This window comes from Ranitomeya variabilis, chromosome 3 (assembly GCF_051348905.1).
Source record: "Ranitomeya variabilis isolate aRanVar5 chromosome 3, aRanVar5.hap1, whole genome shotgun sequence".
Lineage (NCBI taxonomy): Eukaryota > Metazoa > Chordata > Amphibia > Anura > Dendrobatidae > Ranitomeya > Ranitomeya variabilis.
The window spans coordinates 366,961,511-367,033,241 of record NC_135234.1 but is presented as its reverse complement, the minus strand read 5'-3'; the positions used below and the strand labels follow the sequence as shown (position 1 = coordinate 367,033,241).

The 71,731-nt window shown below is 45.4% G+C and overlaps 1 protein-coding gene across 1 annotated transcript; it reads right to left on the bottom strand.

The window, feature by feature from the left end:
- Nucleotides 1-52,927: 52,927 nt before the first annotated feature.
- On the bottom strand, nt 52,928-64,200 carry MYCBP (MYC binding protein). The gene is made up of 5 exons (XM_077295935.1): nt 64,051-64,200; nt 61,390-61,462; nt 58,861-58,909; nt 55,819-55,948; nt 52,928-53,104 (listed from the first exon to the last, which is right to left on the bottom strand). Exons 1-5 carry the CDS (start codon nt 64,063-64,065, stop codon nt 53,060-53,062), a joined length of 312 nt encoding a protein of 103 aa, XP_077152050.1. The 5' UTR covers nt 64,066-64,200; the 3' UTR covers nt 52,928-53,059.
- Nucleotides 64,201-71,731: the final 7,531 nt, after the last annotated feature.

Sequence of the window (71,731 nt, the reverse complement as noted above, 5' to 3'; positions counted from 1 at the left end):
GCCATTAGTGTCCCAGTACCCCTCCCCCATACTATACATAGTATCCCAAAGAGCCTGGTCACTCATGTGTCCCCAGTGATCAGCCATTAGTGTCCCAGTACCCCTCCCCCATACTATACATAGTATCCCAGAGAGCCTGGTCACTCGTGTCCCCAGTAATCAGCCATTAGTGTCCCAGTACCCCTCCCCCATACTATACATAGTATCCCAGTGAGCCTGGTCACTCATGTGTCCCCAGTGATCAGCCATTAGTGTCCCAGTACCCCTCCCCCATACTATACATAGTATCCCAGAGAGCCTTGTCACTCGTGTCCCCAGTGATCAGCCATTAGTGTCCCAGTACCCCTCCCCCATACTATACATAGTATCCCAGAGAGCCTGGTCACTCATGTGTCCCCAGTGATCAGCCATTAGTGTCCCAGTACCCCTCCCCCATACTATACATAGTATCCCAGTGAGCCTGGTCACTCATGTGTCCCCAGTGATCAGCCATTAGTGTCCCAGTACCCCTCCCCCATACTATACATAGTATCCCAGAGAGCCTGGTCACTCATGTGTCCCCAGTGATCAGCCATTAGTGTCCCAGTACCCCTCCCCCATACTATACATAGTATCCCAGAGAGCCTGGTCACTCATGTGTCCCCAGTGATCAGCCATTAGTGTCCCAGTACCCCTCCCCCATACTATACATAGTATCCCAGAGAGCCTGGTCACTCATGTGTCCCCAGTGATCAGCCATTAGTGTCCCAGTACCCCTCCCCCATACTATACATAGTATCCCAGAGAGCCTGGTCACTCATGTGTCCCCAGTGATCAGCCATTAGTGTCCCAGTACCCCTCCCCCATACTATACATAGTATCCCAGTGAGCCTGGTCACTCATGTGTCCCCAGTGATCAGCCATTAGTGTCCTAGTTCCCCTCCCCCATACTATACATAGTATCCCAGAGAGCCTGGTCACTCATGTGTCCCCAGTGATCAGCCATTAGTGTCCCAGTACCCCTCCCCCATACTATACATAGTATCCCAAAGAGCCTGGTCACTCATGTGTCCCCAGTGATCAGCCATTAGTGTCCCAGTTCCCCTCCCCCATACTATACATAGTGTCCCAAAGAGCCTGGTCACTCATGTGTCCCCAGTAATCAGCCATTAGTGTCCCAGTACCCCTCCCCCATACTATACATAGTATCCCAGTGAGCCTGGTCACTCATGTGTCCCCAGTGATCAGCCATTAGTGTCCCAGTACCCCTCCCCCATACTATACATAGTATCCCAAAGAGCCTGGTCACTCATGTGTCCCCAGTGATCAGCCATTAGTGTCCCAGTACCCCTCCCCCATACTATACATAGTATCCCAAAGAGCCTGGTCACTCATGTGTCCCCAGTGATCAGCCATTAGTGTCCCAGTACCCCTCCCCCACACTATACATAGTATCCCAGAGAGCCTGGTCACTCGTGTCCCCAGTAATCAGCCATTAGTGTCCAAGTACCCCTCCCCCATACTATACATAGTATCCCAGTGAGCCTGGTCACTCATGTGTCCCCAGTGATCAGCCATTAGTGTCCCAGTACCCCTCCCCCACACTATACATAGTATCCCAGAGAGCCTGGTCACTCGTGTCCCCAGTAATCAGCCATTAGTGTCCCAGTACCCCTCCCCCATACTATACATAGTATCCCAGTGAGCCTGGTCACTCATGTGTCCCCAGTTATCAGCCATTAGTGTCCCAGTACCCCTCCCCCATACTATACATAGTATCCCAAAGAGCCTGGTCACTCATGTGTCCCCAGTAATCAGCCATTAGTGTCCCTGTACCCCTCCCCCATACAAAGCTCATTCACACCGCCATATACTGCATGGTGTCCCCATCGCCACTGTACAGCACTGGGCTGAGGCACAATTCTTACCATACAGCGCTAACTGGCATCACTCACCAATACACACCCCAGACAGGGTGTAATGTGGTTCTCCAGCTTTACAAAATGCAGTCTGTGTAAAAACAATAAGAAACTTGGTGCTGCTTCTACGCTGCTGGTTCACATGACAGCATCGGTGACATCACATCTACAGTGCACGTGACCGCTGCAGCCAGTCACTGAGCTCAGGAGTCTTGTGTCACCTACTATGGCATAGCCAGTGGGCCCGGTGATTGGCTGCAGCAGTCATGTGCTTTACTCACGACATCACAGTCGCTGCTGTGTCAACGTATATTACATATACTCATATGCACTCTCTTCCATATTGCATCTGCAGCATCAAGAAGGAAAAGTTATGGCGTTATGGAAGTCACAGGATGGATAGACTTTACGAATATGTAAACAAGAAAAAAAAGAATTTTATTCATCATCAAGAATAAAATGCTTGCACTTACACACCTTGGCATATTATCAATGAGGTTATTAATGGTTGTCAGAGGAATGATCTGCTACGCTGAATGTACTTGTGCAGGCAAATCATCAAGATCCACTGCCGGCAGCTGCCTTGCTAATCACCGACCAAGAACATCCTAGATGGGAGATAAGTCCGGAGAAGCTGCAGACCGTGGTAGAATGTTTATCCCACCAGGCTGCACACAGTAGCACAATAACAAGTGGCCTGGAGTTGCCATGTTGGAAAACAGCTCATGGTCACATTCTGTCATAAATACCTCTTCATGATGTTGCCCACATGGTCCCCAGACCCATCTATGGCCATCATTACATCCAAGAGAAAAGCAGGACTCGTCACTGAAGAGCATAGATCATAACTCCAGCCTCCATTACAGTCTTGCTCTGCAATATTTTAGTCTTTTAGGCTTGGTGCGTGATTTCCAATTTCACTTAAAGCACAGAAAGGATGACTATGCACCATTCTTCTAATCTGCTGAGATCACGCAGACAATGCCATCAAGAAGCCTTCACGAGGGACCATCACACTAGTCCTATTCCAGAGATTATGGCAAGATGCCTCAAGACAAGGAAAAGATGCTCGGTATTGTGTGTGGCCTCCACGTGCCTGTATGACCTCCCTACTGTACAACGCCTGGGCATGCTCCTGATGAGGCGGCAGATGGTCTCCTGAGGGATCTCCTCCCAGACCTGGACTAAAGCATCCACCAACTCCTGGACAGTCTGTGGTGGATGGTGCGAGACATGATGTCCCAGATGTGTTCAATCTGATTCAGGTCTGGGGAACAAGCGGGCCAGTCCATAGCTTCAATGCCTTCATCTTGCAGGAACTGCTGACACACTCCAGCCACATGAGGTCTGGCATTGTCCTGCATTAGGAGGAACCCAGGGCCAACCGCACCAGCATATGGTCTCACAAGGGGTCTGAGGATCTCATCTCGGTACCTAATGGCAGTCAGGCTACCTCTGGCGAGCACATGGAGGGCTGTGCGGCCCTCCAATAAAATGCCACCCCACACCATTACTGACCCACTGCCAAACCGGTCATGCTGAAGGATGTTGCAGACAGATCACTCTCTACGGCATCTCCAGGCTTTGTCACATGTGCTCAGTGTGAACTTGCTTTCATCTGTGAAGAGCACAGGGCACCAGTGGTGAATTTGCCAATCCTGGTGTTCTGTGGCAAATGCCAAGCGTCCTGCACGGTGTTGGGCTGTGAGCACAACCCCCATCTGTGGACGTCAGGCACTCAGACCATCCTCATGGAGTCGGATTCTAACCGTTTGTGCAGACACATGCACATTTGTGGCTTGCTGGAGGTCATTTTCCAGGGCTCTGGCAGTGCTCCTCCTGTTCCTCCTTGCACAAAGGTGGAGGTAGTGGTCCTGCTGCTGGGTTGTTGCTCTCCTACGGCGCCCTCCACGTCTCCTGGAGTACTGGCCTGTCTCCTGAAGCACCTCCAGCCTCTGGACACTACCCTGACAGACACAGCAAACCTTGCCACAGCATGCATTGATGTGCCATCCTGGATGAGCTGCACTACCTGAGCCACTTGTGTGGGTTGTAGAGTCCGTCTCATGCTACCACGAGTGTGAAAACACAACCAACATTCAAAAGTGACCAAAACAGCCACAAAGCATTGATACTGAGATGTGGTCTGTGGTCCCCACCTGCAGAACCACTCCTTTATTGTGTCTTGATCATTGCCAATAATTTCCATCTGTTGTCTATTCCATTTGCACAACAGCATGTGAAATTGATTGTCAATCAGTGTTGCTTCCCAAGTGGACAGTTTGATTTCACAGAAGTTTGATTTACTTGGAGTTATATTCTGTTGTTTAAGTGTTTCCTTTATTTTTTTGAGCAGTGTAGTATGCTACATAGGGCCCACAGAAACACACATTTAAAGCTATTAATTGGAATACTCCCTTTAACTAATTCCTTATAGCTTCTCAGCTGCGTCCTCTAACCAGTTTATCCGTGAGGTTTTTGCCCTTCTGAAACAAAATGATATTGAGGACTACCTGATTTCTCCTTTCGTTGCTATTGCTATAATGTGCCAATGATTGCTCTTGTAATGTCATCCAACAGTGGACTGAAAAGAAAACATTCTGGCTCATCTGTTGTATGGAAGATTTGCTCCATCCTGATGCATAGCTCTAGCAAAAGCATCAAAATTTGTTTTCTTATCATAGCCTTTGGTTAGCAATCTATTGCACAACTCCAGAGGTTGGGCCAAGAATTGATCATACTCCATATTAATTTGATGCAAGAAATCATTGGTTGTCTAAGGAAGGTTCTGCTATGCTGGAATGCATTTGGGCACATAAGTCTTCAAGATCTGCTGCTCGCTTATTAATTGCCGACCAAGGATCTCCGAGATGTGCTTAATGGGAGATGAGTCCCAGAGAGGCTGCAGACCATGGGAGCACGTTTAGGCCACACAGGCTGCTCACAGTAGCAGCGGCAACCTGCAGCTCAACATTGTCGTATTGAAAAGTGCCTTCTAGGACACTTTGGAGAAATGGCTGTATCATTGGTTCCACCACAAAGTCAATGTAAATCTGAGCTTTTAGTATACCTGAAAAGAAGACTAGAGGAGCTTGGCTTTATTCATTACATAGTGGAATGTGTTGAGAACAATAAAACCTAAAAAAGATCAACGTAACTTCATTTTCCACTTTGATTTTGAGCATCATTACAAGTCCAGACCTCTGTGGGATATTAGCTGCGATTTACGTTGATCTTTTTTAGGTTTTATTGTTCTCAACTAGTGTTGAGCATTCCGATACTGCAAGTATCGGGTATCGGCCGATACTTGCTGTATCGGAATTCCGATACCGAGATCCGATATTTTTGTGATATCGGGTATCGGTATCGAAACAACATTAATGTAAAAATGTGTAAAAGAGAGAATCAAAATAAAAAATATTGCTATACTCACCTCTCCGACGCAGCCTGCACCTTACCGAGGGAACCGGCAGCGTTCTTTGTTTAAAATTCGCGCTTTTCTTTCCTTTACGTGAGTCCCGGCTTGTGATTGGTTGCGTGCCGCCCATGTGACCGGGACGCAACCAATCACAGCAAGCCGTGACGTAATTTCAGGTCCTTCAGGATTTTAAAATTACGTTCCGGCGTTGTGATTGGTTGCGTCGCAGTCACATGGGCGACGCAACCAATCACAGCAAGCCGTGACGTAATTTCAGGTCCTTAAGGATTTTAAAATTACGTCCCGGCTTTGTGATTGGTTGCGTCGCAGTCACATGGGAGACGCAACCAATCACAAGCCGGGACGTCACGGGAGGCTGGACACGCGCCCATTTTAAAATTTTAAAATGCGCGCGTGTCCAGCCTCCCGGCTTGTGATTGGTTGACCGCGGCGCAACCAATCACAAGCCGGGACGTCACGGGAGGCTGGACACGCGCCCATTTTAAAAAGCGCGCGTGTCCAGCCTCCCGTGACGTCACGGCTTGTGATTGGTTAATGGCGTCCATGTTGCCGGGACGCGGACCAATCACAGCAAGCCGTGACGTAATTTCGTCACGGCTTGCTGTGATTGGTCCGCATCCCGGCAACATGGCCGCCCTGACCAATCACAAGCCGGGACTTCACGTAACCAAGTAAAAGCGCAAATTTTAAACAAACAACGCTGCCGGTTCCCTCGCTGAGGTCCAGGCTGCGTCGGACAGGTGAGTATAGCGATATTTTTTATTTTAATTCTTTATTTTACACATTTATATGGATCCCAGGGCCTGAAGGAGAGTTTCCTCTCCTTCAGACCCTGGGAACCATCAGGAATACCGTCCGATACTTGAGTCCCATTGACTTGTATTGGTATCGGGTATCGGTATCGGATTGGATCCGATACTTTGCCGGTATCGGCCGATACTTTCCGATACCGATACTTTCAAGTATTGGACGGTATCGCTCAACACTATTCTCAACACATTCCACTATGTAATGAATAAAGGTTTACAAGTGGAATATGTCATTCAGTGATATCTAGGATGTGGGATTTTAGTGTTCCCTTTATTTTTTTGAGCAGTGTATAAAGAAACTAATTTTAGGTCCGAAAAGATTATTTATGTATTGTTTTGTCACTGCAAATTTATCTATATAGGAAATTCATACGGCCACTATTTGTCAGGTAAGGAGCACATAGATATTGTCTTAACGAGAGTAGATCATATGAAGGAGGTATAACCATGATCAAGATCTTTTACTCTTTGAAGACATACAGTACATGACGATAGAGATAAACAGATGATTATTAAAACACGAAGCAGAGATGATCATCGGAACCAAGACTTTAGCACCATGAGGTCTGAGGGCAAGTTCAGACAAGTGTATAAAAAAAAAAAAAGGTTCCGTTTCATCCAGAAAACTCAACATTTTTTTTCTCCCTTATCATTCATGTGCAACCCATTTTTAGTTTATTTTTACCCCAGCAGCTAATCATTTACAGTTTCCTATGTTACAGAATTGCAATGTAAAAATCAGATGCTATAGTGTGGCTACGTACGTCATCCGATTTTGTTTTTCACACACCCATAGACTTGAATGGGTGAGTCATCCAATTTCTGGAAGAAACTAGTGCATGCTGCGATTTTTTTTCTCCACGCTCAGATTTGGTCAGTAAAAATAATAATAATAAAAAAAAAAAAAGTTCATCTGTACTCCCCTGTTGAATAACATTGGTCCGAGACAGAAGTGGCACAGGCAATGACACTATGTGAGCGCAGCCGCAGTATCCGTGCGGAAGTGCAAGAGTTACCAATAGTCATATCTTAATTGACAACACTAAACTCCATCGGCACCTCCGTAGCCACGTGTCATTGCTGGCTTTTATCTTTAGTTCAGTGAGGGCTTGTTTTTTACATTACGAGTTATACTTTTGAATGACCACGTTGGTTTTACCATGTCGTGTAATAGAAAACAGGAAAAAATTCCAAATGCAGTGAAATTGCAAAAAAAAAGTGCAATCCCACACTTGTTTTTTCTCTTTTTTTTAACTAGGTTCACTAAATGCTAAAACTGACCTGCCATTTTGATTCTCCAGGTCATTGCGAGACCAAACATGTCTAAGTTATTTTTTATCCAAGTTGCTAAAAAGAAAAACCAAACTTTGCTAAAAAAAAAAAAAAAAAAAAAAAATTGCGCCATTTTCCGATACCCGTAGCGTCTCCATTTTTCGTGATCTGGGGTCGGTTGAGGGCTTATTTTTTGCACGCCGAGCTGATGTTTTTATTAATACCATTTTGGTGCAGATACGTTCTTTTGATCGCCCGTTATTGCATTTCAATGCAATGTCGTGGCGACAAAAAAAAGTAACTCGGGCGTTTTGAATTATTTTCTCGCTACGCCGCTTAGCAATAAGGTTAATCCTTTTTTTGTTTGATAGATCGTGCGATTCTGAATGCGGCAATACTAAATATGTGTATATTTGATTAAATTTTTATTGTTTTATTTTGAATGGGGCAAAAGGGGGGGTGATTTAAACTTTTATATTTTTTTATTTACTTCATATTTTTTTAAACATTTTTTCTTTTACTTTGCCATGCTTCGATAGCCTCCATGGGAGGCAAGAAGCTGGCACAGCCTGATCAACATTGCTTCATCAGATCGCTGCTATGTAGCTGAAATGCAGGCTCGCTATGAGCGCCGACCACAGGGGGTCAGACCTCCGATCACGGTATTGGGGTCGGCGATACGGCGGATGGCCAGAAGCGGTAGTTAAATGCCGCTGTCAGCGTTTGCGCTGTCAGCGTTTGACAGCGGCATTTAACTAGTTAATAGCGGTGGGTGGATCGCGATTCCACTCGCCGCTATTGCGTGCACATGTCAGCTGTTCAAAACAGCTGACATGTCGCGGCTTTGATGTGGGCTCAGGCCAGAGCCCACATCAAAGCAGGGGATCTAAACTCGGACGCACTATCCCGTCCGAGGTCAGAAAGGGGTTAAATGTCCCTGTGCTGAGATAATCTTATAAATGTGCCCCTGCTGTGTACTGTGTAATGGCTGTGTCTGACCCTACAGGGACATGGTCTGATCATAGTACAGCTCCTGGGCAGGGGCTCTGTTGAAGGCAGAGCAAAGTACTGCAGTGCGCAGGCCCTGGGAAAGGTCAGAGGCCTGGCACCTGCGCACTGCAGTACTTTGCTCTGCTCTCAACAGGGCAAAGTACGCCTACGCTGGAGCCGCAGTGTGAAGACCAGAAGAGGATGTCATCTGATGAAGATGGGAGGCACCGGACCCGGACCAACAGCAGGACCGCCCCTGGGTGAGTATAAGGCTACTTTCACACTAGCGTCGGGAACAACCCGTCGCTGCGCGTCGGGCCGACGTTCCCGACGCTAGTGTGGTCTCCGCCGCACAACGGGGGCAGCGGATGCATATTTCCCACACATCCGCTGCCCCATTGTGATGTGCGGGGAAGTGCGGGGAGGTGGGGGCAGAGTTCCGACTGCGCATGCGCGGTCGGAAAAAGCGGACCGTCGGGAGCAAAAAACGTTACATGTAACGTTTTTTTCTCCCGACGGACCGCTACCATACGCCCAAACGCCGCCAAACGCATTCACCGTTTGGAAATGCGTCGCAAATGCGTCGCAAATGCGTCGCTAATGTTACTCTATGACGAAACAACGTATCCAGCAAAAACTTTTGCTGGATGCGGCGTTTCGCAAAAACGACGCATTTGCGACGTATTGCAGTTAACGCTAGTGTGAAAGTAGCCTTATCTAACCTCTCTTTCTCATCTTTTTGGATACATCGGGGGCTTATCCACAGCATTCCAGAATGCTGTAGATAAGCCCCTGATGCCGGTGGGCTTACCTCAACCGCGATTTTGGGGGTGACAGATTCCCTTTAAAAACAGGCAGGGAAATGTTTTACCTCACAGAAAGAATTAGCTGTGATCCCATGCTGTCCTGTCTGTATACTCTTTTGCGTTCTCCCCGGCCCAGGAGCTGTGGTATGATCAGACCATGTCCTAGTACGGTCAGACACAGCCATTACACAGTACACAGCAGGGGCACATTTATAAGATTATCTCAGCACAGAGACTTTTTTTTTTTTTAAACATCCAATCGTGGGAATTATTCTTCCAAGACCTATTGATTAAAATGAACTGTAAAATTAACTTTGTTCATGGGAAAAACCCTTTATTCACATTTAAATGCCAAATGGATTCAGACCGTTGTCTCGAGAGGTCCCACAGGCTTTGAGAAGCATCATGTGAACACGAAACAGCTGTAGGACAACCACACACTATATTCCTACCTGCTTCATGTTGCTGATTAAAGTGGATTGTCTGCCAATCTGGTGAATGCTGTGGATAGATAGATGTGTTTGTCTTTGGAGGCAGGATTATCATAAAAGGTAGCACTCATACACAAGATCCACCAATTACAGCAGGCAATATCACAGCTCGCCCTGCTTTTCCTCCTTTTACAATGACCTTTGTACACCGCAACGGCTTCAATATAAAAAAATAGAATTACACTTACTGGTAATTCGGTTTCTAAGACCCTCCACGACAGCACAAACACAGGAGGTTGCCTCCCCATCCTAATTAGGGACAGGAAATAAAAGAGGTTTATATAGCCCTCCATCCAGTGTTTTTCCAAGTACCACACAGAATGAATACTTGAATTTTTTATTAACACCAAGGAATCAAGTGAACATCACGTTCTAAGGGGGAAGAAATTACCTGTGCTCTTGTGGAGGGTCTTAGAAACAAAATTACCGGTAAGTGTAATTCTATTTTCTCTATTCCCCTCCACAACAGCACACACACAGGAGAAATGCCGAAGAATGCTTAGGGAGGGACAACAGCCTGGAGGACTTTCCTGCTGAAGGCTAGATCTCTTATAGACATTAGGTCTAATCTATAATGCTTAGTTAAAGGTATGGACTGAGGACCAGTTAGGCCTCTTTCACACTTCAGTTGTTTGGCGTCAGTCTAAAACCGCCATTTTCATCAAATAACGGATCCGTCATTTTTTTCGACGGATCCGTTATTTTCCCCATAGACTTGCATTAGCGATGAATTGTGGCGGATGGTCGTCCGTTCCATCCGCCATGCGACGGATCCGTCGAAATTAGGCGGACGTTGTCTAGACATTGACGGACATTGTAACGTTTTTTGTCTACGCCTAATTGACGGTCCGCGACGGATCCGTCGCGGACCGTCAATTCATAGAATGGGTGCCTATGGGCGACGGATCCGTCGTGAACCGTCATTTGGCGGATCCGTCGCCCCAATCCGTTTTTTTCAACTGAGCATGCTCCAAAAAGTAGATACTTTGCCCAGACAACCCCAAAACTATATAAACAGGACAGGTGGGCCTCATTCCTCAATGTGCCATCAAGCAGAGAAGAAGCAGAGAGAGAACACAGTGCCAGCCAACAAGAGAGATCCTGCCAGCAAGAGAGATCCTGCCAGCAAGAGAGAGACCCTGCTAGCAGCCATCAAGACCCAGCCTGACACTGCTATGTGAGTACTGCCATCCAGCATGTGTGTGTGTGTGTGTGTGTCCGCCTTGTTTATTTTTATTTTTCATACTGTGCTGGTATTTTGAATGGCTGTGCTGTGACGTGTGTGGTGTGTATAAATGCTAAGTGATGTGTGTCCTGCATTTTTTTTTACTTTTCATACATTAACATACTGTACTGGTATTTCAAATAAAGAGCAGTGTAGCTCCTACTTTCCAACCAAAAAAAAAGAAAAAACAAAAAAAAATTGTAATAAAAATTACACAAAACTGTCCGTAGTATGATTTCAAGATAAATGTGAAACTGGTCTATATTCAATAAAGGTGTTTGAGGATCTATATACAAATGCGGAATGTAAACCTTTGGTATAGAAAATGTTATCTGGTTATAGAAAATAGTAACTAGGGTAACCATAATTATCATTTTTGGGTATTGGTATTTTAACTTTGAATGAGGAAAATTTTTTATAAGGTTGAAACTGTGTCTGGAGGAGGGGGTGGGGTAGGTTTACCAACATGCACATGGCGCATATCAAGATTGAAGTAGTTTTGGTGTTGCTTTCCAGAAATTTTTTGGGAAACAGGAGGTGGAGGGTTTATTGCTTGTACATCAAGCATATCAAGTTACTTTTTTTTTTTTTTTTTTTTTGTTTAGGTGTGGCTAAAAATTTTTTAAGGGGGGGGGGGAATGTAATTTGGCATACCAATACATAGTATAGTAGCTTAGAACTCTCTTTATACTTGCAGATTCTAGGGACCAAGGGACTAGGGACCAAGACAGACGCAAGCAGGCCCCCCAAAGTTTTGAAAACACCTCAGAGGTAAGTATAAAGTCCCGAAAAGCTGCATCTATCCTTTTGTATAGTAGCTTAGAACTCTCTTTATACTTGCAGATTCTAGGGACCAAGGTACCAAGGGACTAGGGACCAAGACAGACGCAAGCAGGCCCCCCAAAGTTTTGAAAACATAATGTCTTCTTCTGAGAGCCCCCCCTCACATCGTCAGCCACCTGAGGTTTTTTTTTTTCCCTTGATTAATTTTTTTTTGGTACATCTCTGGTTATATGTTTTTGAACCCTATATGTATTTATTCTGTTTTCACAGGAAGCTGAAGCAGAGGGGCTTCCAGAAGGAGACGGGCAGGGTGGAGAAATGAGAGGAGCGGGAGCGCATAGTGTAAGTTTTGCAGAGACAGATCCTCACATAAAACACACTACACCCAACACAAACATTCAGCACAGCCCACACACAGTACATATGCCTCCATCCAAGCACATAATTTATTTTTATTTATTTTTTTTATTAGTCTTCACAATCCGGGGCTCGACGTAGAGTTCCTCAGAGCACCTCCCATAGTCATCGGAATGCTAGTCGCGGCGGTCACCGAAGAGTAAGTTCCTTTTTTGGTTTGGTGTTTAGCAAACTGTAAAATTTATGTGGTATAATCTTTCCCTTTTTATTCATTTTTTTTTGTTGCTTCACAGCGTGCTCCCGAACAGGATGAGGAAGAGGAGGGCATTGATGTGGACACCCTCATCCAAGCGGTCCAAAGCCGGGAGCCGTTATGGAACATGGGAGACCGCCGCCATGCTGACCAGTTCGTCACCCGACGGCTATGGGAGGAAGTGTGCAGTGTTGTTATTGATAACTGGGAGGAACTCGACGCTGGGGCCCAGGATCTAGCGCGTAAGTATTCACACTTCATTACCTTATGTTAGCATGATTTAATGTGTTGTATAGTAACCAATTTTTGTTTTATCTTTCCAGGTAACAGGGTTATCGTGCGGTGGCGGTCACTCAGGGATCGCTTCAAGAGGGAGTTCAACAAGGAGATGCAGGCCCCAAGTGGATCTAGAGGATGCAGGAGCAGGTATAAATATGCCAGAGCCCTGTCGTTCCTCCGCTCGACGCTGCTGAGCAGAAGGTAAATATTCAACACCACATGTTTTCAGTCAAACTGTTAAAATGTGTAACCTTCAATTTTTCTTGGCAGCAAGGGCAATTGTGATATCAAGATAATAATTGTTTTATTTTTTTTATTTTTTAACAGTACTGTCTGCAGCACTCGGGAGCCTGCATCAGAGTTGCACCCCTCTGGAGCGATCTCTCAGGGGTCCGCCACCGGGGACCACGCCGACCCTCTGTATCTGTACCTTCCCTTTTGTGTGATCCCTCGGCCCCATCCACCAGCGCTGGAGCAGCAGGGCGGACTTCATCACTTGAAGCTGCAGGTGATGAGTTAGAGTTCCCTTTACCCCACCCCTCTGACACTGCCGCAACATCTAGACCACCTTTGGGGTCAGGACGGCAGCGCCAGAGAGGTCAGGAAAGGAGCTATGCACCTGAGTTTTTGCATCTGAATGCAGCCTTCCAGAATGCCATCAAACTTTTGGGTGAGCAAACGTCTGCAGGGTACAGTATGCTTAACAAAAGCATACTGGAACTCAGCAGTCGTCTGGATAGGATGCATTCAGATGCAAACCAGTCACCAAGACACTGTTTTTTCAGTCGGTCCTCAGGCACATGGAGAATCTAACTCCTGACCTGCAGATGCATGTGATGCAAGGCTGCCACACTGCTCTAGTGCAGGCGATGTCCCAAGCCCCTCCACCCACCCTTCATGTTTCAACACCTTTCCCCTCTCAAGTCGCCGTCTATCCTCCCGTCCGTCCTCCTCCCGTCCATCCTACGTCTCCTTCGCCATACCTTCCTTCCCCCCTCAGTATTTCCCAGTTCCTACCTTCTCCTTTCCATTCTTCCCCTTTAACGTCACCTTTCCCAATCCCACCAACACCTTCACCATACCTCCCACAAACCACATCTGTACCTCAACTCCCTGCCCAACCTCATGTTTTCACCACCCATTCCACTTCTGTTCCTCCCCGTGATGTCGTGTCCCCCCCTATCGACGTGGCCCGCCCTGTCAGCCCCTCCGCTACTATCTCCACCCCAAATTATGAGAACCTTTAAAAACTTGTACATAAATAAAACTTTTTGTGGTTTAAAAACAATTTAATTGTCTCTTTTTAAAAAAAAAAAAAAAACTGTATTAAAACCACCAAGGTTACGGCAATAGTAACAGTAGAAAATGTTTAAAGGGTACCGGTTCAAAACATACAATACTGCAAGGTTAAAGTACAAAGGTTTTGTAACCAAACCAAAAAATGGTATTTTTACACCATTTCATACTGCCAGTCAACTGATCCTGGAGGAGACATGAAGTAGTCTGCAAACTTGTCCCGCATTCTGGAGACTGCTACTGGACTGCGAAAAGTTGTGTTGTGGTAATCCTGCAAGGTGGTTTCTGACACATTATCCTCCAGGGAAACATGCTCTTTTGATAAAACAAAATTGTGAAGTACCACGCAAGCCTTCACCACATCATCGACAGTTTCAGTCTGCAGTTTAATTGCAGTTAGTAGTATTCTCCATTTAGCAGTTAGGATGCCAAAAGCACATTCCACAACTCTTTGTGCTCTGGTTAAGCGGTAATTAAAAATTTTCTTCCTCTGGGTCAGTCCACTACTTCCAAAGGGTTTAAGCAAATGTGGGGAAAGCTGGAAGGCATCATCTCCAACGCAAACAAATGGTAACAGTGGACCGGTGGTTCCAGGGAGAGGTCTAGGGGGTGGAAAGTCAAATGTCTCTCCATACAACCGACGCCCCATTGGTGAAGTTTTAAAAATCTGTGAGTCATTTGCGCGTCCATACGCACCGATATCCACAGCGATGAACTTGCAGTGTGCGTCGGCTATGGCTATCAATACAATTGAAAAGTACGTCTTATAGTTGTAAAATTCTGACCCAGAGCCAGAAGGTTTGACGATCCTTATATGCTTCCCATCGACTGCTCCAACACAATTTGGGAACTGGCATATCTGTTCAAAATTTTGTGCAATCTCCAGCCACCTCTCCTGTGATGGCTCTGGAATATACCGTATATACTCGAGTATAAGCCGAGATTTTCAGCCCAAATTTTTGGGCTGAAAGTGCCCCTCTCGGCTTATACTCGAGTCACGGTCGGCGGGTGAGGGGGAGAGGGCGCTGAGGTATACTTACCTGCTTCCGGGGCTCCTGGCGCTCCCCCTGCCCGTCCCACGGTCTCCGGGTGCCGCAGCTCTTCCTCTGTCAGCGGTCACGTGGGACCGCTCATTAGAGAAATGAATAGGCGGCTCCGCCCCTATGGGAGTGGATCCCATAGGGGCGGAGCCGCCTATTCATTTCTCTAATCAGCGGTGCCGGTGACCGCTGACAGAGGAAGAGGCTGCGGCACCGAAGACCAGCTGTCCGGGGGAAGAAGCGGGACGCCGGGAGCAGGTATTACATATTCACCTGTCCGCGTTCCACACGCCGGGCGCCGCTCTGTCTTCCCGGCGTCTCTCTCTCCGCACTGACTGTGCAGGTCAGAGGGCGCGATGACGCATATAGTGTGCGCGCCGCCCTCTGCCTGATCAGTCAGTGCAGAGAGACGCCGGGACGGGACGCTGGGGAGCTGCAAGCAAGAGAGGTGAGTATGTGTTTTATTATTTTTATTGCAGCAGCAGCAGCACAGCTTTCTATGGTACAGCTATGGGGCAATAATGAACGGTGCAGAGCACTATATGGCACAGCTATGGGGGCAATAATGAACGGTGCAGAGCACTATATGGCACAGCTATGGGGGCAATAATGAACGGTGCAGAGCACTATATGGCACAGCTATGGGGCAATAATGAACGGTGCAGAGCACTATATGGACAGCTATGGGGCAATAATGAACGGTGCAGAGCACTATATGGCACAGCTATGGGGCAATAATGAACGGTGCAGAGCACTATATGGCACAGTTTTCTATGGTACAGCTGTGGGGCAATAATGAATGGTGCAGAGCACTATATGGCATAGCTATGGGGCCATAATGAACGGTATGGAGCATCTATTTTTATTTTTGAAATTCACCGGTAGCTGCTGCATTTTCCACCCTAGGCTTATACTCGAGTCAATAAGTTTTCCCAGTTTTTTGAGGCAAAATTAGGGGGGTCGGCTTATACTCGGGTCGGCTTATACTCGAGTATATACGGTATTCTGCTTGTAAGCACTCCCACAATGCCCGGCAGGTATCTCTGATGATCCCTGAGATGGTGGATGTCCCAAGCCTAAACTGAAAATGTAGGGATGAGAACGACTCTCCAGTTGCAAGGAATCTGTTAACAAAAGGAAAAGACAATAATTAATAAAAACTTCAAAAAACAACATTGCAGTTATAAGTGTGATGAATGAGAATCGTTTAAAAAAAACAAAAACTTACCGAATAGTCACCATGAGACGCTCTGCTGGTGATATGGAGAAGCGCATCTGGGTGTCTCGTCTCCGTATAGAATCTTCCACATGGCCCAATAAAATGTCAAAATTTTCTGCTTTCATCCTCACATAGTTGAAGAACTTCTGAGGGTTTTCCCTCAGTTCAATGTAAAGTGTGGAATAAACACCACGGGTCATGCGTTGGGCTGTGATGGGATGGATCCACAGCCTTCTCTTCCGCCGCTGCTGCAGGATGCGCAGTCTTTCTTCCTCCTTGTCTCGAACGATGACTGCCAACCGATTTGCCTCAAAAGTAAAATCCGCACATATCTTCGTTATGTTTGCCAGCACCCCTTCCATCTTTGCCACTTTCTGTACAACCTTTCAAAGATGTGATGTAAATACACAGTATATATAGTTTTCCAGTAGTTTCCAGTAGCCAATCACATTGAGATCCTCCCTTTTAAAAAAACGGATCCGTCAAAAAAACGGTTCCAACGGATGTAAAAACGGACGCAACGGTTCCGACGGATCCGTTTTTGTGGCGGATCAGTATAACTGATCCGTCAAAAAAACGGATCCGTCGGAACCGTTTTTCCAGCAATTGTGACGGATCCGTCGATCCGTCACGATGTCGGAGCTGACTGATGCCAAACAACTAAAGTGTGAAAGAAGCCTTAGCAGCTCTGCAGATCTGCTTGATGGGAGCACTTGGTCTTTCAGCCCAGGAGACAGCTCTAGTGGAATGAGCCCTTAGCTATTCAGGAGGAGATAAATCTTGATATGTACCGTATTTTCCGGCGTATAAGACGACTGGGCGTATAAGACGACCCCCCCAACCTTACCAGTTAAAAAATAAAATCTTCTTAAAAGTCGGGGGTCTTCTTATACACCCTATGTCGTCTTATAGGGCCGGTGAATATGTGCCTTTTGGGGGGGGGGGGAGTGATCCTGATGACGACGAGGGGGCGTCTCACAGGAAAGTGAGTATCCCCCATTACCTTATCATAGCGCTGCAGCGTGGGGTCTCTGTGCTGGGAGCGGCGGCTGCTGTGCTGTGGTGCGGCGGCTCCTCTTCTGCAGTGTGGGGCCTCTGGTGCTGTGGGGCGGTGGCGGATCTTCATGCAGTCGGGGCTCCTCCGGCATCTCAAAGCCTGGAAGCCCCGCCGGCAACTCCATCGATACAATGCGGTGGCCTCCGGGAAAATGGCCGCTGCTCAGATTCAGATCTCGTCCCGAGATCTCGGGAGACGAGATCTGAATCTGAGCAGCGGCCATTTTCCCGGAGGCAGCTCAATAGGTGCGATGCGGTGGCCCGGCCGCTGGGGGCTGCGCATGCTCAGATTCAGATCTCGTCCCGAAATCTCGGGACACGAGATCTGAATCTAAGCAGCGGCCATTTTCCCGGAGGCCACCGCATTGTACCGATGGAGTTGCCGGCGGGGCTTCCAGGCTTTGAGATGCCGGAGGAGCCCCGACTGCATGAAGATACGCCGCCGCCACCGCCCCACAGCACCAGAGGCCCCACACTGCAGAAGAGGAGCCGCCGCACCACAGCACAGCAGCCGCCGCTCCCAGCACAGAGACCCCACGCTGCAGCGCTATGATAAGGTAATGGGGGATACTCACTTTCCTGTGAGACGCCCCCTCGTCGTCATCAGGACCACTCCCCCCCCCCCACCCACCATATACACCCGGCATACAAGGCGATTCCCGGCGTACAAGACGACCCCCGACTTTTAAGAAGATTTTCAGGGGTTAAAAAGTCGTCTTGTATGCTGGAAAATACGGTATATGTTTCCATGACTGCTTTTTTAATCTAGTTTGCCATAGAGCTCTTGGAGGCTTTCTTCTCCTTATTTGGTCCACTGTACTGGACGAAAAGGTTTTGATCTTTTCTCCAAGGTCCCATTTGACTTATGAGGATGGTTCTCCGAACATCTAGAGAATGAATTTCTGCTTCTCTATTGTCTTTTGGGTTCTCACAGAAAGGAAGGATGAATTATTTCCTGGGACCTGTGAAAGTCAGATGATACCTTTGGAAGGAAGGAAGGGTCTAGGGGAAAGATTAAGCTGTCATCCAGAATTTTCAAATATGGTTCCCTAATGGATAGGGCCTGTATCTCGCCCACCCTCCTTGCTATCATAGTGGCTACCAATAGAGCAGTCTTCCAGGATGGTTTGTCCATTTGGACCTGGTCTATAGGTTCAAAGGGTAGGATATTAAATAATTCACAGGGTAATTGATTATAAGACAAGTTGTAATTAAAATGATAAACAATCAATAGTGCAGTCAATCAAAAAATAAGGATAAAATATAGAAGAAACTAATATGATAAACAATCAATAGTGCAGTCAATCAAAAAATAAGGATAAAATATAGAAGAAACTCCTGTTGGATATAAATAAAGAAAATTGGAGTGCTGACTTCAAAAATTAAACATGATTTTATTGATACAATAATAGGTAACATACATATTCTTATACAAAAAGGTTATTGAGGAAGGAAAAAGATAGAATCCACAATAGAAGCCCTGTGAATAAGGGGTTGGGGTAAGAGGCAGTTCCACAAATTACATAAGGTAAATATATAGTATTGGAAAATCATGTAAACATATACTCTCCTAGTGCAAATGTAGTAATATTGCAAAAATCATAAAGTGCTTGTGCTGAGAGGATCTACCATTATGAACCGATGTAGAAAGCGGGGCATGAAATAAATGTACTGCCCGTGCCCAAGTTATAAGGGTTGCATACACTTACCCATGTTGTAAGATACCGATGCACAAACCACAGAGTTCCCAGGGGCCGACCCCAGACTCATGTTTCGCGTAGGCTTTTTCAATGGGGGATCAAAGAATAGGATAGTCAGACCCCTCAATACTATATTTAAAGGGGACCTGTCACCCCCCCCCAGTCGTTTCAAACTAAAAGAGCCACCTTGTGCAGCAGTAATGCTGCATTCTGACAAGGTGGCTCTTTCAGTTCTGGGTGCTGTAACGTGGGAAATAATCAGTTTTATAATTTGTCCGAAATACCTGCTCCTCAGTCAAGTGGGCCGGCGTTTCCCCCCTGCTTCAGACAGCACACAGCTGTCACTCACATCTTCTTGGCGCCGGGCGCCGCCTCCTCCTCACCGCTGTTTTCAAAAGTAGCCGGCGCCTGCGCTCTTATCCCCTGCCTGGTGCAGGCGCAGTGAACGCTGGCCGTCTTTCCTCGCATGCAGTCCAGCTGACTGCGCCTGCACGGCCGCCCTGCCTGTGAATCCCAGCCCCGCAGTGACTTATGATTTATTCACATTGCGGGGCTGGGAATCACAAGCAGGGCGGCTGTGCAGGCGCAGACAGCTGGACTGCATATGAGGAAAGACGGCCAGCGTTCACTGCGCCTGCACCAGGCAGGGGATAAGAACGCAGGCGCCGGCTACTTTTGAAAACAGCGGTGAGGAGGAGGCGCCCGGCGCCAAGAAGATGTGAGTGACAGCTGTGTGCTGTCTGAAGCAGGGGGGAAACGCCGGCCTACTTGACTGAGGACCAGGTACTTCAGACAAATTATAAAACTGACTATTTCTCAAGTTACAGCACCCAGAACTAAGAGAGCCACCTTGTCAGAATGCAGCATTACTGCTGCACAAGGTGGCTCTTTTAGTTTGAAATGACTGGGGGGGGGGGTGACAGGTTCCCTTCAAGTCCCAAGATGAAACTATATTGGAGCTCCTTGGACAGATTCTAGGGGCAGGTGTCATGAACCTCTTTATGCATCGGTGGTCTGCCAGGTTTTGTTCAAAGAAGGAGCTCAGGGCCGACACCTGGACTCCCTTGATATGTTTCTCCATCTGCTGTAACCAACAAAACATGACCCTCGTGACAGGTGGATGCGACATTCGTCCCTAAGGAGGCGCCGATGCCTCCCAATACTCCTCAACAGACTATCCATTTTGCAGATCCTTAAGTTGGGAGGAGTCCTCAAAGGCCAAGGCAGTCTTTTTAGCTACCTGGATATCCACTTCGGGAATTTCAGTCCAGCACTTTGAGATGTCTTATCCAGGGGGAAGCGGTCCTTCAGATCACCTGGGATGTTCAGCTTCCTTTCTGTGAACTCCCATTCATCCAATAGTAAATTCTGAACATTGTCATGGATGTGAAACACCATCTTCATTTTTGATCTTAGGTCCCAGAACATCTCATCCTGGACTGTGCGGGATGTTTTCGCCTCTACAACTTCCATAGCATTTCTGTCAGGGAGTAATAATTCCTCCATGTCCTCAGAGGAAAAAAATATTTTTTTATCATCCTCTGTATAACTTGAAGTATTTTCTTCCACCTCCAACTATTCTTCAGGACCTGTCATTTCTGCTTCTGCGTCTGAGTCAGAGACAGCTTCAGGAGCGCATTTCCTCTTTTTGGGCACAGAGGGTCCCCTTCAAAAAGACTGGGAGAAGGTGGCTAGGGCCAACTGGATTTCCTATCACACCATTCCTCTAATGAGGGAAAAAGGAAAAAGACAGCTCACCAGTATGCTGTGCACCTTGTCAGTGGAGCTCCTCTGCACTGGGCAGCCCCAGTCCATGGCGTAGTCAGAATAGCAAAGAAGAATAGGGGATGTCTTCAGCGATGAAGGACTCCACTTGTCAGATAAAAACTTAACTTTTAAACAAATCCACTAAAACATGTAACCAGTATAGGTAACGATACCAGATATTCCACACATATGTAAAAAGTTAATGCTTTTCAGCATTTGGCCTGAATCATGATGAAAAGTTAGGTTTTTATGTGACAAGCGGAGTCATTCATCGCTGGAGACATCCCCTATTCTTCTTTGCTATTCCTCTGACTTCGTCCATAAGGGATGGCTGATCTTCTTGGATGATTTTCTCCATACATGGCTGACAGAGCCTTTTTGTGGGCAGATGATGGAAGTTTCTTACTGCAGATGGCACATTTGCGATTTGTGGATTTTTCTTTTGATTTTGGTGCAGGATCCTTGTCTCCCTAAAAAAAAGGAGGGGGGTGGAATCCATAAGGATGGATCCTGTACCAAAAGGGACCTACCCGAACCAGTTATACGCACTGGGACAGGTCTAGCGCTGGGCTCTTTAGACACCGATCTAAGGGCAGACACATCCATCATAAGAACCTCATTACTACCTTATGGTGTCTTTTGGTCAGGGTCCTTTTTATGCAGGAAACTGTGTCCTACTGCTTTCCCTCATCCAATAGGATGGCATCTCTCGTTCTCGGATGTCAGGTCCTGTCCTTTGGGCGCCTTTTCCTGATTTGAACTTTTCAAATTTCCCTCCAAAATAGCGGTGCGTTCCACTGTGGAACGCATGGCAGAAGAGACGTCGCGTCTTACTGACTCTGCGGTGCGAGTCACTTGCTGTGCGCGCCCAGGCCTGCCGGAGAAGCTCCAGAAAATACTGCCGGTTCCACAAGAGAAAGGGGAGATGATCTATCTGGCTGGGGAGCTACGGGAGGCCCCCAGCCTCTCCACCATCCAGCATTACCCTGACAGCGCCGGAGGATGGTGTGGTCCCGCTCTGGGGCGGGAGCAGCTCCGGGAGGAAGGTATGGGATGATTGACCCAGGATGCCTGGATTAAGGTTAGATTACTAGAGTGGCTGTTCAGCGACCCAACCTATCAGAAAGAAAACCTCTTCATCCCTTAAGGTACCGTCACACTCAGCGACGCTGCAGCGATATAGACAACGAGCCGATCGCTGCAGCGTCGCTGTTTAGGTTGCTGGGGAGCTGTGACGTCACCGCTGTGCTCTGCTTTACGGCCGGCCGGCGCTGACTCATTCAGTGCAGGGAAGCCGCCGGCGGGGGACGTGACAGACATCAGAAGGTGAGTATGTAGTGTTTTTTTTTTTACTTTTACAATGGTAACCAGGGTAAATATCGGGTTACTAAGCGCGGCCCTGTGCTTAGTAACCTGATATTTACCCTGGTTACAAGTGAACACATCGCTGGATCGGTGTCACACACACCGATCCAGCGATGGACAGCGGGTGATCAGCGACGAAATAAAGTTCTGGACTTCTAGCTCCGACCAGCGATATCACAGCAGGATCCTGATCGCTGCTGCGTGTCAAACACAACGAGATCGCTATCCAGGACGCTGCAACGTCACGGATCGTCGTTGTTCTCGCTGCAAAGTCGCTTAGTATGAAGGTACCTTTAGGGACAGGAAATACACTGAGGATGGAGGGAGGGCTATTTAAGTGTCATGTGTTTCCTGTCCCTAATTAGGATGGGGAGGCAACCTTCTGTGTGTTCTGTCGTGGAGGGGATTAGAGAAAAATAAGGTCTGCGTCTGACCACTATGTCTATTGTACATGTACATTTTCCCTAACAGACAGACTCGACCCAAGCCCCCATGGCCAGTATGAAAATGACAAGATTTCTATTTTCAAAACAGATTTGGATTTAAAAAAAAAACTAAAAAAAAAACCACACAAGCATTACTCACATTTCTAAAAAGAAATTTAACCCAAACCTGATAACAATAGGTCATTTTCTGTATCTTTTCAAGAGCAGTTCGTTTCACAGACCACCTTATGAGATATTATTCTCGGTATACATATTAAGTGTAATGGATGCTTTCTGTACTATAAAACTGCTGATGCCACATTTACAAGGTTAAGATATTACACGGCTCTGGAATGAGAAGCACGAGGATCGCTGCAAGACATTTTTTCCAATGCTTCCTCATTTTGTTTTCTCATGACAGACAGTTGTAAAGTATTGTGCAGACATTCTTAAGTAACAAAGTAATGCATCTTAATCATTGTATTACATTTTTATTTTTGTAATCCTTTACCAGACTTCTGCTTACTGTTCCTGAAGCTACATTTAAGGCCCCGTCTCACATAGCGAGATCGCTAGCGAGATCGCTGCTGAGTCACTAGTTTTGTGACGCAACAGCGACCTCAGTAGCGATCTCGCTATGTGTGACACGTACCAGCGACCAGGCCCCTGCTGCGAGATCGCTGGTCGTGTCAGAATGGCCTGGACCTTTTTTTGGTCGTTGAGGTCCCGCTGACATCGCTGAATCGGTGTGTGTGAAACCGATCCAGCGATGTCTTCACTGGTAACCAGGGTAAACATCGGGTTACTAAGCGCAGGGCCGCGCTTAGTAACCCGATGTTTACCCTGGTTACCAAAAAAAACAAACACTACATACTCACTATCTGATGTCCGTCAGGTCCCTTGCCGTCTGCTTCCTGCTCTGACTGACTGCCGTACAGTGAGAGCGCAGCACAGCAGTGACGTCACCGCTGCGCTCTGCTCTCACTGTACGGCGGCACTCAGTCAGAGCAGGAAGCAGACGGCAAGGGACCTGACGGACATCAGATAGTGAGTATGTACTGTTTGTTTTTTTTGGTAACCAGGGTAAACATCGGGTTACTAAGCGCGGCCCTGCGCTTAGTAACCCGATGTTTACCCTGGTTACCCGGGTGCTGCAGGGGGACTTCGGGATCGTTGAAGACAGTTTCAACGATGCCAAAGTCGTTCCCCTGATCGTTGGTCGCTGGAGAGAGCGGTCTGTATGACAGCTCCCCAGCGACCACACAGCGACTTACCAACGATCACGGCCAGGTCGTATCGCTGGTCGTGATCGTTGGTAAATCGCTATGTGAGACGGGGCCTTTAGATTCTTGTACACAATTGCATTTCCTTACAATGTATTGGTGAAAGCTAGGCCCTTATTCAGACAAACATTAATATCATCAGTCACATCAGTGTGCTTCTTTACATTGAGGACAGATACAGGAGCTGCCCATTAGCTTTCAGTATCGGCTGCCATTTTTTCCAGATGGACAAATCATTCAATGTACAAGTGCACTTGAGCACAGAGTTTTCACAATGTCACAATTTTTTCACTGTTAAAATCAAATTTATAAACTTTTGTTTTTACATTTCATTGAAGTGTCATGAAAGTCTTTATTTTATCCTCATATTTACACTTCTATTATACTTCTTCCTTGGCCACCAGTAAGCGAGATACACCACTGTCATGAGAGCAATACATCTTAGTCTATGATCCCACGATGTGTTTTTGGTTATTTTTTTTATGCTGTGTATTTTTTTTTGTAACCAATTTTACTTAATGGGTGCAGAAAATCTGCTACATCAAAAACTCATTGTGGAATCGTAGCCTTACACAGTCAGCTCCCATTGTGGTAACAGCTAGTAGTAATTTTGCCAACTCAGAGCCCATGGTACATCTTTAATATCAAAATGTTCAATTTAAAGGGAATCTGTCACCCCCAGGACGTATATGACCTATTAATATGGGCATACAGGTAATAGAAATGTTACTCTAGTCCTATCTGTATGCCTCATATTAATGGTCTTGTTGCCGAGAAATATTATATCCTGTCTCTATGCTTATGATTTTTTCCAGGCTCCAGGGCGTGCAGTGTCTGGAAGAAGTCCCTGCCTCCTGTCTTCATTGTAATACTTACTTCTTCCCATCAGAGTCAGTTACAGCCTGAGCTTTGTATTTTGACATTTATCCCCCATTTATGCAGGATGTCAATTCTAGTGTATCAGTTACAGCCCAGTAATCATGCGCCCTGCACTCCCTCAGAAATACATACCTTGTCCTCCCTTCTATGGGCGCTGTATTCAGGGATCTTCTGTGCAGGCGAGTCACTGTGACCTCAGATATGTGCGCCGAGATCATGCTCTCCCTACACAGTCATTGCTAGGAACCATGTGTACATGGGAATGACTATGCAGGGAGTAAGTGGACAGAGCACCTTGTCGGTGCGCCCACTGGAGGTCACTGGAGCGGAAGTCACCGGCGCCTGTGCAGAAGATCCCCGAATACAGTTCTCACAGAAGGCATGATATATGTATTTCTGAGGGAGTGCGGGCCGCAGATACGGAATTCCGGGGCTGTAATTAACGCTGATGGGAGTGGTTAAGTATTACAATGAGGACAGGAGGCAGGTATTTCTTCCAAGCACTGCACGCCCAGAAGCCTGGAATAAATCATTACAGAAATATAACATTTCTCAGCAACAAAACCATTAATATGAGGCATACAGATAGAAATGTTACACTAGTCCTATTACCTGTGTGCCCATATTAATAGGTCATATAGGTTCCAGGTGGTGACAGAAAAGCCAACTGCATTCAGGCAGTAAAAACTGCTATGCACCAGGGAAAAAAAAATAGAATTAGACTTACCAGTAATTCGGTTTCTAGTAACCCACCATGACAGCACACCGGAGGAGGTTACCCCTTTCCTAATAGGGACAGGAAATGCCAGAGAGGTTAAATAACCCCTCCCACATCCTCCCTCTCAGTGTTATTATAAAGGACCACAGGAGAAGGAATGCTTCAAATTATCTATTCTCTTTAAAGAATGAAAATTAAGCAAAGGGAGGGATTACCCATGCCGTCGTGGTGGGTTACTAGAAACCAAATTACCGGTAAGTTAAATTTTATTTTCTCTAGTAACCCCCAGACAGCACACTGGAGCAGTACCCAAGAGTAATGTTTTAGGGAGGGACTATAGCTCGGAGGATTTTCTCCCGAAGGCCAAGTCCTCTCCTGAAATCAGGTCTAGCCTGTAATGCTTGGAGATCGTATGGACCGAGGACCAGGAAGCAGCTCTGCATATCTGCTCGATGGAAGCACTGGCTTTCTTGGCCCAGGAGACAGGTGTTGCTCTGGTAGAGTGAGCCATAAATATCTCTGGCGGTGGAAGGCCCTGGACACGATATGCCTCCAAGATTGCTCTCTTGATCCAGTTGGCAATCGTGGATCTGGAAGTCTTCTTCCCCTTATTCTGGCCTCGAAGGTGAACAAACAGGTTTTGGTCCTTCCTAGTTTTTTCCGTAACGGAGTACCATTCTCCAAACGTCCAAAGTATGGAACGGTTCTTCCTTATCTCCCGGCTCTTGATAGAAGGAGGGAAGAATTATCTCCTGAGACTTGTGAAACTCAGACTACTTTGGGAAGAAATGACGGATCCAATCGCAAAATAGTTATTGCTACCACAGCAGGGTGCGGGAGCGCCGCTGACCTTACAATATAATACAGGACATTACAGGTACTTTAGCTGTTTGCCCCAATCTTTGTTTCCCGCGTTACCTCTTACTTATTTGTGGATACCTACCTGATTTACAGGCCATTCCTAAACATGACGGCCCCTTCAACCAGCCTTCATCCACCCGGGACGCAGAGGCCTTTTACTGGCCCTATAACAAGGTATCCATTGGCACCCTAACCATCTATGCCATTTATTAGTGACATCCTAGGGCGGTTTATCTGCTGCCACTTCCTATCCATGACGGCCGTATATATCCATGACCACCAGGGATACCTCTCATGGGACCTATACAAATATTCTATTACAACATCAGTTTCATCAGTATGGGGACTTTACTGCTATATTCATAGACACAATATATCCTCTAGGATGTACTACGCGTATTTGGGATCACCTGGGACCCCTCCCCGCAATCTGTTATACAAATAAGACTCCTATACATAAACTGTCTGTCTCACAACTCAAAACCATAAAGAACAATGGCAGAAGGAATGTTAAAATCCAACAATTTTATTAATCAACAAATTACATATATTGTTAATACCTAGGTACCTCAAACAAACTAGAGGCCACCAGGAGTAGGACACCATAAATTTCAAATACTATGCTGTGCACAACAGGCAAAATTCACAGTGTGATACCTCATAGCTATAATAATCCTAATACCACATCTAATTCAAGCCACTGGCGTAAGCCTAACAGGCTGAAAAGACCAAAGGAATGCTGCTATAGGTTTAAATCACTATCTGGATTATACCATAGAATCCATGAGATATGCATAAAAGGTGTATTACCTGTGGTGTGCCAACGTCCTAGTGTACAACCCACCCCGACGCGCGTTTCGCCAGTTCTTCTTCCGGGGGCGTGTGCCATTAGGGGGGCAAGTAGACCTTATAAATGCCCCTGAGCCAATCAAAAGACAGGCGTCCCTAGCAACTCTAACCATGTGTCCGTGGCGTCAGCTGTAAACACAGTGTATCGGGGTGTGACGGCGCATCCGGCGCCGGGCATCACTCCAAAAGGGACAACCCATGACCGGTCAATGGAATGCCCTCGTTCCGCTCAGCTGATCGCCGAGCGGAAGTCAGGCACTACCACGTGAGACCAGAGATGGGAAGTCCGGAGCGATCCAGGCGGCGCATGCGCACAACCCCGATTACTGGTCTTAGCCGTGTAATCGCATTTTCAAGCTCCATAACATGCCCACATATCTATAATGTGTACTAAACCATGATAAAGTGCTAACGTGACAATAGAAAGTGTTATTGTGCAATGACTGTAGCAGCATTAAGTGGCCGAAATGTGACCTAATATTAATGAGCGCTAATTGCCCAAAGGGTGACAGACTACACTATGATGCTATACTAAATACATATGAAATGCACCATGATACATATACATTCATAAATTACAATATATAAATCAATACATAATAACAATGTTATAAATTTACACATATATATATGAAAGCTCAAAAACACACTAGGATATAAGTAGCTAGAATATAAATACAGCAAGTCCCCCAACAAGACACATATGACATTCCATGGAGCCATATGTTTTGTTATAATTAATGATCTTCTTTTGATGGACATACTTCTTCATCATCATCAAGGATATAGCTGGATCAATATGATGAAAATACAGGGCAAATAAGACCACACGTAGATAATAACTCTAAAAGATAGTAAAAGAATAATGATCAATATTCAAATAAAAACAACAAAAATAACAAAAATATTCCCCCCATAAAAAACCTCATATATTAGGGAGACCATATAACAATCCTTATAGGAATGCCCCGAAGCCAAAACTTTCATTCAAACCCTGTGGTGCTATCGTACCCAGCCGATAAATCCACCGACTTTCCGTTTGCACAAGGAGCTTACTCAAATTGCCCCCTCTAATTCCCATTGATATTAAATCTATACCTTTAACCTTCAAACCATGAGGATTACACTGATGATATTGCCTAAAATGCCTTGGTATAGTTTTTAGAGTTGTTTCTTCCTGTACTGTTTTGGCATTAGTTATGTCCCTGCAATGTTCACGCGTCCGGATCTTTAATTCGCGAGTAGTGATGAGCCCAATGTAGACCTTATTGCAGGGGCAAGTGGCATGATAAATTACGCCTCGGGAGGCACATGTAATACATTTTCTAATGGTAAAGGTTTTGGTATTGTCAAAATTAGAAAAGGTCTTAGTTTTTACATGATTGAGGCACACTTTGCATAGACCACAAGGGTAAAAACCAGAATTAGTGGAACCAATGGGCGTAGCATCCCCCCCCTGGACTATATAGACTGTGAACCAAAATATCACGCATATTTTTGGTTCTTTTAGCCACTATCATAGGTCTCTCTGGTAGGATCTTTCTAAGGATAGGATCTGAATGTAGTACTTTCCAATGCTTCTGGAGGATACCTGTAAATTGATGCCATTTATTGTGGTATGTTGTAATAAAACGTACCCCATTTTTCTTGTCAGATTGTTCCGGTTTACTCGTTTGTTTATACAGAAGATCATTTCTTTTGGTATTGAATGCTTTTTGGTACCCCCTCTTGATGTTTCGCTTGCTGTAACCTCTCTCCAGAAATCTCCTACTGAGGTCAGCAGCCTGTGTTTCAAAATCCTCCGGATTTGTACAAATTCTTTTCGCACGTAAAAATTGTCCCTTTGGGATTCCTCTAATAGTCGCCGGGGAATGTGCGGAGGTGGCATGGAGAAAGGAATTTTTGGCTATAGGTTTTCTAAATAAGTCTGTAAACAGAAAGCCTTGTCCATCAACCTTGATAGATAGATCCAAAAATTCCACATCTCTACCAGCCTTAAAAGTGAGCTTGATGTTTAAATCATTTTGATTCAACACATCCATACATGCAGACAGATCACCGACAGAACCTTCCCAGATGAACCAAATATCATCAATATACCTCATCCAGCCTGAAATCAGGCTGGAATGAGGTATAGGATTGCAAACAAATATTTCCCGCTCCCATAGGCCGAGAAATAAGTCGCATATGCTGGGGCACAACTGGCCCCCATAGCAGTGCCCTGGCATTGTTTGTAAACCACATTCTTGAAAATGAATATGTTATGAGTAAGGACATACTCAAGTAACTGCAGTAGTAAATCAACAAGATCCCCATCCAAATTTGTTGTTTTTAGATACCATGATACCGCTCTTAGACCGTCTTGATGGCGTATGGATGTATACAGGGCCTCCACATCGGCTGTCACCATGATAGCATTGTCACCCAGGTGGACATTATCCAACCTACGCAATGCAGAATTTGTGTCTTTAATATAGGAAGGCAGATCACTCACTAACGGTTTAAGGTAGTGATCAATTACCATGGTGACGACCTCACAGAGGCCCCCACTACCAGACACAATGGGTCTTCCGGGGTGGTCCATGGCATTTTTATGAATGCATTTCCTTCACCACCTCAAACATTTTTTTTGGAATAATACCTCTTGTAAAGGCTTCCTCAAGAATATCAACTAATTCCCCATGAAATGTATGAATAGGATTTACTGTTAATTTTTGATAGCAGTTCTTGTCATTTAATAATCTAAATGCTTGTCTTTCATACATCTCATTGGGCCAAACCACCAGATTACCCCCTTTATCTGATGGCTTGCAAACAACGTCTTTGAATCCCTGTAGACTAGAGATGGCCTCCCGTTCCTCCCTACTGCAGTTACTGGCACCGTACCCATTGCGGCACAGTTGTTCAATTTCCTCTGAAACAATCTAGTATATACCTCAACCGCTGGGCACATGCTTAATGGTGGAAATGTTTTTGATTTATTAACTAAAGAGAGGGGAAAACCCTGTCTTGCAGTTGCGTACTCACTTTCCTCTGCCAGTGCTTCAAGGTTCTCCAAGGTTTCCCTTTCCATATTAAAGATGCATCCTCAGTACCAGTTTTAAAATGTAACTTCTGCAGGATCACCTTTCTTGAAAAAAGGTGTAAATCTTTGATTGCTACAAAGGGGTCTAAATATTTAGAGGGAGAAAACGTTAAACCTTTTTCAAGGACTGAAATTTGAATTTCTGACAACACATGATCCGACAGATTTATTACCTTAAGATGGTCATTTTTTCCTTTTCTTAGATTTTTTTTAAAAAAATATCAGCTGGTCTTTTATTCCCACCATTGCGGGTGTTATATTTAGAAAATTGGTGAGCCTCACGTTCACTCCCCGATGCATTATACTCAGAAGCTGATGAGACTGAGCTAAAGGATGACTCCCGTGGTCGTGGACATTTGGCATGATCTTTTTTGAGTTGCCATCTAAATATCTTATTTTCTTCATAATCTGTCAGATCTCATTGTTATTATGTATTGATTTATATATTGTAATTTATGAATGTATATGTATCATGGTGCATTTCATATGTATTTAGTATAGCATCATAGTGTAGTCTGTCACCCTTTGGACAATTAGCGCTCATTAATATTAGGTCACATTTCGGCCACTTAATGCTGCTACAGTCATTGCACAATAACACTTTCTATTGTCATGTTAGCACTTTATCATGGTTTAGTACACATTATTATAGATATGTGGTCACGTTATGGAGCTTGAAAATGCGGTTACACGGCTAAGTCCAGTAATCGGGGTTGTGCGCATGCGCCGCCTGGATCGCTCCGGACTTCCCATCTCTGGTCTCACGTGGTAGTGCCTGACTTCCGCTCGGCGATCAGCGGAGCGGAACGCGGGCATTCCATTGACCGGGGATGGGTTGTCCCTTTTGGAGTGATGCCCGGCGCCGGATGCACCGTCACACCCCAATACACTGTGTTTACAGCTGACGCCACGGACACATGGTTACAGTTGCTAGGGACGCCTGTCTTTTGATTGGCTCAGGGGCATTTATAAGGTCCACTTGCCTCCCTAATGGCACACGCCCCCGAAAGAAGAACTGGTGAAACGCGCGTCGGGGTGGGTTGTACACTAGGACGTGGGCACACCACAGGTAATACACCTTTTATGCATATCTCATGGATTCTATGGTATAATCCAGATAGTGATTTAAACCTATAGCAGCATTCCTTTGGTCTTTTCAGCCTGTTAGGCTTACGCCAGTGGCTTGAATTAGATGTGGTATTAGGATTATTATAGCTATGAGGTATCACACTGTGAATTTTGCCTGTTGTGCACAGCATAGTATTTGAAATTTATGGTGTCCTACTCCTGGTGGCCTCTAGTTTGTTTGAGGTACCTAGGTATTAACAATATATATAATTTGTTGATTAAAGGGAACCTGTCACCCCGTTTTTTCCGTATGAGATAAAAATACTGTTAAATAGGGCCTGAGCTGTGCATTACAACAGTGTATTTTGTGGACCCCGATTCCCCACCTATGCTGCCAAAATACGTTACCAAAGTAGCCGTTTTCGCCTGTCAATCAGGCTGGTCTGGTCAAAAGGGCGTGGTGTCTTCCCCCAGATCTTGCTTAGTTTTCCGTTGGTGGCGTAGTGGTTTGCGCATGCCCAAGATCCCGAATCCACTGCACAGGGGAGTGAAAAGAGCGCGCAATGTGCGTTATTTCCCTGTTGATCGGTGGGGACGGCCATCTGGCCGCGCGTGCGCAGATGGAGCGCTCTGCTGCCCGCGGCTTCAGGAAAATGGCCGCGGGATGCCGCGCGTGCGCAGATGGAGATTGCGGCGGCCATTTTCCTGAAGCAGAATTCGCATCTCGGCTTCAGGAAAATGGCCGCCACGATCTCCATCTGCACACGCGCGGCATCCCGCGGCCATTTTCCTGAAGCCGCGGCCAGCAGAGCGCCGCTTCTGCGCACGCGCGGCCAAAGGAAGATGGCCGCCCCCACCGATCACCATTGAAATAGCACACATCGCGCTGTTTTCACTCCCCTGTGCAGTGGATTCGGGATCTTGGGCATGCGCAAACCACTACGCCACCAACGGAAAACTAAGCAAGATCTGGGGGAAGACACCACGCCCTTTTGACCAGACCAGCCTGATTGACAGGCGAAAACGGCTACTTTGGTAACGTATTTTGGCAGCATAGGTGGGGAATCGGGGTCCACAAAATACACTGTTGTAATGCACAGCTCAGGCCCTATTTAACAGTATTTTTATCTCATACGGAAAAAACGGGGTGACAGGTGCCCTTTAATAAAATTGTTGGATTGTAACATTCCTTGTGCCATTGTTCTTTATGGTTTTGAGTTGTGAGGTATACTTACGGAATGTAACCAAGCTTGTTTGGCTTAGGTTAATTGGATTAATATGTATGCAATAAACTGTCTGTCTACCTATACACTATGTAATCTTGATATCTTATCATAATGACAGGTTATGCTTTAAAGGGATCGTTTGCCCACCCTCTACTACTGCCACTCTTTTCTATATGTATCAAAGGATCAGAGGTAAACTATATGTACTCTACTTGTCATTACTTACCCGATGTACCTTATTGTTTAATATTTGCTATCGTTGCTCCCGACCGCCAGCCCTTCACCACCACTGGTGGCTTTTTTAGTTTTATATGTTGTTATTTTGGATTTGTTTCTTTTTATTTGTTGTTCTTTTCTTTTGTTTAGTGTTTATTAATTCCTTGGTTATTGTTTTTTTTCTTGTTGTACAGTTTAAAATGTTTATAATGTTGCTATATGACGAACAGCCACTTATATTGTTTCCTTGTTTCCCTAGTAACCCCATGAATAAGACCCAGGTGGGTCGAAACGTTGGGTTTCTTTCTACAAATATTTGTGGCAACTTTCTTGTTCTTTTTGAATAAACCTGGCATATACCTTTTTTTGCATCATACCAGTATTGTGTGCGGTAATTTTTTCTATATGATTGCTACCAGGAAGGTTGCTTGCCAGCCTACGTCTTTGGATGACAAAGGCTCGAAAGGTGGTAGTGTGAGCCCTTTCAAGACCATATTGAGGACCAAGGACAGAACTAAGTTCGTAGCTCTTGAACGTATGCGAGATGCTGCTGTCATAAACCTAATCCATCAGTGGTCGACTAACATCTGGTCAAAATATGACCTTAGGGCCACCACCTGGACTTAGAGGGTGCTAGGTCTGATACCCTTCTTGCAGAAAATCCAGGATGGGAGCCAAGTTCGGCTGGTGTGGGTTGGGTCGTTCGGGTGCACTTCATGAGATAAAGGTCTTCAATATCTTCTGGTATATAGAGTTTGTTACTGCCTTTTGGTTTTTCTGTAGCGTCCTAATGAACCTTTCTGACAACCCCCTGGTCTTCAGGATTGATAACTCAGAAGCCAGGCCTGCAGATATAACTTTTTGGGATCCGAATGAAAGATTGACCCCTTAATTTCTTCCATCAAGGATGGTTGCTCTTCCCTGATGACTTTCTCAGTACACTCTTTGCATGTCTTCTTATGCGAAGAGACCAGCTTTTTTTTGTAGAAACTTCACATCTCTGTGAAGTCTTGGACTTGCTTCCTGGTGCAGGTTCCTTGTCCTCATGCAAGAAAGGGGAGAAGGAATAATAAGGTTCTAAACATGCACACAGGGAATGCACACCCCATGCCAAAGTATTCACTGGGACCGAGAGGGTGCTGGGATCTGCAGACGCAGAGCGAGAGGAAGCCGACATCTCCATGATGTTTATCACACAGTGGTCCTACCTTAGCTGTCTTCCTTGTCCAGGGCTCTTATATGGGCGACTGGACTCCAGCACCTGTCCTCTGATTAGAGGACCTCCTCCCTCCGATGTCCAGGTGTGGGGGGCTGGAGAGGGCCCGCCGACACCTCCGATCTGTAATTTGCCTATGCGTTTCAGCGTGGAACTCAGGAATGCTCTCTGTATGCTGAAGCCAGCCGGCGTGTGACGTCACATCCTGCTGCCGGCTTCAGTCCCGGAAGTCCAAAAGGTACGGACTGTAGGAGTCCCAAGTCCAGGATGGAGATGGGAGCAGCGTATGGGGAGGAGAGGTAAGTCTGCTCACCGGCCTGAATCTCTTTTCCCCCCGGTGATTGGTGCCGGCACAGCACACCATGGATGACCTCTTCATCCCTAGTAGGGACAGGAAAAAACACTGAAGGGGAGGATGTGGGAGGGGTTATTTAACCTCTTTGGCATTTCCTGTCCCTATTAGGAAAGGGGTAACATCCTCTGGTGTGCAGTCGTGGGGGGGTTACTAAAGAAAAATGCATAGAAGAAGGGCAAAAAAGCCAGAACAAAAACGACCAAAAAGTCCATATGTAAATAAATGCATAAATTGCTTTATTGAAAATAGTACAAAGAACAATATAAGATCAGGATTTAAAAATGGTGCAGGGGAAAGCATCCATAGCAAAAAAGTACAAACAGACAGCAAGTGTGAATGGCCCCATAGAAACCCCACATCAACACAAATAGTGCTGCGGAATATGGGTCAATGCCCAATAGACAAAGTTGGCCCTATATAGATGTACGGTAAGTATCAGACCATCCACTGAAACACCATGAATCAGTGTATTGGAGCATATAAAGTATAACAGCAACCTATTAGACTCAAACAGGTATAAGGGAAAATTCCCAGTCTATCCTGGTGCAGCAAGGACATCATGAAACTTTACATACCGCAATAAGATGATGTGAGGGTTCACAGGGGCCGTCCACACACCCCGACGACCGTTTCGAACAAACACCTTCCTCTCCTGAGTTTTCCGTTGGTGGCGTAGTGGTTTGCGCATGCCCAAGGTCCCGAATCCACTGCACAGGGGAGTGAAAACAGCGCGATGTGTGCTATTTCATTGGTGATCGGTGGGGATATATGTATGTATGGATATATGTTCGGGTTGCGACTGGTCCGTTTTTATGTCCATAGCAGGCTAGGGATTTTTTTCACTGTATATCATTATTTTCCCATTGTGGTCTATTTGCCATGCTGCTTATGTATGCGAGTTGTTTGTTCAGTTAGAGAAAAATGCAGTATAGAGTGCAGACTACTGTTTTGCAGAAATCTTTGGAAAGCATACAGAAAACTTTACATGGGAATCTTGTCAATTACAGGCTGCCATCACATACATTTATCTGGACCAGCAGGCTTCCTTCACACGTCAGTGTTTAAACACATACATGAAAAATGGTACCAGTGTCAGTGCAATGCATGTGTGTCTTTTTTTTTTTTTTTAACCATCAGAGTTTTTTTTTTTTTCAGGTATGGATAAAGAAAAACTAAATGACAAAACTTCTCCTATAATTCGTCGCAATGTTAAAAATGGACAGCACACAGACCCAACCCATTTGCTTTGTGTTTTTCATGGACCCATGAAAAAAAAAAAAAAACCCAATACATACAACATGTATGTGCAACACATGTCTGAATGAGGCCAAAGTATTTACCGATCAGTTTACACATGCAGACAGAAGCAAACGATGTGAACTGAGCGATCCATACTAGATCTTGCTGTGTAAATGACCTACTGTATTTTCCGGCGTATAAGAACTTTTTAACCCCTGAAAATCTTCTCAAAAGTCGGCGGTTGTCTTATAAGTAGGGTACGGCGTGTGCAGAGGTCTGAGGTCGCCGCATATCGTGCAGAGAGCGGTCCTGGATGGTACCCAGGGTCTGCAGGAGAGGAGACTCCTTCAGGCCCTGGGTACAATATTCATGTAAAAAATAACCTTTGTAACGTCACGGTCGCGTGACCGCGACGTCATCTCAGGGTCCTTCGCGCAAAGCATCCCTGGGAACGGAAGCCACGGCGTGCACCGCTGAGAGCCTGGAGAACTCCGGGGGCCATCTGAAGGCAAGTATATCCCTATTTTTCATTTTAATTCTTTTTTTTTTTTTTACATGAATATTGTACCCAGGGCCTGAAGGAGAGTCTCCTCTCCTCCAGACACTGGGAACCATCCGGGACCGCTCCCTGCACCATATGCGGCGACCTCAGGGCTCCGCACACGCCGTACAAGATGACACCCGACTTATACGGCGAGTATATCCCAAACTCCATTTTAAATGGAAAAGTTGGGGGTCGTCTTCTACACCCAGTTGTCTTATACGTCAGAAAATACGGTACTCTTTAGGCAGTCATTGGAAACCAATTGGTCTGTTATTTAACCCCTTATGTGCAACAGCCAATAGCAGTTGTCAGATGAGCAAATCGATTACTAGAATTTTAAGGCCATGTGCACATGCTGCGGATCCGCAGCGTTTCCGCAGCTGCGGATCTTCAGCGGTTTCCCCATGCATTTACAGTACCATGTAAAGCTATGGGAAATGAAATCCGCAGTGAACATGCTGCGGAAAAAAACGCGCGGAAACGCAGCGGTTTAATTTCCGCAGCATGTCAATTCTTTGTGCGGAGTCTGCAGCGGTTTTTCACCTGTTCCAATAGAAAACTGCAGGTGAAAACCCGCAGCGGAAACCGCAATAAAAACCACGATAAATCCGCAGTAAAAACCGCAGCGGTTTTGCACTGCGGATCTAAACCGCTGCGGAAAATTCCGCAATGGAATCCGCAGCGTGTGCACATGGCCTAAGTCCTTGTTGAAGGGTTATGGATTACTGATGTGGCTGCGGGACCAGAGAGAAGCTTTCATTAGAAAATTATCTATTGTTTAAAATCATGTTTTCTGGGCCAAATGTATGGCATTTGTTTTTTCATGTCAATCTGTATTGAAATGTGTATGAAATTATATAATTTTCTTCTTTTTTTAGACATACATATATTGCTACAATGGTCAAACCAGGAACTTATATTTTGTATTGAATCTAATGAGCCTGTGCAAAGGTCATTGTGAAAGGAAAGAGGGGAGGGGGAAGCAGGATCAGCTGCAACATCACCAATGATTGTGGATCCTGTGTTATCAGTTTACTGAAAGATTATTATAAACAAAATTACTTAAGAAATCAAAATGAGAGAACTACTTGTAACAAAGACGTGATTTAAAAAGGTAGTTTTCTGTGGACACATTCCCTTTAATAAGCACCTGTCCTACACAATGAGTGGGGAGGGTTGTGTCCATTATTCTACTCTACAGGGGGGCTTTAGTGAATGGACAACTCTGGTAAACTGGCCAGGGAAAGGACACTGGAGTGAGCTGGAGAAGGGCCAGATGGAAAGCAAATGACACACCATAAGATGCTACGCAGATACCAGAAGGGTGGCTAAAAGGGAAATTCTGCACCTCCGTTGGCCACACATGGGCAGATTACCCAGGGAAAACATTTAGGTTAAGTTCCCATGATGAATTTTTGATGCTGCATACCTTTGCTGCACCAGAAATGCAGCGTCTTACAGCTACAGCAAAGGAAAGGAATTTATACAAATCTCATGCATACATGCATTTGCCCTTTAGTGCATTTTAGCAGCAAAAAAAAATATGGCGAAAAACGCTGAAAGAATTGGCATCTTGCAGATATGAAAGGGCTTTAACCCCCTTTCTGCCAGCTGACGGAATAGTACGTCAGCTGGCAGATCCCCTGCTTTAAGGTGGATTCTGGCGGCGAGCCCACCTCAAAGCCGCGACATGTCAGCTGTTTTGTACAGCTGACATGTGCGCGCAATGAGTGCGAGCGGAATCGCGATCCGCCCGCGCCCATTAACTAGTTAAATGCCGCCGTCAAACGCTAACAGCGGCATTTAACTAGCGCTCCCGGCCACGTGGCGGGAAGTACGCGCACCGCTGACCCCCGTCACATGATCTGGGGTCAGCGGTGCATTGCCATAACAACCAGAGGTCTCCTTGAGACCTCTATGGTTGTTGATGGCCGATTGCTTTGAGCGCCCCCTGTGGTCGGCGTTCAAAGCACACCTGCATTTCTGCTACATAGAGGTCATCTGTGCTTCACCTTTATGTAGCAGAGGCGATCGTGTAGTGCATGCTTCTAGCCTCCTATGGAGGCTATTGAAGCATGCCAAAATCTTAAAAAAAGTGTTTAAAAATATAAAAAAAATAAAAAATATATAAAAGTTCAAATCACCCCCCTTTTGCCCCAATCAAAATAAAACAAAAAAAATCAAACCTACACATATTTGGTATTGCCGCGTTCAGAATCGCCCGATCTACCAATTAAAAAAAAAAAAAGGATTAACCTGATCGCTAAATGGTGTAGCGAGGAGAAAAAATCAAAACGCCAAAATTATGTTTTGGTCGCCGCGACATTGCATGAAAATCGGAAAATGGCGCAAATTTTTTTTTTTTTTTTTTTAGCAAAGATTGGAATTTTTTTTCACCACTTAGATAAAAAACGGTAATTAGTTCTTACCGGTAATTGTATTTCCAGGAATCCACCTGACAGCACCATTGGAGGACGTCCTTCTTATCCGTAGTGGGACAGGAACCACAAGTTAAAAGGACCCTCCCCACTCCACCCATCAGTGATTTTCTAAGTACCACATCTGGATGGATGCAAAAAAAAGTTTATTTACAATTACACACCAATGTTACATCACATTAGTCAGTAGTAAAAGTTTGCAGTGGGAGGGAACTAGTAGTGCTGTCAGGTGGATTCCTGGAAATACAATTACCGGTAAGAACTAATTACCGTTTTCCAGTCCACCACCTGACAGCACCATTGGAGAATACCAAAGGATGTTAACTAGGGTGGGACTACTGCATGTAAGACTTTCCTACCAAAGGCTAATTGGTCTGATACGACATCTAATTTATAGTGTCTAGCAAAGGTAGAAAGACTAGTCCAAGTCGTCGCCCTACAGATTTGCTCAGCTGAGGCTCCCCCCTTCTCTGCCCATGATGTAGAGATAGCTCGTGTTGAGTGGGCCCTAAGAGTATCCGGGGGATCTTTCCCTTGGTTTGTATATGCTAGGCTAATCATGTTTTTAATCCACCTAGCAATGGTTGATTTTGCTGCCTTGCAACCCCTATTTGGACCACTGTTGTCGCAGGTCTCGACCTACTCTCTGATGAGTCCACTGTAGAGATGAAGTCACGGCACCGGAGAGACAAGACACAGTACGCCAGGGCTGTATCTGAAATATCTCTAGTTTTTAATGAGCTTACACACACTTTTATGCATTCTTGTGTTGGAGGCGGATTCCCCATATATCGGCTAAGCATCGGAGTGTTTTACTCCCTAATCTCCCTACACTTTTGCAGACATATCTTACACAGTACATCATTCTTTATCTTACCAAGGACATTCATTCCTTTAGCTACATTTGTAGGGGGGTAGCCCAGCGCCAGTGTGTCTGTCTGTATTTTGCACTCCTTCCATTAGTTCTTAGGAATTCACGATAACAGCACAATGAAGAATAGTGAATTGTATCTTACTTTTCTGACCTCTAATAACACTTATACAAAATGGAGGCGAGCAAGGTAAAATGGATTCTGCTCTAACATTCCCCCATTTTATTCACTATTCTGAATAAGCTGTACCCTTTTTTTTTTTTTTTTGTTAGTATATATCATCATCATCTATGTGAGTGCAGAATTTCCCAGTACATATAGAGATATACTTAAAAACTATTTTAAACACTATATATGCAATAAGGACAATCGCTACTATATGCAACAGGCTTTGCAAAACCCCAGCTACCCAGCCCCCGATCCCCTTAAACCAATTGGCTGGGTTTAGGAAAGAGAAAGTATCTGACCACCAGCTGTCCTTAGTGCGATCATTATCTTTGTCATATCGGTCTCTGAGTCTTTGAACATCTTCTAACTTTAGCTTCATCTTTAGAGTGCTATTTGGATCTATATAATGGCAGCAAGCAGGTCCAATAATCTGACACATACCACCTTGTGCTGCTGTTACATAGTCTAGTACTATAATATGAAGTCACATCAAAACTAATTTGCAAATCATAAGTTGGAACTCGCCCTAAATCTGTTAGTCCAGTCTTATTCCTAGGTACCCAGGCCCCACCCTCATAGGCCAAATATTGTAGATGTGTACTACTTCCTGAGAGATTACCTTGCCACCACGGGTATCCCACCCATCCTACAATCGGTATACCCACTGTAGTGTTCCATAACTTAACATTGTTTGTGGCATTGTTGGCGAGTGTGTCAGAACAATCAGTCCAGGCAAACAGTTCCTCAGGTGACACAGGGATAGCTAGGAAGGGGATACTTGTGGCTGACGTTGGTGAATGCGTACAGATCCAACAGTCTGATAAGGGCTGGGAATTTTTCAACAAGTCATCTATCAGTTTTCGGTGATGTTGCACAAACTTATAATTCAAGGATGTTGGAGAATTCAGACTGTCCCATGCGATTACGCATAATATCATGGAAATCGAAACCAGCCAAAACATTGTTTCCTTTATCGGCTGTCCGGTTCTTTAACTCGCTTGCAGTGTGATGCGTGGATCCAACTAGGTTTTCCTTCGAGCTTGACAGCTGTGGCTGTGGTCAGGAGCACTTGGTATGGTCCGTCAAATCTTGGATCCAGGCTCTTCCGGACGTGCCGCTTTATCACTACCCAGTCTCCTGGCTCTAAGGGATGGTGTCCAGGAACCTTGTCTGGGTCTGGAAGAGAACTGAAGACAGTTAAATGCACTTTGGCAAGGTGTCCATGTAAGGCCTACACATAGCTAGTCAAGTCCTGGTACTTGAGCTGCAACTGTTGTGGAAAGAAACATCCAAGATTGGGGCCCCTGCCAAACAGAATCTCATACGGTGACAGTCCTGTCTTCCTGTTTGGGGTATATCTTACTGAAAACAAAGCTAGAGGAAGGCATTCTGTCCATGGTTTACCAGTCTCTGCCATTGCCTTCTGGATTTTAAGCTTAAGAGTTCCATTTAGTCCCTCCACTCTTCCACTACTCTGTGGATGGAGTATGCAATGCTTGACTTACCCCCAGTGCTGCCATTACCTCTGACATGATCTCTCCAGTAAAATGGGAACCCCGATCGCTTTCAATAACTTCAGGAACTCCATACCTGCATATGATCTCAGCCATCAGTTTCTTCGCCGTTGTCTTAGCCGTAGCTTTGGCAACTGGGTAGGCTTCTGGCCAACCTGAAAATAAATCAATGCAGACCAACACATACTCATACGTCCCTACCCTAGGCAACTGAATATAATCAATCTGCAGTCTCTGGAATGGGAAAAGGGGCCGGGGAGTGTTTGGATGGGGTTTTCACTGTCCTACCCTGATTATGTGTGGCACATACCATGCAGCTCTGTACCTGCCTTTCTGCGCAGGTGGAAAACCCGGGGGCAATCCATTGTTTCTGTAGGGTGTCACACATGGCCGTCTTCGAGTGGTGCACATTCCCGTGCAGAACCTGTGCCATCATTGGGTACAGTACCTGTGGTAGGCAGACCTTTTCACCCCTCCCCCATAGCCCAGTGACGGTATCAGAGCAAGCCCCTATCCATTGCCACCTATCTTTCTCCTCCTTACTTGCCTGTTCTTGTAACCGGGCTAAGATGTCTTTCAACACAAGTGGAGATGGTGGGGTGTCTAGGTGATGTACTTTAGAGGCTACAGGAGTGCTTGCTGCTTTCTTGGCAGCCTGGTCTGCCAGTGCGTTACCCTTTGTCCGTCCATCAGTGCCTTTGGTATGTGCCTTTACCTTTATGATGCCTGCTTGGGTGGGAAGCTGTAGTGCATTCATAAGTTGCTGGACTGCCTCAGCACGTTTAATGGGGTGGCCATTTGCTGTCAGGAAAGCCCTGGCTCTCCAGATAGGCCCATAATCGTGTGCAATGCCAAAAGCATACCTGGAATCAGTGTAGATATTTACAGTCTTACCTTCTGCTAGTTTGCACGCTTCTGTAAGCGCCTTGAGCTCTGCTTCTTGTGCAGACATATGAGCTGGCATTGACTCTGCCTTGATTACCTCATGTTCTGAGACCACAGCATATCTGGTACAGAAGCGTCCTTGGTCATCTTGGTGACGGGATCCATCTACAAAAAGCTCAAAATCAGCATTAGGTACTGGCACACTAGAGACAGTAGGGAGACCAGCCGTCTCCTGAGACATCAATTCCAGACAATCATGTGGTTTAGATATCTGATCTTTTTCCTCTGGATCCATTCTGGAAAGAAAAAGAGTGTCCTTTTCCATGTCACCTACCCCTCCCCCATTTGGATCCATAGGAACTTGGAGAAGAGTAGCGGGGTTTAGGACAGTGCACCTTTTCAGAGTCACATTAGTAGGCATGAGAATAGCACACTGAAGTCGCAGCTGTCTGGCCATAGACAGGTGGCTAGGTTGTACTTGGTTAAGGATACTATGTACATCATGCGGGGTATGGACCGTCAGTGGGTGATCCAAAACCATCTCTGAAGACTTGTGTAGCAACAGCTGGACAGACAACAGGCTCGAACACAGGAAGGACTTCCTCTTGCCACCGTATCCAAGCGGCCGCTGTAATAAGCAACAGGTCTCTGTTTGTCTCCATGAAGCTGAGTCAGCACACCCGTAGCATGTCCTGCATTCTCATGAAGAAAAAGGTTAAAAGGAAGGGCATAATTGGGGATGCCCAAAGCTGGAGAAGAAACAATGCACAATTTCAGAGAGTAAAAACAGTCAAGTGCCTCTGGTGTAAGACAGAAGGGGACAGGTTGCATACGGTCATATAGAGGTTGCATTAAGATGGAGGCAGACCGAATCCATGGACGACAGTAGGAAGTTAGTCCTAGAAACACACGGAGGCCCTGCACATTCCGTGGGGGCTGCATGTCCATGATAGCCTGTTTTCGCTCAGGGGTGAGATGCTTTTTCCCTGGAGAGAGACAATGTCCTAGAAACACAACAGTACTTAAGCAAAACTGTAATTTTTGTTTGGATACCTTGCACCCCTGTTCATGGAGGAAAAAGAGTAAAGAGATCGTGGCCATTTTACACAGAGAATGAGAAGGAGCACACAGCAATAGGTCATCAACATACTGAATGAAAGCTACTCCTTTAACATGCCAGCCTTGTGATACTGACAAACTAGGTGCAATGGAACACTGAAAAAGGCATTTGCTAAGTCAATCACTGAAAAACAAATACTGTTAACCGGTATGTGTGCCAACAAGGTGTGTGGGTTAGGAACCAAGGGAGCAAGCAGTTCTGTTGCGGCATTGACTGCTCTGAGGTCATGGACCATTCTATAATTCACCGACTCCCCAGGCCTAACCTTCTTCTTTACTGGATATAGGGGAGTGTTGCAAACGGACTGTGTAGGCACAACAACCCCTGATTCCAGCAATTTTTGTAACTGTGCGTCTATTGCAGCCTCCTGAGCAGCACTCAAGGGGTACTGACGCAATAGGGGTGGTGCTGCCCCTGGTTTCAATTTGACTATTATGGGAGGAACTTTGAGTTTTCCCACATCAGTTTTGCCTTTTGCCCACAGATCAGTGGGGAGTTGATCCAAGGCAGGTGCAGTGAATGGATCACTTTCTGCAGTACTTGCAGCTGCATCCAGGGCCATAATCCTGCAGAGGGTACTGGGTTTAAGTCGAGGGGTCATAGTCACTGTTCCGTCATCATGGTAAGTAATAACCGCCTGTAGTTTCCGTAAAACATCAGCACCTAGCAAATTGCATTGTCCCCTGGGGGCTACCATTAACAGTGTCAGAATGGTCTTCCCACAAATGGAGAGGGGAATGGTTTCCGTCATTCCCAAGGTCTGGGTCGGCGCTTTGCAAGGTGTGGCCATGACAAAGTCGGTGGTGACACGGAAGGGTAATGGACAGTCTGAAAGCGTGATAACTGAGTTGTCAGCTCCTGTGTCAACCTGAAAGTCTGCTGTAGTTCCTCCTGGCAGGCTCACCTGTACTGTGCAGTCGGGGGTGGGAACCTTATCTGGGTATGGGTTTGTGCGACAATCTTTCCTAAAATGTCCTGGTTTCTTACATCCGTAACACAATCTAGGACCCGTAGTGGGTCCTCCACCTCTCTGTGAGGGTCCACTCCTCTGAAAGTGAACCTTAGTCTTTTGCTTCTGTGAGTCCAAACTGACTCCATGTGCAATCTTAGCAAGATCGCCTGGGGGGCAGGATCTCCAATCTGGTCTACTTGCCATCACCTTCTCTCTCACATACTTATCAATCCCTTGCATATATGCATGACTTAACAAACGTGTCGCAGTTCTATCATCTTCACCATAACCCATATCAGACCACCGTTGTTGCAACCTGTAGAAATAATCAATGGGGAGCTCCTTCGGGTCCTGTATACAGTCTTCTAAATGCACCGATACTTCCTCCTGTCTAATCTTACAGGCTTTTTCCAGTGCCTCAACAAAGTCAGACCCTGACCTGGCATTGTTAGGTTCTCCGTCTTGGGGACCATTTCCCCCTGGGTACATTTTAAATGTCTCAGCTGTCAGTCGGGTGGAAGGTGCTTCCCCCAGGGCTGAACGCACTAACTGTTGCACGTCCTGTCTGGTTGCCTGGTAAGTGTGCTGTATCACCCCACACTGTCTGGCAAAAGTCACAGGTCGTTGGTTAATGTCTGGCAGCTGGGCAGTCAAAGACATCTGTTCTGTGGGAGACCATGGCTGATACCTACTAGCAACATGGTAAGTCGGAGGTCCACTATCAGTTGCACCGTGTGGGTTTTCATGAAGTCATGCCATTTACCTGAATCTAATTCCCCTGAGGGGTGGAAGCCTCCTGCCTTCAAGAGCACACTAACCTGCTTCTGGGATTCCTTCCCTTCTGGACTATTCTCTGGACTAATTCTCTAGCACTATGGAACCCTGTACTTAGTTCCCAATTCTATTGCTAGTATACGTGCAGGCTGAAAACTATCAGACAGACCTTTCCTCCTCACCGAGAGAAGGCTATGTCATCCTGCCTTAGTCCTAAACCTAAACTATAGGTTTACTGTGCTTACAGGTTATTGTATCAGCTTGCTTCCAAGATTGATAACACAGGTATATGAACAGACAACCCACAAACACTCCACAAGCACACCATACAAAGATCATGGGGTCAATCATTTTAATCTAACAGTGGAGTCATCAGTAACCACACATTGAGGGTTAACATCTGGGTTCAAGGGTACCTGAGCCGGGCAAAGCCCGTGATCTTACCTGGTCCTGGTCGACTAGAAGCAGGGGAAAACCCATCCACAAGTGGAATGACGTAGGCAGAATATAATCAGTATTCTCACCCCAGCGCTGTGTGATGCCACTAGTCCCGGGAAGTCCCCTGGTCCATTACTGGAGTCGGCCGGGTCCCAGATGAAGCACTCAGGTCCCTGTTCGGGCAGCCAGAATTGTTGTCGCAGGTCTCGACCTACTCTCTGATGAGTCCACTGTAGAGATGAAGTCACGGCACCGGAGAGACAAGACACAGTACGCCAGGGCTGTATCTGAAATATCTCTAGTTTTTAATGAGCTTACACACACTTTTATGCATTCTTGTGTTGGAGGCGGATTCCCCATATATCGGCTAAGCATCGGAGTGTTTTACTCCCTAATCTCCCTACACTTTTGCAGACATATCTTACACAGTACATCATTCTTTATCTTACCAAGGACATTCATTCCTTTAGCTACATTTGTAGGGGGGTAGCCCAGCGCCAGTGTGTCTGTCTGTATTTTGCACTCCTTCCATTAGTTCTTAGGAATTCACGATAACAGCACAATGAAGAATAGTGAATTGTATCTTACTTTTCTGACCTCTAATAACACTTATACAAAATGGAGGCGAGCAAGGTAAAATGGATTCTGCTCTAACACCACCGTATTGAATAAATAAGTTAGTGTCCCGTCTCCAGCTTTCTGTCGCCCCCAGGTATTTTAGAACAGTCTCCCTAACGTCAAGGTTATGGTAGACCCCTTCTTTTGCGTTTTTAGGGTGTTGGCAGAAAGAAGGAAGGATTATTTCCTGATTTATATTGGTAGATGATACTACTTTGGGGAGGAAAGCTGGGTTATGTTTGAAGATTATTCTGTCGTCAAAGATTTGAAGATATGGGTTCTGGATAGAAAGAGCCTGCATCTCCCCTAGCCTTTTAGCCGATGTGATGGCAATTAGGAAGGCGGTTTTAAAGGAGAGATTGGCTATGTCCATATCTTCTGACAGTAAGTAAGGGGTTTTACACAAAGTGTTAAGGACCAGGTTTAGGTCCCAAGGAGGAGTTGATTTCCTCACAAGTGGCCTCATTCTCTGTGTGGCCCTGGAAAATCTTGCTATCCAGGGATGGGAGGCTAGTGATGTATCAAAAAATACACTAAGTGCTGCAATCTGTACTTTTAGAGTACTAGGCCGAAGGCCCTTGTCAAATCCGAGTTGCAGGAAATCGAGGATCTTGGGGATATCTGGTTTTGAAGTATCCACATGACCTTCTCCCAGAAAGGAACAATACCGCTTCCAGATCTTGTTGTAAATCGCCGAAGTCACCGGCTTTCTGCTTGCCTGGAGAGTGGTAATGACCTCTTCTGACAGGCCTCTGGACCTTAAGGTTTGCCGTTCAGGATCCAAGCAGATAGGTGCAGAGAGTCTGGATTCTTGTGGAATACCGGACCCTGAAGCAGAAGGTCCTGCCTGTTCGGTAGAAAGACTGGTTCTTCTGTTGACATCCTGGACAGTAGAGAAAACCAGCTTCTTTTTGGCCAGAAGGGAACCACCAGGATTACAGTTGCTCTCTCGTCTCGTATCTTCCTGAGTGTCTTCGATATCAGAGGAAGAGGCGGAAAGGCGTACAGGAGGCCTTCTCCCCAATACTGAGACAAGGCGTCTACTGCTGTGGCTCCATCTAGAGGATTCAGAGAAAAAAATGCTCTGACCTTTGCGTTTGACCTGGCGGCAAAGAGGTCCACCTGAGGTGTGCCCCATTTCTGGCATAGACAGCTGAATACTTCCGGGTTCAGTTCCCACTCTCCGGGATGTACCGACTTTCGGCTCAAGAAATCTGCTAGTTGATTCTTGGTACCTTCCAGGTGAACTGCCGAGATGGATTTTACAGATCTTTCTGCCCACCTGAAAATCTGGTCTGCTAAGTGTTGCAGTGGTGGATGTCTCGGACCTCCCTGGTGTCTCAGAAATGCCACTGCTGTGACATTGTCGGACAGTATTCTCACGTGTCTGTCTTGGACCAATGACTGGGCCTGGCTCAACACTTTCCAGATCGCATACAGCTCTCTGAAATTCGATCTTGCCGCAATCTGAGGAGTCCATTCTCCCTGGTAGTATGTTCTTCCTATATGACCGCCCCATCCGTATTGACTGGCGTCTGTGGTAACCGTAACACAGGGATCGAGTACCCACGGTACTCCCTCTCTCAGGTTCCTCGGTCTGGTCCACCAGGTTAGGGATCTCTTCACTGACGGAGACACAAGCATCTTCCTGTCTAGGGAACTCTGTTTCCTGTTCCAGGATCCTAGGACTTCTCTTTGCAACTCCCGTGAGTGGAATTGGCTCCATTTCACACAGGGTATGCATGCTGTCATGAAGCCAAGTATCCTCATTGCATCTCTTATGGAGGGGGTACTTCTTCTGAATTGATGGATGTGTCTGATCAAGGCCTCGTCTGTCTTCTGGTAAGAAAGATGTTCTTAGGTTGGAATCCAAGATCACCCCCAAAAATTTTATTCTGGAATTTGGGACCAGGCAGGACTTTTTCCAGTTCACAATCCACCCCAGCTCTTGTAGGATGGAAAGGGTGAAAGTGCAGTCTATCTTGAGGAGTTTCTGTGATTTCGCCATTATCAGGAAGTCGTCCAGGTATGGGACTATGGTCACATTCTGATTCCTCAGATAGGCCACCACTTCCGACATCAGCTTGGTAAAGATCCTGGGCGCTGAAGCAAGCCCGAAGGGGAGACATCTGAACTGAAAGTGATGTACAATCCCCCTGTTCATTATGGCAAACCTCAGGAATTTTTGGTAGGAGAGGTGTATCGGGACATGATAGTATGCATTGCTCAGATCTAGGGTACACATTACCATGTCTTTGTCTATTAGAGGCGTCGTGGATCTTATAGATTCCATCCGGAATCTTTTGTACCGTACCCATTTGTTTAATGGTTTTAAGTTTATAATCGTCCGGGAGTCCCCGGACGGTTTCTTTATTGAAAATAAATGAGAATAATGGCCTTCGCCTCTTTCTGAGATGGGAACTGGCACAATCGCTTCTAATTCTAACAGCTCCTGGATGTTTGTCCACATGGAGGAGTCGGAGAGCGGGCAAGGTCGGGTTACTACAAATCTTTCTGGGGGACTGCCGGAGAATTCTAATTTGTATCCCTGTGCAATTACTTGTAGAATCCAAGGATTCTGGGACACCTTCTGCCAACCCCCCTAGAAATTTCTGTAATCGACCTCCCACCTTTATGTCATTTATTTGACTTTGGTGTACCTGCACTAGGGAAGATGGAATCTCTACCTTTTCCACCCTTGGGATAAGACCACCTCCCAGTCTTCCCTTTCCCCTTGTAGTCTGTCCTCTGACCAGGTCGGGACCTACGAAAGGGCTGATATTTTTTGGTATTCTCCTCAGGGAAACCTTTCTTTTTATCTGAGGCCTTTTCTAGAATATCGTCTAGAATTGGCCCAAATACTTTATTTCCTGAGAATGGGATTCCACACAATTTATTTTTTGACTGGAGATCCCCCGACCAGGTTTTAAGCCATATGGCTCTTCTGGCCGCATTAGACAGGGATTCGCTTCTAGCCGCGAACCTTACAGATTCGGCAGAAGCGTCTGCCATAAAGCCTGTTGCGAGTTTGAGCAATGGCAATGATTTAAGGATAACCTCTCTGGAAGTTTTGGCTTTGAGGTGATCCTCTAAATCGTCAATCCATAAGTGCATTGACCGGGCTACGGAGGTTGCCGCTATATTGGCCCGTATTATTGCCGCGGAGGACTCCCAAGTTCTCCTTAGCAAACCGTCTGCTTTACGATCCATAGGATCTTTTAATGCGGAAGAGTCCTCAAATGGGATTGAGGTCTTCTTCGCCACCTTTGCTAGTGGGACATCGATCTTGGGAACTTCATCCCACACTTTAATGTCCTCAGGGTTGTAGGGCAAACGAAGTCTAAAGTCCCTGGGAATCACTAGCTTCTTCTCCGCTTCCTGCCACTCTTCCAGGATCATGGAACGAATGTGGTTGTTGAAGGGGAAGACTTTTGTCACTTGGGCATGTAATCCGCCAAACATCTCGTCCTGGATCGAGGTCTCCTCTGGTGTATCTTGTAGCTGCATGGTGTTACGCACAGCATAAAGAAGCTCATCCGTGTCTGTTGCGGAGAAGAGATATCTCTTCCCTCTGCCCACAGATCCGTCTCTTTCTTCCTGGTCAGAATCCCCCGAAACCTCACCCTCGGAAGAGGGGCTAGATTCCCTCGGCCTCTTCCGTGAAGTCTGCGGTTCTGACTGAGTAGCCTGGGGAAGATTCAAGCTTGAGATAGAAGCCTGAACCTCCTGTCGTATCATGGTCCTCATACTGGATAGCAGCGCTGTCTGCTCATCACCCACAATTTTGGATGTGCATGATTTGCACAATGGTTTCCGCCAGTTTTCCGGAAACTTAGTGGAACATATCGGGCATTTATTTTTCCCCGATTTTTTTCTTTCGGCTGTGGGGATGGAAGGCTCAGCCTAGGGTAAAATAGAGACACGTGGCACCGTAAGTAGGAAGCAGGGGGAGGGGTGAGCTTTGTGGTATGGCTTTGCATAGCCCACTCACGTGCCCCTGAAGCTGGTCAGTCCCCTCAGGTCTGGCAGTCTCCTCCATTAGTGACAATTCTACGTATAGCCGAGTGCTCCCTTTGTCAGGATGGCCGGCGGTATACAGACCCCCCCTGGTGAGATTATATAGGTTTTACCTGGTTGATCCTGCCCTCCTTACCGCCGCTGCGGTGACCGCGCTGAGCCCCTCACCGAGGCCGGCGCCATCCTCCATGCTGGTCGCACCGGAAGTGACGCGGTCGTCGCAACCGGAAGTGACGCGGCCGCTGGACCCGGAAACCGTGGCCGCACGCTGGAGCCGGCCGCTGCTGGAAGCGGTCGCCGCATACACCTCCCGGCATGCAGGCACCCGGGCCGAGAGCCCCCCGAGGAGGAAGCGGACCGGACCCCAGGAGCAGCGCTACACTGGGGAGGCTGAGGGACCCCCCATGGCAGGTATCAGCCGCAGATATCTTGCGGCGGGGAAGGGAAAGGCTGGGCCCCCCGATCCCCACCATCTGCACAGCACCGTCGGAGGGCGTCTTGCAGTTCCTATCCGCAGTGGGACAGGAAAAACACTGATGGGTGGAGTGGGGAGGGTCCTTTTAACTTGTGGTTCCTGTCCCACTACGGATAAGAAGGACGTCCTCCAATGGTGCTGTCAGGTGGTGGACTGGAAAGTAACCTAGACATGTTAGGTGTCTATGAACTCGTACTGACCTGGAGAATCATAATGGCAGGTCAGTTTTAGCATTTAGTGAACCTAGCAAAAAAGCCAAACAAAAAACACGTGTGGGATTGCACTTTTATATGCAATTTCACGGCACCCGATTTCTAGTAAACAACATGCTAAAACCAATGATGTCGTTCAAAAGTACAACTCGTCCCGCAAAAAATAAGCCCCAAGTTATGGCTCTGGGAAGGAGGGGAGCGAAAAACGAACACGGAAAAATAGAAAATCCCAAGGTCATGAAGGGGTTAATGTTCGATTACTTCCTGGTCAAGAAGATTTCTTGAGGCCATCTCCAGATATACATTTGTTATTTTATTAATAAAAAAAAGGTTGCATTGCCTCCCATCACAATTTGCATTCAACATTATATTTCTTTGTTTTTGTTACCAGTTTTTGATTTAGAAAATGTTGGTGGACGTTTGCAAGCTGAAAGCATTCAATGTGAAAGAAAAAAAAACAAACAAAAAAAATGGAGGTTGTGTTTAGGCCCTTAACTTATGCAGCAGTGGTTTTATGGCAACATTTGTGGGTACTTCAGATAGTGTTTTGTATGGCTGCGATTCATAAGGCCTTGATTACACGCAGCGTTTTTGTGGCTTTTTCCTGTAGCCAAAACCTGCCCTCTGCAGTAAAACGATGCACCAAAACACCTGTTATTTTGGTTTTCCACGTGTGCCTTGTTTACAGTGCATGTTTTAATAAAGTTTTATTCACGAAAACCACTGTAAAAATGCTTTTTTCCACTCATTGCTTTTTATTGGTGAAAAAAAATGCTGCAAAAATGCTCATAGAATTGACATGCTGCAGATTTCTAAAATGCAGCAGTTCTCTAATTCAGTCAGAACTTTATTTATTTATTTTCACACAGATACCCCGTGTCTGCATAGTTTTTCAATTTACTGACAGATTGTAAGATTTAAAAAAAAACAAACAAAAAAACAAAAAACTTTTCTTGGCCAATTTGAGTAGCTTGACCATTTTCCTATAGTTTGTACTTACTACATGACTGGAATTGTGATCCTGATCAACAAATTGCTGGCACATGGATTAAAAATTCAGTAGCTAAGAATAGAGTGATCTGATCATTTTCTACTTACAAGATTATTGGGTGTCTTTCCAGTGGTAGTCACTGCTCTTATTTTTGTGCACAATACTGTGTGGTAATCAGGTATCTTGCCTCCAGTTTTAGAAATGTCATGATAATATCAGTGTGGGAAAAGTTGCAAATTCAGACCCCCCTGCAGTGTACAAAAGGAGCTGCGGTTCCATTTAGCTCACCTGAACGTTTTTCAGTAAGGGGAGCCTGTTAGCACTTCTTACATATGCAAGTATAGCCATTCTTCCCATAAAAAATACGTTTATTTTGTAGACATCAAATATGCCATCCGTAAGAAATTTACCAAAGATGCCAAATGCAAAAAAAGGATGGAAATGCGGTTCAATGCATTTGGAAAAAGCAGACCAAGTGCGCTTTCAGACTGATTTGGGCATGGCTTTCTCAGGGTTTTACTTATGCCTTTGAATGGTATCTCAACTTGATGCTGAGGCCATTTATTGGCTGCAGGGTCAGGATGTCATGACTTACAGTGGGATAACATCCCCTTCAGCAGTCACCTGAATCTGCAGCCAATAAGGAGACTGAACAGCTGCACCATCATCACTTGCAGTCTTGGCAGAAAGCACCATGGCTGCAGGGGACAGGGAGGGAATGGAGGAGGGGGTTGGCAGAAATGCAAGCAAGACTGGACAGTTTTTAAAGTGTGGGAAAATTTATTTGAATATAAAGTAACTTTTAGGCCATGTCCCCACGATCAGGATATAGCAGCGTATTCTAATCACGCAGGTAAATCCGCGTGCGTCCATTGAACCATGCAGATTTACCGCATCTACTGAACGGCTATGGATGACCAGTGTCTCCGCTGCAAATAATTGACATGCTGCACCTCAAACCGCGCCACGGGTGAGTTTACGCAGTGCTCAAATAGAAGCACAGTGGGCATGGGATTTATAGAAATCCCATCCACTGTACTTCTAGCCTAGAACGCTGCGTTTTGGATGCATCTCAAATGAGCAGCATCAAAAACGTTGCGATTCAGGATCGTGGGCACGTATCCTAAGGGCACGGTCACATGTTCAGTATTTGTAAGGCAAAGCGAGAACAGTCAGAGGCAAAGTATAATAAATACAGAAATGATGATGTGTTTCTATCACCCACTCCTGGTTTTGGCTTACAAACGTGGTACACGTGTTTCTATTATACTTTTCCTTTGATTGTTCTCGTTTTGCCTTACAAATACTGATGTAAAATGCTTTCCAAATACTGACATTGTGAACGTGGCCTAAAATACACTTTTATTCCCTCACCCACAATCATGTATAAATCAAGTTCGATACAAAGCTTTCAACCCATTTGCATTATGCAGGAGTCACCAACTTTTGCTATAGACAAGAAGTTTATTTCTGACCGGAAGCAAGCAATTGTCCATTTGTGCCCAAAATATATTAAGAGTCTAAGGTCACATTATTTACATATCCAGTGCATGAAATCAGAGCCATTTTTATTCTATTATTCCGGACGTTTTTCATCTGTTTGAGGTTCAAGCTGTGCAAGCTGCAAGAGTGAACAAAAAAAGAAAGAAAAGTTACTGTGTATAGAGCGGAATATATGGAACGGCAGCTAAACAGTGGACACCCCTCCCCACCCCCCATATCACCCTTTTCCACCATTTGAAGTTGGTGAAGTGTCTCATTTCTCACTCCCTACAGATAAGCTGCTGCAGAACCAAACTCATCTCATCACAGCCTCCCCTCTTCTGACAGAAGCAGATATACAGTATGTGGTATATGGAAACAAATCTCTTGGCCCCAATTTAGATAGAGTCCTGATGTCAAGCAGTTTGAAGTGTTGCAAAATTTGGCCTATTGTATACTAGTCATTAAGGCCATGTCCTCACAACTAGGAAATAGCAGCGCTTTGTCAAAAACACTGCGTTCTAATCAAGCAGTTAAATCTAAACGTGTTCAGTGAGCCATGCGGATTTACCACATCTAATCACTCGGCTGCAGATAACGGACATGCTGCGGCTTGTAAACCTGCACCGTGGGAGAGGTTAGAGAAATCCCTACCACTGTGCTGCTAATGTAGAACGCAGCATTTTGGACACAGAGCAGGTGAGCTACATCCAAAGCGCAGCTCTTCCTGATAGTGGGCACGTACCCTTAAAGGAGGATGCATCTTAATGAATTTTGAGCATCTTAAGTACATAGTTCATCAAGGCTAGAATCTTATCAGTTGGGGGATGTGTGGCCAGCTCCATGCTCATTTAGCTGACATGTCTCCCAAAGCAGTCAACCTTTTCCCTGACCTTTGGCATCGCTTATCCCATGTCAAACAACCTTGTTTTTAAGTATTTTACCTTTCTGCATCGACAAAAAATCAGATCTAGGAACAGTCAGGCTGTAACCATTGTACGTTGTCAGCAGATGCAGCAAATCACAACTTGTATTGTAAAGGGTGCAGCAAGTGAAAGATCTGCTAACCAGTGATGAGCGAACGTGCCGGGATAAGGTGTTATCCGAGCATGCTCGTGTGCTAACAGAGTGTCTTCAGCATGCTCAAATACTATGTTCGAGTTACCGTAGCTAAATATCTCACGGCTGTTAGTCGCAACACATGCGGGGATTGTCTGACAAACAGGTAATGCTTGCATGTGTTGCGGCTGTTGAACAGCCACGGCAACTTGAACATTGTCTTCGGCGTGCTCAAATACTCTGTTAGCACACGAGCATGCTCAGATACTACCTTATCCGAGCACGTCGGCTCATCACTAATTGTAAGCCATTCATCTGCTTTATATGCTATGAGTTTTCCCAGCACAAATCTGGATAGATTAACCACCAATAGATCCTAAGGCCATGTTCACAAAGCAGTGGAACCCCACATCAGCAGCCCTGGAAAATGGGACTTGGGCGTATGCACTGGCAAGGCCACTGACTGTAAAGATGAACACGATGTCACGGTGTGCTCTATCGCACATAGTTTTTCATCCGCATCCCTTTGAGGGCTTTAGAAGTAATCCCTCAGGTAGCCACTGATGTGGGGATAAGACCGGATATAAACATTTCCTTTGTAGACCTGCTGCTGCAGAGATGCTACAGTGGCAGTTGCCAAAACCTCACACCCATGGCTGGTATTGTATAATGCAGCAAACCTTCTGCAAGCTGTCTTTGCATTATGACAACTTAGCCTTTGTCCAAACATGTCAAAAATATTTATATTTTTATATATCTGCTGCACGGGAAAAATAAAAAATACGAATAAGGTTGTTTCTGCAGCCCCAGTCACTATCATATGTGCCCGATTGTTGAGTTTAGCGATTTGTGCAACTTTAATATTTTTTTTCCTTCTTTAGTTCGCCACTGTGCAGAGTTAAAAGGTTTCCATATGTTGTCGCCTGACTTATCACATTTTGAAAAGTCTCAAAACTTAGTGCACGCTTTTCATTCCCACCAGAGTGATTTTATTTATGTCTGAAACTTGTCCGATTTTTGCAACATTTTAGAGAAAGATGCAACCAAGAGGTCATAGACAGGATACACATGGAAATAACAGACATTTTTAATTTTAATTCAAGATGATTCAATACCCCATTTTAACACTTGGACCTTTTCGATGTACACATTTTGGAAATCAGACTACTGTATCTGAAACATCACTTATTAACCAGTAACGTGACAGCAATAACTGTTCCAATAACATTTATCAGAGAGGAATATACTACAATATGTGTATTTATGTGAAAATCAGTCACATATTAATACTTTGCTGTTTTGAAGTTGACCTGTCACAAACACGCTGTCCTACCTTTTAGCTCCTTTCACACAGGTGTTGGTGCTGTGTGGCGGACATTGTTGCTTTGGCACTGTGCCTGTGGGGTAGTGTGGCCTTGTGCCATGGGGGCTCAGCTTTGCAGAATGGGGGCTCTGGGGCACCAGGTTGCTTGCCCTATTAATGCAGCATACCTTTAAGATCAGTGACCCACCGGAGGTTTACCGTAACGTGGCAGTCGGTTTCATACAGTCTGGTAAGAATGTTAAACTAACAACCTCACGTTCAGTTTTGTAATATGTTGTGGCTAAGCAAAAGTTAAGTTTTGGATGTGTGATCCTTGTCTTTTCTTTACAGCTATGATAACCATCTAAAAGTAGCTTGTGGGGGTCTTTGTTATAACATCCATACTCACTGCTGAGGAGGCTTCTTTCTAGCTCATTAATGATGAAGATCAATAGAATATATGGAAGGAAAAAGAAAGGAGAGAAACTAACCTTTGCTTTCAGTTCTTTATTCTCTTCGAGAACAGCTTCGTATTTTTGTTTTAGTTCTGCGATTTCCAAGCGTAAAGCTTCTACATCTGGCGTTTCTGGGCCGGCAGCTCCCATGTGCTGTTTTAGAAAGCTGGATATACCATTAAGGATAACTACATTCCAATCAAATATATAAGCGGCCTTCTGTGGCAAGTGTATATTCAGGGATGTGCCGGTTAGGCTGGGTTCACATTACGTTTTGGCAGTCCGTTAGACGGACTACGTTACACCGCGGCATAACGTAGTTTGTTAACTCCACCATTAAGCCCCATGTCGGACGCATCGCTAGCGCACGCCCACAATGGGCATGCGCTAGCGATGTGCCATCATTGAGTGACGGACCCTAAGACGCGGGCTGCAGCATTTCCGGGTCCGTCACCGCTAGCGCAGACAGAGCATCTGCTAGCTCTATCTGCGCTAGCACGATGACATATCGGCACTTGCGTTAACAGCAGCCCGTTTAACGCATGTGTTGAACGGGCTGCTTTAATGCAATGTGAACCCAGCCTTACACAAAAATATATGCAATGCAAATTCATATGTAGTATACGTATACTAGAGCCTTGTCAGGTTTTACTGGCTCAATTCATGTTTATTGGCCTGCAGAGAAAGAAATTATAAATTGACCAATATGTATTGTCAGGAAATCAAAAGGGGATCACACAGATCTCTCACTGCCGCCACCAATTTGTCAAAAACACCTCTCCGCTGCCCCCAATTGTCAGGACAATTACACAATTGACGGAAGATAGATGGACAAGACAATGGCTGCTTTTGCTACTAGGCCGGTTATTGTGCACTTCCCACATGAGTATATTATACATACAGTATACACATTTCAGTACAGTCACTGCCAAGCTCCGCAAAAAGGTGCCACCACCAATCATTTATACAGGCCGATTGGACAGCCATTTCTTGTAACGTATGGCCTCAAGGCTTCAGGGCTACGGTTTATAGAGCAAGAGGGACGAAACTATTACATTTTATCCATTTAATCCTAAAAATTAGGCAGGATTTATAAAAAAAAAAAAAAATGAACAAAAAAATATTACAAAGGGACAAGATAATAAAGTATACACAATCACAAGAACAAAAAGGATAAAAGAAAATGACAAGACCTGATGTCACAGAAATGGCATAGTTCTTTGCGAAGGGGACCTATCTGTTTGGAAAAGAGCACAGTCCAACATCGAACTGCATCTCCCAGCACTGAACAATGGCATCAATTCAGAATCTGCTTTTATCCTGTAAGAGTCATGCCCACATCCCTCACCTTAGTGACCTCAGATGGGGGCTGGTCAATGGGATGTGGGTCAGGTCCCAAACTTTGGAGATCCTAAACCTTAAGGCTATGTGCACACATCAGGATTTCTTCCGGATTTTTTTGCGGAATTCCCCGATAAAAACGCTATAATTCTGCACAAAATCCGCATACATGATGCATCCTATCATTTAGAATGCATTCCGCATTTTTTGTGCAAATGTTGCGTTTTTTTCCGCATAAAAACGCAATCCGGAAAAAAACGCAGCATGTTCATTCTTTTTGCAGATTTTTTGCGGATTTCCCATGATTTTGGAGTGACAGGAGAAATCCGCAAAAATTCCGCAAAAAAAAACCGCACAAAATCCGCGCACGTGGATTTCTGGCAGAAATGTCCGGATTTTTGTCAGGAAAATTTCTGCAAGAAATCCTGACGTGTGCACATAGCCTTAGAATATCTACCCCCTGGAAGTCCCAGGCGGGAGATATTAATGCATATTTCCAATCACGATTTTAGCCTTCAATACACATGAAACATCGCATATATAACGTTATCCATCTGGCTGACATTGATGGCTTATTGGCAGGCCACAATGCAAGCTAATGCATTGTGTTCCTCCTAGGGCCGCAATGCCGAAAATATGTCTCCCATAACAATAGGACCTATGCCTGTCACAAAAGAAAATCAATATTCATAATTAGTATCTGGTACCAGAGCGTCTGATATCATTGCCCTGTGCTGCTTTTGAAGACAGGAAGACTTATCCACACAAGTGTGTATAGTCTCACTTCCGGGCCTCTTGTGCATACTTTGTTTGCTCTCCATCAGAGAACCCACTTCAATTACCTGTCCACAGCAGGAGAGAGCGGAAGGAGGGGCAGGAGCCCCCCACCACCATTTACAATGCCATGCTTCCATGCTCAATTCCATTTAAGCATACATACATCTGGTATAGATTCATATCCATTTGTGTTATAAGCATGTAGTTTTTCATTTTTCAAATGCACAAATATATGCAATTCTGACTGCATAGTTATAATTATTATATTATTGATAATTTTATTAATATCAATTGTATAACTTAATATTGAGCAGAATGAAGAATGCTGACATCCTCCTATACGTTTCAGCCCCCTAAAAGCCCCTTATATGCGGCATGAGCCCCACACAGTCTCCCCCCTATATGCGGCATGAGCCCCCACACAGCCTCCCTATATACACTGCATGTCGCCCCATGCGTGCAGCACCATGTCACACCCCCATAGCCTCCCCATGCCCACCCAAACACGAGAGAAAAAAAAAAAAAAAAAACACCACACACTTCAGTCCCGTTCCCTGGCACTCTGCTTCCCTCCCTGCCTCCGCTCACACGACGATTAGTGGAGGAAGTGGCTGGAGGCCCCTCCACCAAAGGAGTCAGCGGAGGGCGCAGCATACAGCCGACCATGGAGACAGCGAGCGGGCCAGATGTGGCCCGTACTTTGCCCAGGCCTGCAATAATGGGTCACCCATTTATCATTCGTCCTGTGGCTAAGTGATTAGTACCCTTTGAGGACAAATTCTATAAGTTCAGCTCTTCGGTCACTCAGTCTTGGAAAATGTCAGCTGGGCTTACTAATAAATACGTCTTGTCTGGTTTGGAGACAGCAAATTCAAGACCATACTTTAGAGTTTGTAAGAAAATTGAGATAAAATGCTTCGTCTAGTCATTTCGTTAAAATTTTATACAAAGAAAGGATACTCCAATGCATTATTTGGCTTTTCTGGCTCTTCGTACAATTCAACTAATACTAAAAGACAGAATGAACATTAATTAGCATTTTGGTAGCCTTTCTGGACAATATTCATAAAGAATATTGTAAGAAATGTCAGTATTGCTTAATGGGGTTGTATCAAGTTTGGAAGTTATTCCTAATTCGTAAGATTGAGAACTTCCCAATTGTTCAGGGGCAGACAGCTGGAACCCCACCGATCCCCAAGCACTTGTGAGTGGAACCGTGGCCAATCACAAGCACCTCTACTCCGTTCATGCTTAATGGAACCGCCGAAGATAGAGGAGCCTCAGTTTGACTGGTTTTCAGCACTCCCAGCTCCCCAAGAAAAAAAAAAAAAAAAAAAATTACAATGAAAAGCAATCAAAACATCGTATTTCAAAATGATAGTACTGAAAAAAAGTCAGCTTGGCACAAAAAAGAAACAAAATCCCAAGCTCTCGGCTCCATTGGCGGAAAAATTAAAACACTAAGTCTAGACATTTTTTTTTTTTCACCATTTACATAAATTTTAGTTTCTTTTCTTCTTAAATTTGGTATAGCCCAAAGTGTACTGACCTGGATAGTCTGTTTGACAGGTCATCTTTTACCGTACAATGAACACTAAAAACAAACTGCATTTTTTTCCAGTTCCTCCCACTTGGACATTTTTTTTCTGTTGCCCAGTCCACTACATTTTAAAATAAATTACTTCTTGCCCGCAAAAAAGCAAGCCATCATAAGGCAGTTTTGATTGAAAAATAAAAAGTTAATGCTCTTTGAAAAAATTGTGGGAGGGATTGGGAGGACAAAGAAGAGGAAGCGAAAAATCATTTAGTCCATAAGGTCTTAAAGGGTTTATCTGAGAAGTGATCCAAGACGGTCACCCAATTTCAGCTGCCACCACTCCTAGGCACACAAAATTTCTCATGGCGATCTGCGGTGAACTCACCGACTTTCTCACAATGCTGAGGTCACTGCAGTTCAGTCCAGCTGGGAACGCAGCCTCAGTGACCCGCCATAACCTCGATGAGTTCACTGCTGCTCACTCTTCAGTGGTTCTCAGATTGAACTCTCGTATCTTGGCACCATCCAGGTTGAAAACTATTTACCCCAGACATAGGTTACGGTGTGGGATATGGTTGTTTTTTTATTTTTGCTTTATTGCAGGAGATGAGGGTTTCAATGGAATGGGCATTAGGTGAGTATAAGGCTGGAATCATACTTAATATATAAGAAAAGAAAAGGGAGGGGGGAAAAAAATCGGTCCGATTCTCACTGCCGAGACTCGCAGGAGTGCAATGCAAATGTCGAGTACAATTCAATTTTTCACACCTTGCATGCGATTTTAACATGAGCTTTTACATAGAGCAGTTCTGTATGTCATTTACACAGTTTTCAAAGGAAATATTCTTTGAAACACACACATTAGATAGATAGTTATGATGTCCATGCAGTGGGAAAATTTCTGACGTTAGTTAGGTGAAGCGAGTTCATTAGCTGGGAACTCACAGGACCTTCCTGACGTCACCACGAGCGTGATAACATTCTCACACTCGCGGTGACGTCAGACAGGTTATAGGGGTTTACCGAAAGACACTGGGCAGCGGTAGTAGACACTGCTCAGTGTCTCTGCTGGATGACAGGCTGTATGGTCGCATCATGCAACCTGCCATCTAGATGTAGCAGAGCTAGGGATACATAGATTATAATCATCTCTGCAGAAAGGTGTAGAATATTGTTTGTTATTTTAATTCTTTTGTAGGGGACAATGGAGTTCCTGAAATAGGCGATGTTGTAAGTATGGTTTAATTAAGATTTATTAATGGAGTCGGTGTCATTCATTCAATTAGTGTGGACCCCTCTATTCTTGATAACCAACCTTGCTAAAGCAAACAACTGAGAGTTGCAGCTGGCAGCCAGTTCTGCCTGGCTGGTTTTCATTTATAGCACAGGCGGCAGCTGAGGAATAGTCTCATCAGCCACCGCCTGCTCTCGCTGTTATCAGCTGAATAAAACTCTCAACATTGTAACCTGCTAGCGTTAATCGCAGGGGTAACAGTGTGAACAGTACCTCTGCTTCCCAGCTGCCGGTATGTATCACACTGATGACATGATGTAATCAAAGTGCATGTGTGCGAGATGTTTTGCAGACTGTGCTGCTGTTAAAAAACAGACATGTCAGTGTGTTTTGCCCATGGACACACGGTCCATAGAAACACACTGACATGTGAACAGGCCCATTCACTTGAATGGGTCTACGTGTGTAAGTGTCTCCGGTACGTGTGAAAACTGTTACCACACTAGCGGAAACAATGACATGTGAAAGAGGCCTAAGAATGGGTTTGATTACTTCTCAGAGAACCCCTTTAAGTGGCTCAAAAAAAGAAAAACAGACTGCAGTGTGATTGATTTCTTTCGGGCACTGTGGCTAGTTTTAGCTTTTGACAGAGGCTTTTATTGTATATCGGTTTCCATAGTAACTATGATAGTAGACCCTAGAAGTGTATGTGGTCCACCTTTAGTAAGTGTGTCAAGGACCCCAGCCTTCTCCAAGTATCTTCTGAACTGTTCCCTTTTGGAATCTGCTGCCTAGGAGAAAGAAAAACAAAGTCAAAATATTCTTTGTTTTCATGAGAACAAATCAGAGGCATGTTCATGTACTTTTAGTAACTTTTTGCTTGGTTACAGTACAGATATTTAAAAAAAAATAAAATAGAAAGTAAAGTTAAAATATAAACACACACAAGACCATTATGACAAAGGTTCAGACCAGCTCACATTTTAGTGCAGGGTTTAAAGGGGTTGGCCACCTTTTGAGAGGATTTTTTTTTATATGCATGCATTTTGGGTTACGTTTCATTTATGCAATTGGGTTTAATATTTTGCTTCCTAGAGCCCCTGTGTTGCACTGTCTCTTGTTGGCTGCAAAATTAGATAAAAGGGGTTGTCTGGGACTTTTATATGGATGGCCTATCCCAGAAATAAGCCATCAATATCTGATGGGTGGGGTGCAACACATGGCTATTCCAGGTGGCCTGATGTGCGCAGTAGTGAAGCACGGCTCCATCAGACATTTAGTGGCCACGGCCAAGTACTGCACATTTGTCAACGTATGTGCAGCATCCGACCAAGCCCACTATAAAATGGACAGCGCTATATAGTTCTGCTCCACAACCAATCACATCTGTATGCCAGGAACAGCTGATCAGTGGCAGGGGTTGTCAGACCTCCACCAGATATTAGTGACCTATGCTAAGGATAAGCCATCAATAGAAACATCCCCGAGACCACCTTTAACTGAGAAACTGTCAGTCAGCCTGCTGTGACAATCTGATGGAGTTTGTAAAACATATCTATCTTTTTCGGAGCTCCTCGCAGCTGATTTATGACCACAGACCACATCAAAGTTAAATGTGCATTGAAACAAAGAACCTGCGAAAGCCAAACATTGCAATGGTATCGCATAAAAAAATGTAGCAATGTTTGCACCTAAAAGTTGGCCGACCCATTTAAGGCTTAATACACGAGTCCATGTAACCGCTGCATAAACCAGAGCAGGCCTATGATGTACCTTTATAAACCTCCATTTCTTTACGAGGCATATTTTTAGCAGAAACTGGTCACACTAATGGTAAAATCAGATAAATGGGCCAAGTATGGATGCAAATTGGATCCAGCACACTAATGAAATGCAGTCTGTATGTAAGTGAAAAAAAAGCAAAAAACACCATGGATGTTGGAATGATTCGCAACAAATTGCTTTATGCCACCTGGCCTGCCGAACTCCATAATGGCACTGGAGTTCCGATAATCAGCAGCCCACGACAGGGACTGCTATCAGGGCTGTGGAGTCAGAGTCCAATTTGGTGGAGTCAGTATAAGGGTAAGTTCACACTAGGCATTTTTTCTGCAGCAAAACCCGATCTCTTGGCAGGAAAAAAAAAAAAAAAATCAGCGAAAAAAAAGTTATGTTTTTTAGTCTTTTTATTACGTCCTATTCTATAGAATTAAGTTTTGGCAAAAAAAAAAAAAAACACATCAAAACCTGATGCCGTGTTTTTTCACCACCCATTCATTTCAAATGGGTGAAAAAAATGCTGAAAAGTGACCCTGCTCTATTGTGCAAAAAAACACGCAAAGCACAAAACCCTGATGACAAAAAAAAAAACCCAAGGTGTGTGCATGAGATTTCTGAAATCTCACATAGCTGCTACTGTAAAACGTAGCTGAAAATTTGCTTTAAAAAAATACTGCAAACACACCTAGTGTGAACTTAGCCTAAAATAGACTGAGTCCGACAATATATTATAACTTGGGTGCAGCAGTACAGTGCGGGATGTGATGGGAAGGTTTTCAGAAGTATTTGGGAAAGTTATGAACTGTCCTATAAATGGCTGTTCTGTTCCTGATCTAAGGATCTGGGCTTTTAGCGGAGATTACTATGTACATGTCAGTAGTGACCGGGGCTGTGGGGTCGGAGTCGGGGACGTAGCTCACTGACCCCACAGGCCTGGTGCGAGGGCACTGCGGTCACATCAGTCTGGATATACTGCCATACATGCGGAGTTCAGACGGCCACCTAGTGCGGAGGTGAGCGGCTCCGTGGCCTCGGCCACGTGTGCTCGGCCACATGCCCCATGGCCACTTACATGCACTAGGCATTCCTGGACACGTGGCCGCAGTAGTTGCATGCTAGGCTATTAGTCCATGTGGATAGTCGCCACAATACCGGGGGCGTGTGCTCATGTCTGTCTGTACCATACGCTCGTCCACAGCCGGAGCACTGACAATTCCCACCCCAGGGGCCCCCGATATGTCTGCAGCAGAGGTCAGGGGGTCGCCTGGGGCTACACGGCCACTAGTCATCCCTGGACAGCCATGTGGTCTCTGGAGCAGATAGCCACCCCAGGGCCCCTGAGATGCCTGCAGCAGGTGGGGGGCACATAAAGCTGCCCCTGCCGTGTACAGAGGGTCCCACACTGTTTGGGACAATGATATGTGGGGTCTCCTTAGCACCGGCCCAGTGCTGCTCTCATACGACCCCCTCGTGCTGGGCGACATCTGCCTCATTGTATGTAAAAAGTACCAGAGACGACGGGATGCTGAGCGGCCAGACATGGGGCAATGCGCCCCCATAAGGAAGCACTGCCAGTACCCGCAGCCCGCTCCCGCCTCACCTTGTAGTTCGCCATGGCGCTCAGCTGTCGCTTCAGGTTTGTTAATCAACAGTCACCCCAGTAACCAACCGGGAAGATAATTACGCATGCGCACTAGTCAGCGTCCGTGTACGGACTGTGGGCGTGTTGCTGACGCATGCGCAATTATGTTATGGAAGAGCTTGTGATTACCAGGTGTCTGTAGAGTCGCGCTGTGAGGCAGTAGTGGTCTGTCTGGTATTTACAGCAAGGATGAACAGGGAGGAAGGAGCAGATGTACCGCCATTGTGTAACGCAGCGTGAACAGCAGAGGGCATTACACATGGGGGCTAAGTGCTGCAGGGGCAGGCCACGTGACTCGGGGTGACTGGCAGACCACCTAATGGGCGGGAGTGAGGTAGAGCATATAATAATCATCAGTCTGTGAGGCCTGTGTACTGTGGCGTCAGGCGAGAGAGAGGTGGGCTCACCCAGCACAAGGCAAGAAACCCCCAAAGTGTTTAACCAGTTAAAGACCAGGCCATTTACCCCCCTTCAGTCCTGACCAGTCTACGTTTGACACCCCCAATCCCTGACCGTAGCCACAAACCCTCCCTAATCCCTGACCGTGGCCACATCCCCCCATTCCTGACCGTGGCCACATACCCCCCATTCCTGACCGTGGCCACATACCCCCCCATTCCTGACTGTAGCCACATCCCTGACCGTGGCCACATCCCCCCATTCCTGACCGTGGCCACATACCCCCCATTCCTGACCGTGGCCACATACCCCCCATTCCTGACCGTGGCCACATACCCCCCATTCCTGACCGTGGCCACATACCCCCCCATTCCTGACTGTAGCCACATTGCTGACCGTGACCACATCCCCCCCATTCCTGGCCGTGACCACATACCTCCCATTCCTGACTGTGGCCACATATCCCCCATTCCTGGCCGTGGCCACATACCCCCCATTCCTGACTGGCCATATATCCCCCCCATTCCTGACTGTGGCCACATATGCCCCCATTCCTGACTGTGGCCACATATGCCCCCATTCCTGACTGTGGCCACATATGCCCCCATTCCTGACTGTGGCCACATATGCCCCCATTCCTGACTGTGGCCACATATCCCCCATTCCTGACCGTGGCCACATATCCCCCATTCCTGACCGTGGCCACATATCCCCCCATTCCTGACTGTGGCCACATATCCCCCCATTCCTGACCGTGGCCACATATTCCCCATTCCTGACCGTGGCCACATATCCCCCCATTCCTGGCCGTTGCCACCAGGGCTGTGGAGTCGGTAGGCTAAATCTCCGACTCCTCAATTTCCATGACACCGACTGCACGACTCCGTCTCCCTCATATATGGCTCATGACAAAGTTTAAGTGATAAATTTACTGTAGTAAAATGGTAACATCAGGCTTTTAATCATTATTATGATACAATAATCAAGCCATTTAAATAGGACATAAAATATATTTATTGGAATACAACTTTAGAACAAAAGTACTTTTTCATATTTACAATTTAATATACACTCTGCAGTAAGTGTAAAAAAAGTTTTCAACAAAAACTTACTGAATAGCATTTGTGCAGTCTATGAATTTGTTCTGAGAAATAGTATCGCCTCCATCAGATCCTCCTTCATAGATTACCTCACATCTGATAATTATTTTAAGGCTAGAGAACAACCTCTCTACACTAACTTGGGTTGGTGGCAAAGCAGTAACCACATGGGCAACATCTAACAATTTCAGGTGTGGTGAAACGCTGCCTGAGTGGGTTTGGGGAACACTCGTTTGGCACAGGATTTAGACACTCAGGCACGATTTCTCCTCGTAAACAGTCCAATCCGATTTATTAGACATCTTAAACCGCATCACAAACAGTTCATTACATATATCAACAGAACACATTAACCATCGACAGTCTGTTCCGATGGCAGATCCATGTCTGCCCGTAACCCCTTGTTACCTGGAGTTACCTTGCAGGAGCTCAGGCTCCACACACTGACTCCTGCCAGTGCTGCTTCACAAGGGAAAGCTGCCTCACTGGGATCACCGTCCTTGTGACCAGGGCACCTCGGATAGTCCAAACCCACAGTAGGAACTGTAGCTTCCCCAACACAGAAACTGTCTCAGGCTCTGTAGATGCAGTCTCTCCATGCACTTCCAGGAAGTCCAATCACAGGCACTTCCAACACACTGGCCATCAGTCCATGGTCTCACCAGGTGCTTGCAGGACTCCAGTCCATCCCAGGACAATCCAACACCCTGACCATTCCAGGACTCACACTCTCACCAGGTGCTTGCAGGACTCCAGGCCATCCCAGGACAATCCAACACCCTGAGCGTTCAGGACTCACACTCTCACCAGATGCTTGCAGGACTCCAGTCTGTCCCAGGACAATCCAACACCCTGAGCATTCAGGTCCACAGTCTTTCTAAGTGCTTCCAGGACGTCTCCACTCCCAGGAGACTCCAACACAGACCACCAGGTCCACGGTCTCTTAGGTGCTTCCAGGAAGACTCCACTCACAGGAGTTTCCAACACCGACCGTCCAGGACCTTGCACGTGGACCAAACAGATCCATTCCATACATTCTGACCATGTGACCAGACCTCAGTCATATTATATGGTTGTAACCACTCCCCTAGATGGGAGTGTGTGTGGTTAGCCAGTCCCGCCCTGCTCACCAGCTAACCCTATAAGCCCGCCCTTATAAGTAAACACAACAAACTCTTGTGGAACTATAAGTCCCAGCATAACCATATTATTTTGGGCTTACAGCGCAGAGCACCTCTGCGACACATACAGGCCATTTACAATCCTGCTGGACCTTGTCTCATCACCATAATTATGCCTCCAAGTGCATCCGGAAGCACACACACAGCGCCCCCAGGCTGTAACATGGGTCACTGCACCACACAGGGTATAAAGGAATTGCCTCGTGCAGTCAGTTTTGATGAACGACTGAACTCTTCTACTTCTTTGAGTGCAAGTGAAAAACGTTGCTGAAATATGGTCAGTCTGTTTTCTATGGGAGTGGAATCTTTCCCCTTGCAGCAACGCTTTGCCTGCTCCAGGTCGTTCAAATACTTGTCGGAATCATATTCATCTGATGAGGATGAAGGAACGGCAGCAGCACTGGCAGGACCTTAGTCCTCTTGCTCTTGGCTGTCCTGTAGCTCAGGGGTGTCAAACTGCATTCCTCGAGGGCCTCAAACCATGCGTGTTTTCAAGATTTCCTTCTCATTGCACAAGGTGCTGGAATCATTCTGTGCAGGTGATTAAATGATCACCTGTGCAATACAAGGAAATCCTGAAAACATAACCTTTTTGCAGCCCTTGAGGAATGCAGTTTGACACCCCTGCTGTAGCTCATCCTAACTGCTACCTGAATCAAAGCTTCTTTTCCTTTGGTAAGCTGTTGATCATCCAGCAATATACGATGACTCTGGTCCACATAAACAGCTGCTAGAAGAGTTTTATTTTCTAATAGCAGTGTCTCTCTGTTTCATTGAAGCAGCAATGCCATCTGCGATTAAACCTCTTTGGGACAGGCAAAACAACAAGTTCTTCCACTCCTTTATAAAAATGCCAGGAGTTAAATCCTCAGCTTCTAACTTTTTAGTCACTGTAAATGGGTGATGAAGCAATTCTTTCAAATCAGCCACCTGTGTCCATTGACCTTCATGTAGTGTTACCTGAGGGTTGGCCATGTCTACAAGGAAGGGTTCCAGCTCAAGCAATCATTAAATAGGTGCTGCCCCACCGAGTGGCTTGATCCACAATTGCCTGTTTTCCAGTACGTCTCTTCAAGATGCAATCATTTTTAGGGGTTCTGGCAGCAATAGCCAATTTCCTCACTTTGCTAATCAGAGTTCCAGCATGTCCCTCTTGTAGACTATCTCATTGCCAGCTGCAGCATGTGCACAACACAGCGCACGTGCTGAATAGGAAAAAGAGGTGAAGCAGCTTCATCAAGATCATCTAATTGTAAAGAATCATTTTGCTGTTCTTCTGTACTAATACCTGTTTGTTCCTCCGTTATGGGAACAGGACTGTGGCCTTCCATCTCCAATATACTGAATGTGAAATGTTTTTCTAGCTGCTGTTCACCTTCATTATTCTCATTCATCAGTTTAATTGTACTTATGTTTGCAGCATTATCAGTTACACTAGCAAGAACCTGTTTTTTTTAGTTCATAATCTTGCAGAACTTTTTCCACTAAGGTGTGCAGAAACTGGCTGCTGTGAAGAGCTTTAGTATCTTTTACTGCCAGCGTCTTAGTAACAATTTTTTTGTTGTCTCAAACATATCGAACATTGATATCAAATTAGTTCACTCTGTGACGTGTGCAGACATCCATTTTAAGAAATACAAAGGGTCTCTTGAGAGTCTTTTTAAGATCTTCCTTTTGGTTAAGGGCTTTTTCAATCACTAATTTTCTAGTACTTTCACTTTCAAGGTGGCCTCAGATTGGAAGCCTTTGAAGGAACATTTTTACCACTGCCTGAGTATGCACTGATTTTGGCATCACAGCATTTATTTTCATCTGGGTCACTTATACACTGACACAAAATGTTTATTATCTTGAGTCACTGTGAAATGCTCAAATACAGCTGAGTTCATTAGATGCTTCTTAGACATTTTGTAATTATGTAGATTCGCTCTCAAAATATTTTTGTCTTGTAAAAAAAGGTATATTGTAATTCTTGCAAGAACAGGGAATCATGCACTGTATAATTTAGCATATAAATAAAACAATCTGCATAAATCAATAGGACAGATGATAAGTATAAAGTTTGTAAAATATGTTAGATAGCTTTATGCTGAACTTTAAATGTCAGGCTTGTCTCAGGGTACAGCTCACTAAATGCTTCACATCATATTTCGTCACAGTTTATGAAGAGGGGAGGAGGGAGGAAGCATGTTTGTGCTGAATTATATTGCAGAACACACAAATATATATGTTCTCATCGATCCTGTTACTGTATTTCTGAATTTGAGATGTTAGGCCGGCGTCACACACAATGTATAAAAATACGGTCCGTTTTTTACAGCCGAGATACGCAGAAATGTTCATGAACAGTGATCCGTATTCAATGCGAGGATGCTTTTTTTTTTCTCCAAAAAGCATCCGTGAGTCATCCGTATGGCAAAATTTCCTCTCTGGTTTGCAAAATGGACATATAATGGATTCATGGGCTCAAATATTCGTGAAAACATATCTACAGTCTATATATATATATATATATATATATATATATATATATATATATATATATATATATATATATATATATATATATATATATATATATAAATATATATATATATATATATATATATATATATATATATATATATATATAAATAAATGTGTCAGTGAGACACATGTATCTATACAGTGCCTTGTGAAAGTATTCGGCTCCTTGGAACTTTTCAATCTTTTTCCACATATCATGCTTCAAACATAAAGATAACAAATGTAAATTTTTGGTGAAGAATCAACAACAAGTGGAACACAATTGTGAAGTTGAAGGAAATAAATTGGTTATTTTAAATTTTTGTGGAAAATCAAAAAATGAAAAGCGGGGCGTGCAATATTATTCGGCCCCTTTACTTTCAGTGCAGCAAATTCACTCCAGAAGTCATTATGGATCTCTGAATGATCCAATGTTGTCCTAAATGCCTAATGATGATAAATATAATCCACCTGTGTGTAATCAAGTCTCCGTATAAATGCACCTGCTCTGTGATAATCTCAAGATTCTGTTTGAAGCACAGAGAGCATCATGAAGACCAAGGAACACAACAGGCAGGTCTGTGATACTGTTGTGGAGAACTTTAAAGCCGGATTTGGATACAAAATGATTTCCAAAACTTTAAACATCCCAAGGAGCACTGTGCAAGCAATCATATTGAAATGGAAGGAGTATCATACCACTGCAAATCTACCAAGACCCGGCCGTCCCTCTAAACTTTCATCTCAAACAAGAAGAAGACTGATCAGAGATGCTGCCAAGAGGCCCATGATCACTCTGGATGAACTGCAGAGATCTACAGCTGAGGTGGGACAGTCTGTCCATAGGACAACAATCAGTCGTACACTGCACAAATCTGGCCTTTATGGAAGCGTGGCAAGAAGAAAGCCATTTCTCAAAGATATCCACAAAAAGTGTCGTTTAAAGTTTGCAACAAGCCACCTGGGAGACACACCAAACATGTGGAAGAAGGTGCTCTGGTCAGATGAAACCAAAATCAAACTTTTTGGCAACAATGCCAAACGATATGTTTGGCGTAAAGGCTACACAGCTCATCACCCTGAACACACCATCCCCACTGTCAAACATGGTAGTGGCAGCATCATGGTTTGGGCCTGCTTTTCTTCAGCAGGGACAGAGAAGATGGTTAAAATTGATGGGAAGATGGATGGAGCCAAATACAGGACCATTCTTGAAGAAAACCTGTTGGAGTCTGCAAAAGACCTGAGACTGGGACGGAGATTTATCTTCCAATGATCCCAAACATAAAGCTAAATCTACAATGGAATGGTTCACAAATAAACGTATCCAGGTGTTAGAATGGCCAAGTCAAAGTCCAGACCTCAATCCAATCGAGAATCTGTGGAAAGAACTGAAAACTGCTGTTCACAAACGATCTCCATTAAACCTCACTGAGCTCTAGCTGTTTGCCAAGGAAGAATGGGCAATAATTTCAACTTGTCCTGAGAACGCTGATACCCCATATGTTGGGGGGAACCACTGTTTGGGCGCACAGGAGAACTCGGAAGGGAAGGAGCACTGTTTTAGTTTTTCAAAGCAGAATTGGCTGGAATTGAGATCGGATGCCATGTCGCGTTTGGAGAGCCCCTGATGTGCCTAACAGTGAAAACTCCCCAATTCTAACTGAAACCCTAACCCCAACCCTAACCCCAGCCCTAACCCTAGCCCTAACCCCAACCCTAGCCCTAACCCTAGTCCTAACCCTAGCGCTACTTTCACACTAGCGTTTTTTTGCATACGTCGCAATGCGTCGTTTTGGCGAAAAAACGCATCCTGCAAAGTCATCTGCAGGATGCGTTTTTTCCCCATAGACTAACATTAGCGACGCATTGCGACGTATTGACACACGTCGCAACCGTCGTGCGACGGTTGCGTCGTGTTGTGGTGGACCGCCGGCAGCAAAAAACGTTACATGTAACTTTTTTTGTGCCGACGGTCCACCATTTCCGACTGCGCATGCGCGGCTGGAACTCTGCCCCCACCTCCCCGCACCTCACAATGGGGCAGCGGATGCGTTGAAAAACAGCATCCGCTGCCCCCGTTGTGCGGTGCTTGCACAGTATGTGTCGGGCCGACGCAGCGCGACGGCCCCGTGCCGATGCTAGTGTGAAAGTAGCCTAACGGGAAAATGGAAATAAATATATTTTTTAAAATTTTATTATTTTTCCCTAACTAAGGGGGTGATAAAGGGGGATTTGATTTACTTTTATAGCGTTTTTTGGGCAGATTTTTGTGGTTGGCAGCCATCACACACTAAAAGACGCTTTTTATTGCAAAAAATAGTTTTTGCATCACCACATTTTGAGAGCTATAATTTATCCATATTTTGGCCCACAGAGTCATGTGAGATCTTTTTTTTTTGCAGGGCGAGTTGACATTTTTATTGGTACCATTTTCGGGCACATGACATTTTT

What these genes read in the sequence shown, in the direction of transcription:
- MYCBP (XM_077295935.1), bottom strand. An exon ending in AAGCCAAATAATGCATTGGA is followed by an intron (nt 55,949 to 58,860) that starts GTATCCTTTCTT and finishes TGGTATATCCAG; the next exon opens with CTTTCTAAAACAGCACATGG. An exon ending in ATAAAGAACTGAAAGCAAAG is followed by an intron (nt 53,105 to 55,818) that starts GTTAGTTTCTCT and finishes TCACTCTTGCAG; the next exon opens with CTTGCACAGCTTGAACCTCA.